General features: G+C 37.4%; 1 protein-coding gene across 17 annotated transcripts; it reads left to right on the forward strand.

Annotated features, from left to right (window-relative positions):
- The first annotated feature begins 2,950 nt into the window (after positions 1-2,950).
- On the forward strand, positions 2,951-59,860 carry C2CD5 (C2 calcium dependent domain containing 5). Of its 17 annotated transcripts, none has more exons than XM_062491752.1 (27): positions 2,951-3,040; positions 6,194-6,280; positions 7,819-7,990; positions 9,988-10,083; positions 10,588-10,743; positions 12,922-13,120; positions 14,616-14,740; positions 21,159-21,244; positions 22,171-22,203; positions 26,143-26,251; positions 38,439-38,553; positions 40,272-40,367; positions 42,088-42,279; positions 42,969-43,155; positions 44,131-44,295; positions 44,622-44,762; positions 46,486-46,549; positions 48,303-48,364; positions 48,821-48,919; positions 49,334-49,423; positions 49,658-49,745; positions 50,780-50,866; positions 52,655-52,705; positions 53,731-53,832; positions 54,652-54,842; positions 57,641-57,787; positions 58,453-59,860. In XM_062491752.1, exons 1-27 carry the CDS (start codon positions 2,951-2,953, stop codon positions 58,582-58,584), a joined length of 3,162 nt encoding a protein of 1,053 aa, XP_062347736.1. In that variant the 3' UTR covers positions 58,585-59,860. The 17 variants fall into 17 exon arrangements, with proteins under 17 accessions (XP_062347736.1, XP_062347732.1, XP_062347735.1 ...); XM_062491748.1 differs by lacking the exon at positions 22,171-22,203 and adding an exon at positions 27,992-28,057; XM_062491751.1 differs by lacking the exon at positions 22,171-22,203 and adding an exon at positions 27,992-28,057 and having other exon boundaries at positions 53,761-53,832.
- Positions 59,861-68,744: the final 8,884 nt, after the last annotated feature.

The raw sequence follows: 68,744 nt of genomic DNA on the forward strand, positions 1-68,744 counted from the left end.
GGAACTGCACCGAGCGGGAAAGGCTCGGAGAGCGCGGAGACACCTCCCGGGTTTTCTGCTCTTGTTCGGCGCTGCTGCCGGTGCTGTTTGTTTGCCTTGTTACACACACACATAGTAAAAGACTGTTAATATTTTCCCCGTATCTTTGCGTGAAAGACCCTTAATTTCAAAGTTATAATAATTCGAAGGGAAGGGCGTCATGCTCTCCATTCCAAGGGAGGTTCCTGCCTTCCTTGGCAGACACCTGTATTTCAAACCAAGACACCTGCGTTAGGAGTAGTCTCAGAATCACAGAACCATTTAGGCTGAAAAGGAGCTCCAAGACTGAGTCAAGCCTTTGACCCATCACCGCCTTGTCAACTAGACTACTGAGTGCCACATCCAGTCATTTCTTGAAAATGAAACTCCCTAGGGATGGGGACACCCTCACTTCTCTGGCCAGCCCATTTCAATGCTGCACAACCCTTCCCGTGAAGAAATTCTTGATGCCCAACCTGGACCTCTCTCGGCATAGCTTGAGGGCATTTCCTCTTGTCCTGTCCCTGGTTTCCTGGGAGCAGAGCCTGACCCTCACCTGGCTGCACCCTCCTGTCAGGGAGCTGTGGAGAGTGAGAAGGTTCCCCCTGAGCCTCCTCTTCTCCGGGTTAAACACCCCCAGCTCCCTCATCGAACTTGTGCTCCAGACCCTTTGCAAGCTGTTTCCTTCTCTGGACACATTCCAGCCCCTCAGCTTGTCAGTCTTGAAGTCTTTCTTGTCCTGAGGGGCCCAAAACTGAATGCCAAGTTTATGGTGAGGCCTCACAATTGCCAAGTACAGGGGTACAATCACTGCTCTGGTCCAGCTGGCCACACTATTCCTGATCCGGGTCAGGATGCCATTGGCCTCTTGCCACGAGGGCACGGCTGGCTCATGTTCAGATGCTGTCAACCAGCACCCTCAGGTCCCTTCCTCTTGTCTCATTACAGTATTCCATTTAAACATCGATGGATGAGTTAAAAACAAGCATTTAGGCTGTTTATAATTTACTTGGATATGATGAATACTAGTAATAGTATGGATTGTTCCAAGGGTAACTTCCAAACAAGCCCCAAAGACAAAGTGCTGTGTTGGTGGGACTAACAGCAGGTAGTCCAAGGACAGCCAGCCAAAGATCCACTACACTTCAATTCCCTACACCACACACTGCTGCATTTCAGTCACATTATTTGTTTGGAGTATCACATTCCAGCCCACAACATTATTTAGCCTTTTTGTAAGATTAGAAAGAAGGGAAATAATCCCAGCAGATCTACTATTTGGCTCAACACCTGGTGAGTGCTTGACCAAAACACAAGGGTTCTTTTACATGCCTGCTGCTGACCACTCCAGCAGCACAGCACATCCCACAGGATCTCCATAACCCCACTTGTAGGAGCACACCCAATCCAACTCCTGGCCCTGCTCCTTTGCTTTTTTTGCCAAGCTCCTACAGTGCTATTCCCTGAACAAATAGCTTTTTCAGGCATCAGAAAGTTACAACCTGGTTGCAAGAACCATATCAAATCCTATTTCTGATAAAAAAATTCCATTTAATCTATTCATAATCCTTCAAATGCTGTAAATATTTGTCTTTCGATTAAGAAAACAAAGTGAAACCCACGGGGAGGGGGGTTGGGGGTGTTGTATTTAAACCCTTTACAGGACACTCCCACCGAGTGTCTGGGGATGCACGCGCGCCCCAGGCTCCCTTTTAACTGGTATTTATGGGAACAACGCCTTCCTTGGGAACGCAGAGGACCCCGAGGGTGCATCAGCTCCTTTCTCTGGAAGGCAGAGCATCCGGAGGCTACTCCAGCGGACGCAAGCCGGGATGCGGAATGCGAACCCGGTCCATCCCACCGCTGCCGGGACCGTAACTCCCAGGCATCGATGACTCGGCGCTCAGGCTGGGCTGGGCAGCGCCGCACTGCCGAGCCCATCGAGGAGGAGCCGCTCGACTTTTAACAGCGGCGTCCCGAAGCCGCGGGCGCCATCTTGGAGCTTGGCAGGGGCGATACGGGGCTTTGGTAAGGCCAGGTTTAGGGTCCGGACCCGGGGAGAGAGGCACGGACAGACAGACAACCCCAAATATCAGCACAGGCTGGGGGTGGTCTGCTGGAGAGCAGCTCTGCGGGAAGGACCTGGGAGTCCTGCTGGGTGGCAGACTGACCACGAGACAGCGGTGTGTCCTGGCAGCCAGGAAGACCAGCGGCATCCGTCGGGAAGTGTGGCCAGCAGGTCAAGGGACGAGATCCTGCCCCTCTACTCGGCCCTGCTGAGGCCGCATCTGGAGTGCTGTGTGCCGTTCTGTGCTCCTCAGGGCAAGAAAAACAAGGAGATACTGGAGAAGGTCCTGCGGAGGGGAATAAAGATGATGAGTGGTCCGGGGCATCACTAATGAGAAAGGACTGTGAGAGCTGGGCCTCTTCATTCTGGAGAAGACTGAGAGGGGGTCTCATTAATGCATATAAATATTTGCAATCGGTGCCAAGAGGACAGTGCCAGGCTTTTCAGTGGTGTCCAGCGATAGAACAAGGAACAATGGCTATGAAGTAGTTTAATCTTAAAGTGAGGAAACGATTCTTTATACTGAAGGTGGCAGAGCCCTGGAACAGCTGCCCGGGGAGAGCATGGAGTCTCCCTCACTGGAGAAAGTCCAAATCCCCTTGAACACGTTTCTACGTCACCTGCTCTGGGTGACCGTGCCTGGGCAGGGAGGTTGGACCGGGTGACCTCCCGCGCTCCCTTCCAGTCCTAATTACCATTCCCCGATCCTGCGACTCCTTTCCCGCTCCCCGCTCCGAGGGCGGGGCGGCCGCGGATCCCCGCGCATGCGCAGCCGCCGCGCCCGCCGGTCCATGGCACAGGCGCGGTCGCGCTGTCCCTGCAGCCGCGGGAGGAGGAGGAGGAGGGGAGGGAGGAAGAAAGAAGATGCCGGGGAAGCTGAAGGTCAAGATCGTGGCGGGGCGCCATTTGCCGGTGATGGACCGCGCCAGCGACCTGACTGACGCCTTCGTGGAGGTTGGTGGCGGGGGGAGCGGGCTGGGCGCGCCGGGCCCGCGCGGCGGAGGCACCTGCCGGGCCCGTCCGGCGCCTCGGGGCTGCCGGGAACCAGCGGCGGGACGAGGGGAGAGTGCCCGGAGCTGCTCCGGGAAGGGGCTGGGTGGGACATCAGTAGGAGCGGCTGCATGGAGGGGGTGATCGGACACTGGAACGGGCTGCGCAGCGGGGCGGTGGAGTCGCCGTCCCTGGAGGTGTTTAGGGCTGGACGTGGAGCTCAGTGCCTTGGTGTGGTCTTTTTTAAGACGAGTATTAATATTTCCTTTTAAAATATTTGAAATACTAAAATCTTTTAAAAGGGAGCTTTTAGTCAACAAATACCTAATATTATTTGTGTGTTTAAATCACTTTATTGCATCCAGGGTATCCAGCTTCAACCTTCTTTGCAGTCGTGTTACAGGCAGTATGTAGGGTCTTTGTCAGGAAAGGATTGTAAAATAAGTTGAAGTGCAAAATAAATGGAACTGTTTAAGGTCCAGGTTGGATGGAGCTCTGAGCAACGTGATTCAGTGGATGACATCCCTGCCTATGGCAGAGGGGTTTGAATGAGATGGACTTTAAGGTCCCTTCCAGTCCAAGCCTTGTTATGATTTCTGTTACACGATTCTTATATTTTTTGATCTGTTTTTTTATCCAATATGGTTGACTTAGAACATTTCAGAAGCATTCCATAGATTCAGGAATCATGCTCTCATAAAAATCAGAGCTATTTAAAGATGATGTGCTATGAAAACGTGTGTCTTGTATCACAAATAGTGATTGAGGTGTAGCACAAATTAGGGGTTGATTAAAGTAGGAAGACAGAATGCCTTTCTAGACCTGCATACACTGAAAAACATGACAATATTAATATAAAAATAGTTTTTGGGGATATAAATCTTGATTAATTTGGTGCTTAAAAATTTGGTTAGACTCTCGGGGCATTGCTTAATGGGAGGGTAAGTTGGTAATAAAGTTAAGATGTATTTCAGCTTTTCAGTGGAGCTGAAATAGTACATAATTTCATTTTATTACATGAAACAGTGTTTCACTGTTTTGTCAGCTGTTCCACCAGTCAGGTTTTAATTTTGAAAAGCTTCTCTTGTAGGCTGCCTGTTAATCCAGTTTAAAATTACAATAACTCTGATGCTTGCAACTAGGAGACAGGGAAAACAGGACAAGGAAATACAGTTCACGGAGTTTCATTTGGCCTGTTTTTACTCTGTGTTAGGAAAAAGAGCTCTCCTCTTTTGTGGGTTGCTTGTTCCCGACCTTACTGTTGGTGTAGCAAAGTAGACTTTTGAAATTCATATAGTAAAATACTAGCATAGCAAAACAGGAGGATAAAAAATTTCATCAAGATCAGTTTGCTTGGCTGGGTTAACTTGCATTTCCATGAGTGTCTTGGCACAAATCAGGGTACAGAAATACACAGATGGGGGGCTTGCTTTTAGGATTGTTACGTAGGAAGAGTGTGAAATAACTTCCCTTTCCATGTGAGGAGTAGGCAATACAGCAGGTGAGATTTATTTCAAAATAAATTGAGCTTGAAATTGTTGTTTTGTTTTCTGTGAGATTGCTGAAATGTATTTTTCCTTAAATAAAAATGAAAAGCAGATGTTAAGGTTTTAGTTGTTTACTAACCTTAAACTTCCTTCTTACTATTGTAAAATAAACTTGGAACTAGAAAAGAAAATGTGAAGAGACTTAAGAGCTCTTACTTGGCTCATGTTATGCAAAACTTGGACTTCACTAGCTTGAGTACAATGATCCTTATCCCAACTCAGAATATTTTGTTACAATTTCTTCCATAAATGTGCTTTTAACTTTGCACAGTGAACGGTGGTGTGGTGTTTTATTATCTCTACAAGCTTCAATGAACTAGCTGGAGTACTGGGGAAATTCAGTTATAACTGCCTGGGGCTCTAAGGGAGCTGATTTACTCCCAAGATAAGGTGTTAAAATAGGTTGGGTGGAGCTCAGGACTGTTGCATCTTGGCAGCTTCTGGAGTCAGAACTGGTATTTAATTGGTAGCTCCCTTACAGCCAGTGCTAACATCACTGTATTTTACATAAGCAAGTGCAAAATCTTTTCAGAGTTGGGATTTACACCTGTGCAAACCAATCACTATATTATTGAAATGTACAAAGCAGTCACTTAACACTGTCTTGAGCAAAAGTGTTAGAGTAATTACTATACAGTTTTCAAATCCAGGCCTAAATTTAGTTTCCAAAATGCATTTAGTCTTTTAAAAGATAAAAGCTGTCAAAATAGACACACCTGTAGCTCCAGCAGTTCTTTTCTATCAGCCTACTCATTGTTTTCCTTAAGAATCTTGAATGAATTTAAAAATGTAACTTTTAATATTTGTAAGTACTTGGTATGAAGTGAAGTGCACATTTTTTTGAAAGGCAGCATTCAGAGAACTGCAAGTGTTTGTAAATGATTTGAAATGAAAGTTGCAGTGAAATAAAGGCTCTTACATGGTGCTGTGTGCCTTCCTGATGTATGGAGCATCACAAAAATTGAGTTTCACTTTAAAAAAGCCAGCGAGAAACCCCCGCAAACCCCAAATAGGCTTAACCTGAAATAGATGCCTGTGGAGACCATATGGATACTGCTGAAGTGGGTTATTATGTGGTTGAAGATGCAATAAGCAATAAAAGTATGGAAAATATTTAAATTTTAGTAGTTCTCTTTCTATATATTTTAAATCCAGTTTGGTTTTATATTTATTTAATCAATTGTCTGTGAAGCTCATTGAGAAATCCCAGAGAGAAGAGTAATCGGTCACAAACTATCAACATTTAGAATATTTTTCCTTATAGAAGGCAAGGAGAGTATGCAAAGTATAACTTTGAATAGCCAGTGTATTGGTGAGTGATGTTTTTGCCTCTCAAATGATTGAGGAGGAAAAGAAACAATTTTAGTAGTATGGTAGGATGAGAGAAAGATTGATTGGAAATGTCATTGATACATGGATACTGACATATGTAAATTGATTTAAAAAGCCATTAAATTAAAAGAAGATGATTTGTTGAAATATGTATTTGAAATTATTTGCATTTGTCAAATGAGTTTCAAAATTATTTTATTAATATTTGTAATTGATAATTTAATGTTTGTATTTTTAGGTGAAATTTGGAAATACAACATTTAAGACAGATGTGTATCCCAAATCACTTAATCCTCAGTGGAATTCTGAGTGGTTCAAATTCGAAGTAAGTATTTTTTAAAAGTTTGCCTGTAACTATATAGACACTTTGGTTTAGCTGCCCTTAATTACATAATTGCATTTCGAGCAGAAAATGAGTTTTGAGCACTGAAGTGTTTTTGTGTTTAAATGCACAAACCCTTTTCAGCAAACCCAGCTCCAGTCAGATCTTGTTTGCTAAGGATGTCTCATTGGCTTTTTAGGAGTGTTTGTGAAGATAAAAGCTTGCCGGGTTGAATCCAACTTATATGTTGTTCTGTTAGAAAAGAGAATACTGCAGTGAAGGTGAGGGAAATGTAGCAGGGGTTAGGCTTTTTCAGTACAGTTATCAGTACAAGTATGTATAAATAAATACATATATATGAAAGTACAGGTATTCTTGTAGATTTTTTTTTTTTTTTGAGCAAGGAAAATTAGTTGGTATTTGAAGTCTTACATTTGGTTGCAAAGATAATGCATTTTTTAAAGGAGAAAATGGAAAATTCCTATGGTAAGATAACAAAGAGCTTGAACAAGAATTATTGGAGACTTTCTCTTCCCTTTTCCTTATGTAATAATGAGGGCACTCAGCATTTTCCTCTAATTGCTTGTTGCTTTCCAGGATCTAATTTGTTGATGTTCTTTGACATATGCCCTGAACAAGTGTTTACATGTTTCTTTTTAGTTAGTACATTTTTTTACTACTTAAAAAATGAGGATTATGTTTAGAATAAATTAATTATTGAAGCACTTAAATGTGTAGTTCTGGTTCATTTACCGTGCTCTAAGTCAATATCACCATTCTGCAAACTCTTATATGAGTCATCCCATTGCAGTTAGCAAACTTAATTCTTGGTTTGTGACACTGAACACAAAAAGCTGTGAAATGTCTGTCCTGGTCCTAAAAGAAAATACTTGTTATCTGTAGATGGGTTATTGCATTTGTTTAGGAAATTACATATGTAGAAATACTGATTTTTTTTTTTTTTTTTTTTTACTGCAGACTGTTTAAAATATCTTCTTTTAAGACACTGACCAGTGATGAAAATACCATAATCTTAACTTCAGAGTGTTATAGCCTTCTGAGGTCCCTTCCCTTCCCTTCCCTTCCCTTCCCTTCCCTTCCCTTCCCTTCCCTTCCCTTCCCTTCCCTTCCCTTCCCTTCCCTTCCCTTCCCTTCCCTTCCCTTCCCTTCCCTTCCCTTCCCTTCCCTTCCCTTCCCTTCCCTTCCCTTCCCTTCCCTTCCCTTCCCTTCCCTTCCCTTCCCTTCCCATCCCATCTAGGAAGTGTGATTTAAAATACTGTGGGATTTTAAAATGAATAATCATTGTAATCTTGCTTTTCTGTTCTTCTCCCAGTGGTACCTCTGTTTCAGGATCTCACCAGTCTCTGAAGGATAAAATCAAAATGAGTGGATGTGTTGTTTAGCTTCAGGAAACTGAAATTACAGATTTAATCTGTGTCAGGTCACTGTTCATAACTAACTCTCTTCTGTGTTTGTTTTTCAGCAGTGTTTCCCTGCACATTTTTAAATACTCAGATTCCATGTTAATATTTGTTTTCCAGGTAGATGATGAAGAGCTCCAGGATGAGCCTCTCCAAATAACAGTTCTTGATCATGATACATACAGTGCCAATGATGCCATTGGCAAAGTGTACATAGATATTGATCCTCTGCTCTATAGTGAAGCAGCCACAGTTATTTCAGGATGGTTTCCAATTTATGATACCATTCATGGTAAGATTTGCTAATTTAAAACAGTCTTGTTCGAAATGTAATCTGCTTCTTATAATCTTGTAAGCTGTCTTCAGAAATCTGTAATAACTTCAGCTTTGGAGTTGGAAAACTACTTTCTTGGCTTTTTTTCCCCTTATTTTCTGACATGAGAGAATTTCTGGCATAGGCATAAATGCCAGTGCTTGGCAGAATGCCTTCCACAGGACTCGTGACAAGTGGAAAAAATCTTCACTAGTTACTGCAAATTTCAGATTTAAAAAAAAAAAGACTCAGACATAGCTGTCCATTTACCACGTTTGCTGAACAAGTGTAATTTTACTGGAGTTACTTGAAGTGTGCCTTCCTGGGATTTGGGATAAACTTCAATTGAGATGAAGGGACAAGATGTGAGATAACTGCAGGAAAAAGGAATTTCATGGTGTTGAAAGTAAGTGCTCTCAGTGCCAGGTGGATTTTATCAGAATGTCTCGAAGCTATGACAGAGTAAAGTTAATGATATTTTTGCTTTTGATTTTAATGAAACAGCTTTTGTCTCAGAGAGCTAATGTTAGTTTAAAGCAATAAACTTGCTGCATGAATACCTTAGTGCAGAACATGTCTGTGGCTGCCATTATCCCCCTCGTTCATTATTCAGGGTGAATTAAATGACCTAACAGTGTTAAAAGCTAATTGTAAATCATTGTTGGGAAATAATTAATGGTGTTTACCAGATGCTCATCATAACTGATGCAAAGTATTTTTTGCTTTTACACCAATTATAGCAAACAGAAATATTGAGAAATACTGCATGTGTTTTTTTATATTATTTTTTTATCCTATGCACATTTTTCTATCACACACTTTCTTCTGAAGCTAAATGATGTGAACACTTGTTTCAAGATGTGTATAGCTGGTAAGCTAGAGAGAGTTACACTTCTCTATATTTTTTCCAGATATGTTGGTATTTCACAACTTTTTTCTATTTAATTTAAATTGGAATTCTATTTTTATGCTCATAGCCCGAGACAGCTATTATCTTGATTCTTGGCAAACATTAATTGATGCTGCCTTAAAAAATAATAAATATAATGTTCATAAGGTTGTATTTAATATTTTTCTTAAACCTCAACATGATTGTTTGTGAAAATATGTAAAACTGAGGCGTTTTCTGTTATAATAACTGAAGGTTTCTTTCTGCTGGCATTTTGGAAGGGAGATGTGGCTGATTTTATTGCAGTAATATTTGAGTTGAACAACAAATCCAGTGCTGCTGTTTCAGTGTCATATAGTGATGTGATAAAGGCTTCTGAAGACACTAGAGATCAGACTCATCAAGAAGTTTAGTCCTCAATATGTCAGAACCTATAATATGTGAAATGATTTTGTTACTGGCTGGGGAAAAAGAAGAAAAAGCTCAGAACAGGAAAGTAGAGAAGTCAAAAAGGAATGGTTCTGTGTTAGAAAATAGTCCATTTCTAGTAAGGTTTAATCATAATTGAAAATTAAGCTTTGTCTAATAGGCCTATAATACCTTATTTTTTATATGTTTCTTGTCACAGTTAAAGTATTTTGCAAACGCTTCCTGTGCCACTTCCTGGTCCTAGAAAGAACCATAAATCTTTCTCTTTGGGTTGATCTTCAGAGAGGAGCTTTACTGCAATTTTGAAATTGTTTCAGGGAGGAAATTCAGCAGAGAGGCCACCCTGCAGCATAGGCCACTGCAGCATCAAGAGGCTGATGGCTTCTCTTTCCCCAGTCCCATCTTTCTTGTGAAGTTCTGTTTGGTGCAAATAAGCATTTGAGGAGTGTTGTTTTCATGTCTTCAGCCTCAAAGGCTTGGCAGAACTAGAAACTTCCTCTAAGTCAGTGTCTTTGCAGCAGACCTGAGAGGCAAAGATATGGCTTCCTGCTCCTCTGGCATTAATCACTAATAATAGGAAATAATTTATGGGTCTAGTTTTGTATTGATACAGTTATATTGTTATACCTTGTGGTATTTCTTGTTTTTTTATTGATAGGTATACGTGGGGAGATAAATGTGGTGGTGAAAGTAGATCTCTTCAATGATTTAAACAGATTTAGGCAATCATCCTGTGGAGTCAAATTTTTTTGCAGTAAGTAGAGGAAAAAAGTTTATTTGAATGAAAGACTTTTTCCTTCCTTCCCTTTCTTTTCCTCTTCTGTTGGTCTCCCTTCTCTTACCAGCTCACTGCATAAGCCTAGTGGAGACAACATTGACACAAATTTTTTTTTTTTAACATGTCTTTATTGTTCATGTTTCAAAACAATGTAATTAAATGGTGGGATTTTTTATTGTCCATAAATTGTATTTCAGTGCTTGTGCATACACACATGGTCTTATTTTGGGTCCATATCCTTTTAAAGAGGTACAAAGTGAAAAGGTTTCATAATGGTACATGCTGTAACTGGTACACTGGACATTTATCAGGGTTCCATGGTATCATGAGCAAAACTTCCTGGGTATGTCCACATTTTCACAGAAAGTTGTCTGGAAAGCTTTCTGAAATCTCTTTTGTGTATAATCTTATGTTTTTCTTGCTATCCTTGTCTCATAGACCTATCTCTTACATCTTTTATATGTATATTTTTTTTAACAGCTACATCTATTCCTAAGTGTTACAGAGCAGTAATTATTCACGGGTTTGTGGAAGAACTTGTAGTTAATGAGGACCCAGAGTACCAGTGGATAGACAGAATCCGTACTCCCAGGGCATCGAATGAGGCTCGGCAAAGACTCATTTCACTCATGTCAGGTATTAAACGTGTGGGCTCTAATGGTTATTGCTACTTCTAAAAGTGTTCAGGATTTTAAAAAGTGCCTTGCCTAAGATTGCATATGAGTTTTGTTGTTAATTATGTTGATTTTTTTCAGTTCACAGTGTCTTCTGTTTCTGTGGATTGTGGATTTCTAACTTATGGACAGTGTGACTGATATTTATTTTTTTCACTTCTTAGTGAGGCCATGCTGCTGCCTAATTTTTTGGTTGCTTTTAGCAAGGTCAAAAAAAACATGTGAAACTTTTTTGAAGATACTCCTCACGTGGGTTAAGAATATCACCAGAATTTTGACTCAAACAATTAAAGTAATGAACTTCACCCTCTTTGAACTTTTTGAAGAATATGAACAAATACACACTTTTTCAGATACGGTGTGCATCAGTACTTATGGTACTCATCCCACCTCTTTGAAGTCTGGCTTGGTTCATTGTTTTTCAAGCATCTCCTGTGAGCAAAGAATTGGGATTATTCAGCCTAGAGAAGAGAGTGCTTTGGGGTGACTTTGGTGGCCTTCCAGTGCCTGAAAGGAGCTATAAGAAATATGGAGAGGGACTATTTGCAAGGGCCTGGAGTGATAGGACAAGGGGAATGGCTTAAAACTGAAAGAGAATAGGTTTAGATTGGATATTGGGATGAAATTCTTCCCTGTGAGGGTGGGGAGGTCCTGGCACAGTTACCCAGAGAAGCTGTGGCTGCCTCATCCCTGGAAGAGTTCAAGGCCAGGTTGGATGGGGCTCTGAGCCACTTGGTCTAGTGGAAGGTGCCCTTAAGATCTTCAGTAAATGGGGCAATAGAAAAGATTATGGAGATGTACCTCCATTGGGAAGGCCAGCACACTGTAAGGGAAAAAGTGAAATAAGCTGTTGTCATAACTAACATGAAGACATCTTTTTAATATCGCCCCCATACTAGTTTACAGAATTCACATTTGCGTATTTCTTGACATGCATAAATAGTGCAGGTGGATAAAGTATTCTGCTAGATATTATTCATGGCCTAGATAGGAGGATAAAAATCCAAAAGAACTCACAGTAATACTGTTTTATCTCTTGTAATAAAATGTGTGATATTGTGATACTGTTATTGGTGGTCACACATAAAGAATCTTGAAGAAATCTCTAAATTCTGAGAGTGAGCCAGGCTGTTTCACAGATCTTTGTCATTATGTGTTAAGTTAAAAAGCAACTTTCATACTCTGTCTCAACCCTAGAGTTTTTTCAAGACTGGTACAGGCATGGTTTCAGTTAAGAAGTTTACCATAGTAACCTGTGCTGGTAATTTCAGAGTCACACTTCAAGAAAGCAGTAGAAACTAGAGCCAGGAGTTGGACTTAAATGATCCTTGTGGCTTCCTTCCCACTCTGGAAATTCTGTGATTCTGTGACCATGAAACCATTCCACATGATTTCTCAGCAGCAGTGACATTAGGACTGGTAGGTCATCCTTTGGGACAGTGAGGATTTTTCAGTTTGTTAACGGAGGATTTTGGAAATCTTTCATTTTCATAAGAAGAGATGATATTTTCCACCTTAGTTATTACCAAGGCAATCCAGCTACATAGAACAATTTTTTAATGATGTCCTCCTAAAAAAGCCATCAGTGGCAGACAGTAGTTTCTTTATAGTCCTTGTGTGCAGTTAATAGAAGCAGTGGTGTTTGATTTGCAGTAGAGGGGCAAAAAGTAGAAATTAAGTTAAAATATGCTTATTGGTAAATGAAGAAATTATAGATGCCTGTTCATACAGATTTCAAAGATGTTGCATTGTTTTGAACTATATGAAGTATTTGGAAACTTGTGTGAGTTCCAGAACACATCTTGATCTCTCTCTCTCTCTGAAAAAGTAGAAAAAAGATTTTAAAAGCCTACTGAAAATAAAGACTGGCAGGAAAAAAAACTGAAAAACCTCTGAAATGAGAAGTTTTGGCAATCAGAATGAATTTGGAGAAAAAAAGAAAAAAAGCTGTGTAAGTTGTTGGTATCACACAATGTTGTAGGAGACAGAAGTTGTGACTGGCTCCTTGGCCTAGCTTTGTAGGCTTGCATTTATTACCTGTTCTGCTGACTTGGCTGGCACTCCAAAAGCAGAAGTCAAAGACCACAGAAGAGAATAGAAGTTCATTGCAACTACGAGCTCTTTACCTTTTGTTTTTTAGGTGAATTGCAAAGGAAGATTGGCTTGAAGGTGCTTGAAATGAGAGGAAATGCTGTTGTTGGCTATTTGCAGTGTTTTGATTTGGAGGGAGAGTCTGGACTCGTAGTGAGAGCCATAGGAACAGCCTGCACATTGGATAAATTAAGTAACACATCAGCGTTTTTACCTGCATGTAACTCCCCATCCAAAGAAATGAAGGAGTAAGTATGAACTAATAGCTTGTAGGGAAACAAGTTTCACCTCTCTTCTTTTCATACTCATTCAGTTTTTCATAACTGGTGTGATTTTTTTTTTTTTTTTTCCCCAGAATTTATTTTTCTTTTGTAGTTTTATTTGTCTGCAACCAAGTTTTATATTCCACAATTCTGATATGTTTTAGGTTGGATGACTTGTTATTTCAGTACAAGCTGGAGTGGTAATTCTTACTTAAGATGACTTTCTTTGTCTTTATTTAGTAATAGTACTACATATCCTTGGCTTGTAATCCACCAGTTTAGCTACAATTAGTTCTGCTTTGATGCTGTGTTTGTGCAATGAACATTTTTGTGAGGACTTCTCACAAAATACCTTTGCTTCAAGTTTAAATGTTTATGAGCATATAAGAGAAGATAAATTTTGAATTCTGATGGTTCTGTCAATGATTTAGACAATGACCCCAAATAGATCTCATCTTCTATTGTGTGCTTTGCTTTTCACTGTTGTAAAGCAAGTAGGACTGTGGCAAAACAAGTAGGACTATGGCAAGACAGTGAACTTGCAGAGAAATCTTTTTACAATGAGAAGTAGAATTTTGTGGTTTTTTTTTTTTTCTTATGTACTGCAGCACCAAACTGTTTGACTGCAATATTTTGATATGCATACAAATTAATAGAAATATACTTGTGGTCTTCTTGCAACTGTTGCTACTTTTTTTGCATGGATAAATTAGTTGTTTTCTCTTTGGTAGAGCAATCCAGGAAGGAAAAATTGCACCAAGAAGTGTATTAGATATCCTATATTTCTAGATGTATTAATTGAAGTAGCCATTTTCATTAACTTGAACTGTTGTGTCTCTGCAATAGAGATGAGGCATGTTTGTTGTGCAGGCATCAATTGCTCTGCAAAATTTTGCAAAATATGAACTGACCTTTAAAAATTACTGGTTTCTATTTTGTGGCATAGCTTGTTTGACTCTTGTCTTGATTTTAAAAAAATGCCTTTAAAAGAACTTCTCGATACAGTGCAGCATAGAACAACAGCGTGGTGTTTAAAGCAAAAAAAGGCAGACCTGGTAATTAGCAACTTAAAAAGCACCCATAAATAAACCAGTGGCTTTCACTCTGCAGCAAAGTGTGGAAATTCCACCTCTCAAGTTATCCATGTTCAGCTTGGTGATGGATATTTTCTCAGTTCAAAAAATGGGACTGTTTCTCTAAGGCAGCAAAATCAACTAATTTGATTCTTCTTATTCTTGGCTTTACTAACTTAATGGCCTGTTGCCAAAAATCATGGATGCAAGCAAGTGCTTAAGCTGTTCCTTTCCCTCCTTTTATTTCATCTGGACTCTTGCATGCTAGGAATTGAAATTCTTAGAGTCTGCTTAGAGTAAGAGATCTCCTCTAGCTAAACTTCCCTGAAATCATTGATAACATAACTTTGCAACCTGTTTGTATGTATTGTTTTCTTTTCTTCCACCTTGGCTGCAAACTCTCTCAGGTCTCCGCTGGTTCATCCGCCAAGCCATGGATGCCGCTCGACTCACAACAGCCCAATTCACACTGCTACTGGCTCACGACTTACTCAGAACTTCTCTGTGTCTGTTCCCACTCTCATCTACACTGGTATGAGACTGCTCACACTCCAAAGTTGGGGAGAGGCAGCCCACAGGCACAGTGGTCCAAAAGGGCAGGCAGGCAGGCAGTGTAGGCAGGTACCACCCATCTTTCTTCCCTCATTTCCTCGTGGACACACCTTCTATTATCTGGGAAGAAGCACCCAGGGTACAGCAGCTCAAACAAATGCAGAATAGTTTCTTGGAGATGCCTCGGAGTCTCTTCCACAAAGCCACACTCTTCACTTTAACATGCTCTTGCTTCCTGCGAAATTAAGTAAAAAAATAAGGTGACGTAACTGGGAAATATTGATTTGATTAATTGCTTTCAAACATAATTCAGATACAGTAGGTTTTGAAATGGTTCTAGGAAGGGTCTGTGCCATTTGTGGAAGAGATGGTTTTAGAGAGCAGGTAAGTCAAGTTGTGCATAAATAAACTGTTTGTCAATAGAATTGTTCCCACAAAGATTCTCCTCTTCGCTCTGTTTTTAGCTGTGGCATGCTGCTGATGCTATAGGATAAGGAAACATATCTTTTTTTACCTTAAAATGCATATGTGTATATACATAAGTGTATAAATATGTATAAACACAACTATAATTTGAAATCATTTTTTCTTTATTAAACTAACTCACAGCATTGTGTATTTGAGCAGATTTTTAAGCCATAAACTTTTCAATTTTTTTATTTTGCATATATATATTTATATATATATAATTTTTTGTCACATCTCATGCCTTTCATTTGGCTTAATTGTTTCATTGTAGATGACGAGCATCTCTCTGTAGGATGCTGAGAGGGTAAAACAGCATTTCTTTGCCTCTGGCCTCATTCCCAGCCTTGCACCTAAGGAATAGCTGCTGGCCCTGCCCCAATCCCATCCTGGTGTTTGGATCATGCTGCTGTCAGCCAGGTCCTTTGGCACAGGATTACTGAATATGTTTCCACCTTCTTCTGGCAGGATTCCTTTCAATGAAGATCCCAATCCCAATACATATTCATCAGGACCCTCCACCCCTCTGAAAAACCAAACCTATTCCTTTTCACCTTCCAAGTCCTACAGTCGACAGTCCTCTTCTTCTGACACAGATTTGAGTTTGACACCCAAAACTGGTAAGGCGCTTCCACCCACTTTTTGTTTAAGTTGTGTTTCTCTTTTTATATTTTCATTCAACCCCTTTTTGCTTTTTGGCATTTAAGTTATCAAAATGATGTGAAAATTGGAGACCTCACGCAGCACACCTCAAGCTCAAAAGTGTTTCTGCAGGGTCAAAATTTCAATCCTGCCTGTATTTCCACTCTTCTGGATAACATGAAAATTATTTTTGTACCACAACTGTATTCAAGTCAAAACATCTCAAAGCATTAAGGGAGTCCTAAGTAATTGCCTTTTTCTTATTTCCTCCATTTCATATCACAGATCATAGGAGTATATTTCTCACCACAACATGTTAAAAATGGTGTTACTAAAACTATGTAGCCTTCAAGCCTATTGTGTTGTGCCCTAAGTTTACTGCATACATTTGCCTAATTCTGAACTCCCTTTTGCAAATTCAAGGTTAGACATGTAGCAGCCACTGTCTTTTTATTTTCTTGGTATATGGAAGTAGCTTTACATACACAGTATGCACTTTCAAAGCAATGTAAATTACATGAGAAGTAATCCAGCCATCTTCAAAAAATGTTTTTCTTTCTCCATTGCTTTATCATAATTTTTTCAACTTTTTCCTCTCTTATTTTTTAGTCTGTGCTTAGAATCGTGTCAGTAATAATGTCAGCACAACTCAATTATTGTATGTTTGTTTTCCATTTTGTGATCAATACTGTGAATTTTGCTACTATAGGGCAAAATATTTTGCAGAATTGTTTATAGAAGTATGGTTAGTTTTTAAATGATGTTTTAAATTGTGGTATTTGAAGCTCAGAACATTCTTGGCTCCATCTAATTAGGTGATTTTTAAGCATATTAAAATAGCTGGTTCAGCTTTACTTGGTAGCACCCCTTTCAAGAATTTTCCCTAGCAGATGAATCGAATGTTGCATTCAAATGGAGTTGTATTAAATATTTTGTGTAGTTTATTCCCTAGCTGTGTTAAAAATATTCCCAATTAGGAAGCAGTCTTTCTTAGTCCTGTCTTCTCTGTCCCATTTTAAAAACAAACAAGCAAAAAAAAAAGCACACTTTATATTTTCTGACCTTTTTAAAGGATGTCTGTCCTGTGGGTAGCCTATGGTAGTCACTCATTTAAAGGACCTACAGATAAAAGTGGATGCTTATTACTTAGGAGCACCCCAAATTCATGTGTTTACCAAATATTTGAAAACCTGTTTCTTTTGATCAGATTTTCCATGGTAAAGATCATGTCATGTATAAGATTTAAATGTGACATAGGTGGTCTTCTTTATAGATGTAAGTGCTGTCAATTTAGGCATGTGGCAACTCACTGTGAATGTGTTAAGGTTTCAAAGCAACAGACTTACATATTTCCTGGCAATATTAAGTAGGTAGATAAACCCTGTTGTCTTTAGTCAGTTCCTTCAGAGCTGAAACAGATTATGTAATTGATGCCACTTGTTTGTAGGGATTTTTTTTCAAGTATGTAAAGATATTTTTAGCTATCTTTCTGCTATTGAAACAAACTGTGGGCATAATTTTGCTTATTAGCACTGTCTTTTTGACACTTTTTAACTCTGCTACTGAAACTTGTCCAAAGAGGATTTGCTAGTTACATTTAAAAATTCTGTATCTTGTTATGATTATAAACTCAATTTTGAATCTTAATAGATTAAAAAGGCAATATCTCATGAGTCATTTGTTTTACTTTATCACCAAAATTTGGTGACATGCAGTAGATACTTGCATAACATACTAAATTCAGTATATTGTTCTTAAAAATTGCTGTATATGTTCAGACCCCTGTTTTAATTTCCAGGGCTGTTACCAAGTGCAAATATCTCAGTGTGTGAGTTGGTGATCTTAGTAATTAAACAAAGTTAAAGAAATGCAGACTTCTCGTGTGACACATCAAACACCATGAAATTTGAAATGCCCATCTCTTCTGCAGTATATTAAATTTTTCTTTATTTCTCAGTCAGGTGGGTAGTGTTCTGACGTGTCTGACGTGGAGGTTAACCTGGAGAAATGGTGCAGATCCCACAGTTTCCCAGTATGAGTAACAAAACACTGGAGGTTGAAACTTGGATCTGCTTAAGCATCTAATTTTCAAAAGCTCCAAATTCTTCAAGGAGAATGTTACCTTGATATCTTCTGTGAAATACAGTTGTGCTTGTGTTATCCATTCTGGTCTATAAATACATTTGCTGAGTTTGGTTTTGAAGTTAGAATTCTGGGAGTAGGGATATATTTTATGCCACTGCAAATGAACAGAGGCTGACAAAAAGCATGATGTCTTTTAATCAGCTAATACATTCTGATGTGCCATAGCATATGTTTGGAGGAAATGGAGAAGGTGGGAACTCCTTTTCTTGGTGGGAACTTAGAATTCTACAAGATTATTACTCCAGAAATTCATAAAACAAATCCATGACCTCTTTGGAAAATAACTATTTCTACCAAGATAATGAAAGTAGTAACATTAAATGTGTACAAAGGCTCTGTTTGTTTGGGTTTTACTCCATACTATTTGCTATCAAATTTTGTTTGACATTTAAAATGTTTAATTACCATGTCTCTAAAAAATTAATTTAAAAATGAAGTTAATCAAGTCATGGTTTTTAAAAAGAAGCTTCTCGTACACGTTGTGGTGCTGTATTGTCATTCCATTTCTTTGTATGCTGAGAAATAATTAGCAGTAAGTGTTGATTCCTTCAGAGAAAACAAAAATGCTTCATTTTGATTTCTTTTGTCCATTTCTTTAGTCATCTTCTGAATCTACATCTTTGTCTCTATTACTTTCCTCCACAGCACCTTCCCCACAGGGACCTAGGATTTTCCTGTTTCCCAGCTCCCCTACACTCTCTTGTGATTCCCCACATCTTAAAAAGTCCTGTCTCCTCCTCTCGGGGTCTAGCATTAAACCTCTACACTCTAGCCATGTCAGCCCAGTTGTTCTGAGGAAAAGTGTTTCTTTCACTGAAGAGCTGCTTCTGGCTGCTTCTGGTAGGATCTATCTATTATGGCCTTTTAAACAAACTTTTAAGGAAATGTTGTTATTTGATTAACACACAGGTGCTTTTATAACCCTGGGTTTGCTCAGTTAGCCTCTGAAAACTGCTGGCTACATGACTATTCATTCCATCTCTCACCTCTGCCCCAGAAGCTTGAAACACCTTCAGAACTTCTTAGAGGATTTGAAACAATGTCATTTATGCTGTAGAATTTCTTTTTTACCCTTGAAAAATATCCTTTGCTAATTGGACTGAAATAATTTACTTCATTTGTAATCCCACACATTCCCTTCACTTTCTTGTTCCTGCATTTTGCATGGAGTAACTGCTCATTGCACTTGCTTGTGAATTCACTCATAATTTGCTGAAATAATGGTTATCAGATGCTACCAACTCTGCTTTTTAATTTAATCTCTTAAACAAAGCCCATGGTTTTTACTTTTACTGCCCACTTTTTCATTTCATTGACATGTATTATTTTCATAGATTTCAATTAAATAGTTGATATTATTGTGCTTTTTTGTAGAAACTCTTTTGATTAGTTTGTATTTTTTTTTGAGTTTGTTTCATGTGTAGTATTTATGCTATGTTTGTCTGCATTTAATATTGTATAGTCCCTGACAGTGATGTTTAGAATCAATGCTAAATAGTAAAAGCAATTTAATCTTGTTTAATGGGACTATACAGATACTAATATTTTTGTTTCCTTATCCAAGAACAGCTAAAAATACTTGTTGAAAATTGTACTGATTTTATATCTAATTATATGGTAATGGTAGCTTAGTAACCCTTGAAAATGAATGAATGAATTTAGGAATAAATTTGCATACATTATTAAGTCTGGTATTATTTCTAGATCTTCCAGTCTTTGGTTAAAACAAATAGCTGCACTTTGATGTATATTAAGTCTTGTTCATCTTTATCAGATGATTGATCAGAAGATAAAGGATAGTAGCAAGGAATTACTATGTTGAATAAGCTACAAATTTTGGAAAAGTAAATCTTGGCTTCATTTCTAACTGTTTGCACTGTGATATTTGTATTTCATCCTGCTCCTGACACCTTTTTGTTTTTTATGCTCTGCTTTCCTCTACCACTTAGGGGCTTATTTTTGCTTTGTTGTGTTAACCCTGCTGGCTTTAGATATGACGAATGGCGATGATAATGTGTTTTTAGGCATGACATTACCAAGAAAATCTGATTCTCTAGCATTGTGTTTACTGTAGCAAAACCACAATCTTGGTATGTGTTTACTTCAGTGATTTTTAACCACAGAACTCGTAATTTCCTGTCAGACACATAACCTGCATCTCACCATGCTCTGTTAAGGGGAGATGTCCTTGATTGCAAATAATTCAACAACAAAGATGTTAGTGCATCTGATAAACTTTCTCTGCACAAAAACCTCTGTGGCTAGGGGGTAAGGCTGGAAGTAAAAATCTGAAAGAAGGAAAGAGAGAATTATATTATGGCAAGTTGGAATTTATCTTGTGTTCATTTACGGATAATCTGCAGGTTATGTGTGTGCAAAGACAGTAATCAAATAAATGTAGTTTTAAATGCTGAGTAGTAGTAGCCCTTAACTTATTTGAATGAATCAGATGACTATTTCATCATGTAAAATAATTTTTTTTCAGAGTTTATATTTCAAATCAAAGGATATGCACTGCCTTTGTATTTTCTTCTTGCTCTTAATCATGCATTATGTAGCTGCTGCTGTAATTACGTGTATGGTCTCCTACTAGTAGTTAGGAAAGGTGGTTTAATTACCTGAAACTCTCTGAAACCCAGTTTTTTTATTACTTCTGTTGAATAAAAATATTTTAATAATATTAGTGAGAGATACACAACTATGGAGTAGTCTGACAGAGACTCTTTTTAATAAGGGCAGATAATCTGGTTATGTGAAAACTATGTAAAAAGTAGACCTATATTTAAATTTTAGGCAGAAAGTCATAACTAGAAAATAAAAACTAGTTATGTGTAATAAGAAAGAATTTTAAACCCACATCTTTAAGTTTTTATATTTAAAAGTTTATTTTAATTCAGCAGGAAAGAATCTTATATTGGGGGGATTTGTCCAAATAGTGAAAAATCACTAGTCATGTGAAAAGGAAAATCTAGAACAACCCTCAAACCAAAATTAAATTTTGATTTTTTTTTTTTTCTTAAGAAGTAAGATTATGGGGATAATTTGACTGTTTTCAATGACTCATTTTTATCTATTTTGAAATCACCCTTTGATTACAAATTATAATACATGTTTCTTTGAATGTCATTTGTACTGATACTCTTCAGGAATGGGCAGTGGGAGTGCTGGAAAAGAAGGGGGGCCATTTAAAACTCTTTTAAGACAACAGACTCAGTCAGCTCTGGAGCAAAGGGTAAGGCATTTTATACTTCCATTTCTGGTCTACTGAAGTGAAAATTTATCTTGTAGTAAGTTAAATGTTTGCTGTTACTTTCTGTTTGAAAACATGTAATTCTAGGCTTGAATTTACTACAAATGTTGACTGGTTAAAAGCCCTTTTAATACACAAATTATTTAAATACAAATATATTGCTAACACGTTAGGAAAGGTGGAGCAATTAATTAACTGTGCACAGCACTCAAGTAATTCCAGTGGTATTAAGAAGTTATAGGAGAAATTACTGTTGTGTGGTCTCTGTAATGTCCTGATGCATGTTAAGTTTAATATTTAAGTAAACACATGATGATAAAGTTTTTACAGAAACCAAATTCAGAAACATTTCCGTATCTTTAAACAAGTTGAAAATCCCATTTGGAACTGGGAAAAGTTTCAGTTTTGGGGAATTGAGTTGATACCTTGTGGCCCATTTTGTGGAGTTGAAGGCCGCCTTTAATTGGGAACTTGAACCTGAACTACTTGCCAAGCAGTAAAAGGCACAGATTTAAACTTTTCTTCTATTGGACTAAAAATGCCATTGATAGATTTAGACTTTTCCTCTGTTGGACTAAAATGCTATCTGTCTACTGAATAGACTATACGATGAAAACAGTGTTTTTAATTAATTGTTTCAATTTGGGTGGGTAATTCCAACTTTTTTTTTATAAATTATATACAGCTTTGATCAAAATGTTGATAGTGAGGTGTCTTGAAGGAAGAAATGTGAGTATATTCCTACTCAGAAATAAATTAAATTGCGGTTTCTGACTACCTAAAGTAGTGACATAGGAGCATATGTGTTAGTTGGGAACAAAATCCCATCTGTGAAATATAAGTGCTCAGCTGCTATTTTGAGTAAGTGGATGATTCTCTTCTCATTTCTTGTGTTATCCATGGCTAAGGGAGGATCGCCTCATAGGTTCTGTAGAAGGCGGGTATGTTGAAAAACACTGTGTGACTCCTTTCTTCTTGTATTTGGGATTTCTGAATCATTATCTAAAATATATTTATTTTTTGGTGAGACTTTGCAGATTTCTTTGGAATTTTGTTAATGCAGAATTTTAAAAATTTGTTGTTTTGAAGAGCGTTTTTTAGATCTGTGTATTTTGCATGTTGATACATTTCAGTTAAAATTTTTGTTTAGTTAAGAATACAAATCCATGGCTTTTTGCTTTTAATGTTTTAATTTGGCTGAAGGAATGCTTTAAAGCAAGCCTTTTTTCTGTTTACCTTTGATTTTGCTAGCATTTCAGACATTCCATGGCTGATCTTTTTTATTTCCTTAGGAAGATTTTTAAAGACAATAAAAATGTAAATTAATGTATTAATGTATTCTTACAGTTTAAATTATTTGCACATTATTTTGATAAGGTCTTTGTGTTGCCTAGTAGAAAAAAAATAATGTAAAACTGGATGGAGACATGTTGAGTCTGTTATTGATGATGATTATGGTGTAGCAGCAAAGCATGTGCACAGTTAACTGATAAAAAAAAGTTCATTCTGTCTTCTGAAACTTTCGTATTGGGTGTGTTTTTACTATGGTGTTACCTCTTTTGTTTACCTTTGAGTTAACTAGAATGAATAACATTTAAAAGTTATTTTGTCTGTTTCAGTATGGCACACACAATCAGTGCACTGTACTTGTTTGGATTACTTAGGATAGCAAGTTTTTGGGAAAACCAAGAATAAATTCATTATATATAATACAGTTTCACATATATTAGATATATAATAAATAGTGGGTTTATTGTAAGAAGGGTAATATTCCTCTATTTCTTCCCTGAAAATAAACCTGCAGAAAATACAGCTGTGGAAAAGTCATGCACATGTTACATTGTACATTAATAACTGTTAGCAATTCCCTGGATATCTGTGGAGAGCAAGAGTAACTGTAGCACAGCTGTCTTTCTGTATATTTTTAACTAAAAATATATATGCTGTATTTGCATCAGTAGGAAAATTTGAGGTTATCTTATTCCTAAAAAATCAGCTATGTTTTTGTAGAAATGGCCAAAAGCTGCTCATGCCAAAAATATCACTTCCACTTGGACAGATTCTGTTTTCTTTTTGTTTTTGTATTCTGCAAGTGCTTGAAAGATCTTTTCTGCTACCTTTTCAAAATGAGGATCTATTGGCCTTCATCTCTGGAGGGCACTGCAGGAAATCTGTTGTTAGAGTGCAGTTCCCTGGGAGATTTGTTTGGCTGAAATCCTGACTTAAGCATCTTTTCTTTCCAGTGACTTCCTATCCACCCTCAGTTCAGGTCAAGAAAAACTTCATGGTTTGGCCATCTTGTGAGATGGCACAGTAAATGCTCTTAGAATAAAAATAATTAACCAGGAAATGAGCAATATCTGAATGTGGACCAGTTCCCTGCTCTGGTTTAACCCGAGATGCTCTGTGAGCACACTTAAGCACTACCTGAGGGAGTGGTTCGATGATGGGAATGAGTGAATGGCTGCAAGGGAATCAAAGAACTGCTTCAGCTGGCACTTACACCAAAGGGTGTGTGTGTAGCCTTGTTCCATGTGCTGCTTCATTGTTTTGTGTGTCTTTAAATGAAATGTACTTAAAAAGAAGAGCACTAGCAGTATTTGTATGTGTATACACATTTTTAAACATTGTATTAAGGAGGTATTTGATTGTAACTTTATCAAACTTCCCCCAAATACCAACTATAAAATCTGTGTAGTTGTGAGGATTAGAAGTGGCAGTTCTTTCATGGTCTGTGCAATCAATGACTGTGAATTGGTATTGGTAAAATGATTGACCATCTTCAGTTGTAGCTTGGAAATCATCCTGGTTTGTCATATACTGAAATACTTTGTGGTTGCATCACCTTGATGTAAAGGAGGCCTTTGCAAATTGCAGTAATAGAGGGGATTTATAAAATGGGAACTGTATCTAGTTTTCCCTGAAATTTCAGTGTTACCTGAAATAACTGTAGATATATAATTTTGAACTATTATAGTTTACAACATGTAATTGAGGCTGGAACTGGTATTTGGGTAATATAACAATGAAATTTTAAAAAACTCTCAATGAGATAAAAAAAGAAGAAAAAATCTTCATATGAAGTGATGGATGATCTGTGTCAGAATGAATAAGAGTTTGTTAATAGAATTGTGTCAGAATGGTTCAGTGAGTCTGTTACTAAGATTTCTCTGTGGCTCAGGTTAACTGATAGAACACCTTATTTTGTCATGATTCAGGCTTGGGAGTATTGAGATAAAACCATGTTATTATTCGAGGTTTTATTCCTGGTTTCTAGCGTAGGGAATCAGGTCAACTGGAAGTCCAAACATGTTAAAATTACTTGAAATACACAGCCTTATGGAAAAGAACAGAAAACTTCTTTATTGATTTTTGCAGTCCTGGGAAAGCAAGTATTTTGAGTATTTTGACTATTCTGGTAACTTGCAAAGCACTTTGCAATCTGTTAGAACCTTCTGGGGGAATCTTCACTGTATCTGTCTCTAGAATCCATTACTGCTCCTGAAAACCTATCAGTCAAACAGGTTTGCAGAATCCTGGGGTGAAATCTTTCTACTTTTAAATTGCATCATATAGCAAAATTGCAGGGTTTGGGTTTTGGGATTGGTTTTCTTTTTCTTTGGGTTATTGATACTATGGTTTCTGATTTCAAAGTTTGCTTCTTAATTTTGAAATTTTGAGCCAAATGAATATCCAGAAAACCTGAAGTTTGAAGGACCTTTTAAAAGTTCTAAGAGTTCTTATAATTAGGTACAAGAACCCTGAGGTAGTAGTATTTATCCCTACATTGGGCTTTGGTTTAGGATGACTTTTAATGCCATGTATTGCTGGAAGAACCTGATCCTCTGAATCTGCAGCATGTGTGCTGTTCAGGTAGAAGCTCAGTTGAACTGTACTGTTTCCAAATATGTGAGAAAGCCATCTATCCTATACTTTCTCTCATATAAAAATACGGTGTTTATTTGTTCCATTTAATCAGTTACAATTATACAAAACATGATTGCATGAATTTTCTTCTTTTTTTTTTCTCTTTATGCATTTAGAATTGCTGCTTGCCTTTCCCCCATAAGTGTGCTATTATGTATATATTGGATATATCACAGAATATCTCTGGAGAAATTAAAATCTAGTTTTATGCTCAACTTCTTTGAATATGACTTTCATTTCATCATTTGTGTCTTGAAATATTGCCGTTATTACTTACTTTGCCTCTTCTATGAATTTAAAGCTGGCATAGTTGCTGAAACTTAACTCTTCATTTTACTTATGAACTGGAAATGAATCACCTTAGATGAAGAACTTACAGTTGTGTTTCAGTACCTATGCTTTATTTTAAAAGATGGATATTTACTTGTTATGTTCAGGGCTTACGAGCAAAGCAGTCCTTTGATATTTTTTCGGTGTGTTTTCCTGTAATAAGACAGTCCTTGTTCTTGCAAGACTTCAGTTTGTTTCACCCTGTGCTTCAGAATCAAGCTACAGTCACTTGTAACAAGAACACCTAAAAATAGAGAAAAACATTTTTTTTAATCAGCTAATGAAAGAAGAATTCTGGTGTTTAGCAGCCATGGTAAAAGTGGATCAATAGAGGTTTTATTAACATCTAAATATGTAAAGTTTTGATTATTATCGCTGTTGTCTGAGAAATAACTCTGTGGGGGAAAAATATTCTATCATTGTGTAAAAACCTCTCCTTTTCTGATACAATGGGTCCATGAGGACATGTGGTTTTGAAGTGCTCAGTAAGCCTGAAGGACATGTCTGGCCCAGTGTAACTGCTTTGCTTGTATTTCAGGGAAGTGAACAATTCATTGCATGTTAACTGGCACTCAGCAGTGGTTGGTAAGCAGTCATTTAATGTTTGTTTTTAATCATAACAGGAATTCCCATTTTTTACCTTGACGACCTTCCCACCAGGCTTTCTTGTCCACGTTGGGGGTGTGGTCAGTGCTCGCTCAGTGAAGCTCCTGGATCGAATCCACAATCCTGGTATGTCAGCATAGGATTGACTTCTTGCACAAGTCCTGTCCTCTAACCTTTGTAACATATCAGTGCTTGAATAGATCTGTTCTAATAATGTCTATCAAAAGCAGTGTATTTCAGATAGTCGTTTAAGGTTGAAAAATAAGTTACTCAAAGGTTATGTTTTTAGTGAGAAACATTTCAGCAAGTTAAAGTAGTAATAAAAATACTTTGAATGAGTAACTTTGCATTGAAAACTAGCTTTGAATTATTGAAGAGTTAATCTTTTTGCCACTTTTAGTGATTAAAACTTGATGCAAGTTTTCTGTTGAAATAAAAATGAGATTAAATGCTTGATCTTAACTATGAATATTTTCCCATTTTCAGCTCCTTGAAATCCTTAATGACTAATGCCTACAATTTAGCTCACAACATGGTTTTTAACCTTAAAGCTTTCTTTCTGTTCTTAAAAACCTGAACAATACTTCAAGATTTTTATATATTATTTTCCTGGTAACCCCAGTAAGAGAACGTGTATGTTTTGCATGTCCTAGTTCTCATGTTAGAACTGAGTGACTTTTGACTCTGAACACTTGGTTAGTTTAATCACTGAGACCAGATGAGGAATGCTTTGCAAAAAGTTGGAGTTGGCAGTGCACTTAAAAATGCAGAGGAGAGTAAAAATAGTGGTTTTGCATGCACTAGTCAGGAGTAATAAAAGGAAGTTTATGCAAATACATCCTTAAAAACAAGTACAAAAAACTAATCTTTTCCTTTTCTTCCTATGGCCCAAGGCAAGCAGTTCTCCAGGCAGGTATATCAGATTGTTGCTGATCTTAAGATTCACTAAATTGGCAACATGAAATTAAATCCAAGACTTAATTTGAATTATATGTTCCTCCTTTAAGGGATTTTTCTCAAGTATATTAGTACACAGTATTGCTCTTTTGTTTTCCTGTTCTAAGATCTATTTACACAGTGAAGAGAAGATTAAACAAAATGTCAAAGTATAATTAATATGAGTCTTTCTTTGCCACAAAGTTATTTTAGGATTCTGTATTTTCAACAGATTTCTGATACAGGTCTCTTATGTGTGAAATTTGCTATGTGATAGATGTAGGACAGAATGGAAAAAAAAAAATCAATTTTGCTGAGAAGTTTTAAAAACTAATTTCTTGCATTATGCACTCAATTTTTACCAGCTGACTGGAAGCAGTATGAGACACAAGGCAAAATAGAGATACATGTTTGCACAGCTGCAGTGTTCCTGTGAGACTTGCAGATTGCTCCTGACAAGTGAATGTAAAATGCATTGTCCTTGGAACTCATATTGCAAAGTAGTGGGAAAAAAAGGGGGAATGAAAGTGTATGGCTGTGGGAGGGAAGGTGGAGAAGTAGAAAAAATTCTGATATAGTTATGATCGTGAAGCATTTGAGTCAAGTAAGTCTGTAAAATATTAAAGGAAGCAAATAAATTGGCAAATGAATAAATCAGGAAAATATGGAAGAGGAGAGGAGAGGACATTTGAAGGTGGATTAAGAACTTGCCAATAAGATAAAATTGCCATATTCTGTCCACTTTGGTCACCTAGTGCCAGATTGCTATAGCATGCTCCTTTTTCCTTTTCTATTTCAGCCTCTTATTAACTCTGCTGTCTGTGTCTTTCCAGTTCCTGTGGAGTGGTGTTAATTGTGTTCTTGTTGGTAGTTTTTTTTCCACTATTCTGCTTCTATAACTGATCTACTAATTTGCTGTTTTGAACTCAGCCTTTGTCGGAATTATGGGTAACACAAGATCATACAAACTGCTAGACTGGAATAGTTTCAATTCAGGTATTTTATTAGTCATTCAGTACTACATATGCTGACAGAAATTATGGCAGCTCAGTGAAGTTATTAGAAATGCTCTAAGATATTTAGATTAATGCTTCAAATTTCAATTTTAATCATCAAATGCCTAAATGTCCTGTTTTCATGTTGTTCTTTAAAATTATAAACCATTGTTTTAGTTTGAAATAGTATTGGTAAGAGTAATTTAATATCAATCTGGAAAGCTGAATGTTCAGATGTTTATTTAGTAGTTACTTTCAGCTCAGCATCCATGAAGGAAATAATTTAGTGTTAGACAATGGATTCTTCCTTACACAGTTGGGATCTTTTCAGGTGTGATTTTTGTTTGGTTTGGGATTTTTCTCTGTAATGGATTAAATATTTTTTTTTTTTGGCCCACTGATTGATTTGGGAAGACTGTGGGTTTGGTTTTGTTTTGTTTTACATGAGCTTGTACTTTGTTCAACAAAGGCTTTCCTCCTGTTAATGTCAGGAAATCAATGAATGTGTTTGTTCTTAATAACAGCTCTAAATCCATAGTTGTGTTATAGATAATAATAGATATTAAAATGTTTGAAGAAAAATACAGTTTAAAGAGGAGGGTAGTACGTAGCCCAGTATTTCTTGGTTCATAAATCTTGTATTGTAAAATGCAACCAGTTTCAGGACTTTAAACATAATCATTTGAACTTTTTAATCACTTCATTACCTAGCTTGAAAAACCCCCCAATATTCTTATATTTTTTGCAGTTTTAGTAATCCAAGTGTGTAACTTCCTTATACAGCTGTAGAAGGTGTGTTGATGCAATCTAGATGAAATAAAGACTTCTCTCTCTCATGTTTCCCCTCTGGAAAGATAATGTGCTGTGGGGGAGAGGCAGACATAACTTCTCTACACATAGCATCCAAGCCAGTAGACCTTGTCAGACTTTGATGTTTTTAAAGCTGGCACAATAAAAAGGTACAAAGCTGACCTCTGAGGGCTTTTTTCCCATAGAAACTTTCCTTCTTGGTAATTCACTGTTGCCATGCAGCTCTTTATCATGCTCTAAAATTCATTTTTAGTGTACAGTTACTAAAAATTAGAAGTTTTTCATTTTGCAAATTGCTCAAAAGTAGGGAGAGACTGAATCTATTAGCTCGTTGTTCCTTGTTACAGTAAGCATCCCTTAATATTATGATTTTGAGCTTTTTGATTTTGTTGGTTTTCTTTGCTTGTTCTAAAGTGATAATCTTTTAAAATTTGCTTTCATTATGAAAATAACATTATAAAATTCTCAGGTCTGTGACTGGTATAGCATAGTCTGATCCAAGGTGTTAAAAACGTGTCAAATTTTTGTATATGGTGTGTGATCTTCAGAAGTTGGAATTCATTGTAGCTTCTTCCAGATTGTTCATCAGGATGCTTTTATTGAAAGAATTTTATTAGAATAAGGGAGTAAATGAGTTTATGTCCAGACACTAAACGTGCCTTGAACTATGCTATAAAGTTATCCTCAGTGTAAGATTAAGAAGCAAAGTGGAAGTCAGGAATTCAGTTCTGGACAGAATATCCAAAACTGTCGTCTAAATTTTTTAGATTACAGGAAAATGAATGTGCATATATATGTATATAAAACATTTTACCCAGAGGTGCTTGTTACCTGAAAGTGTTAGTTGGAATAGAGAGGTCTAAACCACCCAGTAATTGTAGAGTTAATGCCTCCCTTAGAACTGGCTGTGTTTCTGTATCCTTGGTGTGTCAGTAGGTCTGTAGGAAAAGCTGCTTAATCTTACTGGTTTGGGACTGAGCAGGTTACATTCATATTCCTGGAAGTATGGGGTTTTTGCAGTGCTAGATGTGCTGCTGGACAGAGAATGTAATCACAACCATAAAATTACTAAATTTACTTCTCTTTTGAAAAATGTTCAGGCTTCATTTCAGCTTTCTTAGTAACCTAAGTGCGGAAGGAGATTCTTCTTTTCTTTTTCTTGCCAATGGTTTAATGGTGTGTAAGATAAAACAGGAGCATCCAGTAGTAGGGAAACGTTAGAGATTTGAAGGTGCTTGAAAATGAAATGCGGAAGTAAAGACTATTTCATGAATGGAAAAGAAGCTGCTTAAATTTCTGGAAATTGCATATGGTTCAACGGAGCATTGTTTAACTGTTTGTAAAATACGAAAAGGTGGATATGAAGATGAATTTGCAAAATAGAAGTAGGGAGCTGAGCAAAAATTCATAGAAAAGAGGGCACTTAATACAGTGGAAGATACCCTCTGGTGCTGTCTCTGAAAAAGAATGAACTAGAAGCATAAAAACATGCAAGGAATCCTTAATCCAGAAGACGGATCTTTGTTAGAAGTTTGGCACTGAGGTTAAACACAGAGCAGGAAGGTAGGTAGTGCAAGAATTTGTTGAATAAAGGCTGCTTTTCCATATGGCTGTTTCATAGCACCAACATATTGTTTCTCACATAACTAAATTTTAAACTCCTTTTAAACTTCCATTTAGGAAGCTGCTCCAGCAGTGCATCTCTAACTACAGTAATCAGAAATATGGAAAGATGAAAGATTGTTAAAAACTTCCTCAGCATCTCCTGAGTTCTTTGCGTGGTATCCAGTTTTGCAATTGAAGTGTGAAATTCTTCAGAATTAGTTTTGCATATGAGGAAATGCAAGAGGAAAGCTTGGCTGTATTTTGTTTCTGTAACTGAATGTTTTTCTTCTGTAGAAACGCCAACAGAGAATGTGCAAATTACATTTCAAGCTGCTTTCGGGGGTGTAAGTGTGGTCCATTTGTAGGAACACAGTAGGAAATGTCAGATTGTTCCTGTTGGTGTCTGATGTGGTTAGATCAAGTAGTAAAACCCCCAACATTTTAAGGTTGACCTGTTGCCTTTTCTTGGAGAATTTCCAGGTTGATTTCTTGTCCATCAGTGTGTGTTGACTGAAAATGGGAGGTTGAGGCAGTCGTCAGAGGCTTCTTTCTGAAAAGACTGAAGGGTGTGATGTTCTCCAGTAATAATTTACTCCAGTTTTCTGCAGCCTTTCCATAGGAGTGAATGTTCCTAAGTAACTGATATGGTTAATGTGAATGGTGTTTATATATTATTTCTAGAAGCAGTTACACCTTTAAGTTAATGAAATAATTTGTATTGGGACCGTGTGCTTTTCATTGCCTTTTTTTTTTGAGAGAGAGTTCTATGTAGATATTTATGTAACTGAAGAAAGAGTGGTCACTGTCACTGAGCATAGAATAGTATTCATGTGCTCTGTTAGAGATTCATAAATAAACTTGGCATTTAAAAATCTTTGTTTAGAATTCTTTCCCTACCTAAGTAATGCTATTTAATCTGCTCATACTGCTTTAAAGCTCTCTCTAAATTCTGGCTAATGGTGTCAAAACCAATATAAACTTTTCCTCCTGCACAAGTGCTCCAAAAAAGCCATTGTTTATTGCAAAACTACATTTTGTGGTATGTAGTCTAGTTTTGAATTGATAGTACATAAGAGAGAGAACATTGGTGTTGCAAAAATTGTATTTTTGCACATAACTCATCCTAATTTTAAAATACGGGGTGGACTAAAACTACTGTCTTGATAAAATTTCCTTCATGGATTGCATTGAGTTTTTTCAGCCTTCTGATATTTGCTTCTGTGGTTGCAAACATACAGTTGTAGAACTATTTGCCTGGCTCAAAATATATCATTGTTAGAAGAAAACCAGAATGATTCTGGTTGAATCAACACCTTCCTAATTGCTGCATAATTGCAGCTAAACATGGCATTGTAAAATATCTATAGAAGTTTTGTAGGAAAATATACGGACAGAGAACACAAGTTCTGACTGTAACAGGATTATAGGAAAAACTGATAAATGTCAGCGGATAGTAGGAGGCACAAGAGATTTTTCTTTTGAAGTCTCCTTGGATCCAGAAATTAAATGAGGCTTCTCTGCCTAGTTTGTCCTAAAACAAAATAAACAGTTGTGAGTGCATGGAAATAATGAATGCAGAGGTTCTGCATTCCGGAGGAGTGTAAACAAGGACTAGGAAGTTCAGAGACAGTGTCATTTCATACCAAAAAAATACCATCCCTGTCCTGCAGCAATAAAATAGATGCAATGTGGTTTAGAAAGCCTTGTCTTGTTACAGCAGTAGTGTCCCCAAACTGCCGCTTTGTTGTAGTCGTTTGAAGCTTTTCTTTGAAGATTGCTCATGTTTTAAAGTAGGTTCTATCTATTGTGCCAAGGTGACAAAGCAACAGAGACATAAAATAGAATAATTAGTTTTCTTTATTACCTGCTGAGTCACCATTCTAGGATGAGTGACTGAAATCATCGCTAAAAGCTGGAGTAACAAAGGCACATATTTATTCATGGAACTGATTTTCCAGAGGCAAATTTATTTCCTGTATTTAAAGTTTTCTAATTTCTGGGCAGTATTTTTTAGCTTTTATGATTTTAAGTATGATGCAATTTAAACCTTCATTTTTAAGTATTTTAAAGTGTTATTTAATAGTTTAATTTTTAATATATTCTGAATGTATTTTTTCTCCAAATGCCTTATGTTTTGATATTATAATTTTCATTTTATTTAAGTTGTATCACATGCTTTCTTTTCTTTTATCTCTACACTAAATTATTACTGCTGCTTTGACATTATTGAAATTTTTTTTTTAGGTGATACTTTTTTCAGCTTGTACTCTTCTTATCAGACTTTAATCTACAATTAAAAGAAAAAGTTATAGCCACAGTTGTGGCTGTGTTTAGCCATAAGGGGAACAACCCTTCTGGCTTCTCCATCTTGGAGTATATTTTGGGATTAAAGCTAACACTCCTCAACAGTGAGCTGCCACTGAAAGGAATGATGTATGGAATTTTCTGTATTGTTTCTCCTGGAGTCTTATGGTGATTTGGCCTGAATGACCCAGTAGAGAACTGCCCTGCATATGAAAGGGTTTGTGTTTAATCAGCCAGCCAAAATCTCATCCTGTAAATGCAGTTTTAATCCTAAGTGTTCTTAAAATTGACTCCGTAGTAGTTGAAAAATTCCTTTAACTGTTAAGCCTTGCTTTGCTCATTCAGCAGTTTGGGCTTAAGAAGTGAGATGTGTGCTGCTCTCTGATTTCATCTGGCAGAGAAGCAGTGGTTATCAATAATATTTTGCAGGCTGGATGTTTCATTTGGCATTGAAATTTGTAAGAGTAAGTGTGCCTGTTCTCTTTGGGTGTGGTTTCCTGCTAGTTTAGTGTATCCTAGTTTTCCTTTGATATATCCCTATAATCTACTTCCTTCACTTTCTCTAAAAAAGTTTTCATTCGTACATCTTTTAGTCTTAAAGATCACTGCAGGGAGTACTATTTTTAAACAAGGATGGAGTGCCTTGGAAACTTTTTTGGAAGTTTTAGGTTAATCTGCTGTAGGTTTAGTTATTTGCTCCCTGAATTTTGTGTTAATCTTTACTCCAGAGGATTTGTGTTTCTGTACAGTTATTGAGTTGTAGATATTTATATCTAAATATTTTAGATATTTATATATGTATCTAAATATTTTATAAAATTGATAATGTCAATGTTTATGGGATAACCAGAAAGGATTAAATAAAACTTTTAAGGTCCAGGGAAGGTTGCTTATAAGCCTAACAAAGGTGTCTGTTAAAAAAAAACCAACCAGCCAAACCTACAGAAAAACACCGCATTTCTTTCTGTATAAGCTGTTAGTAAGTTTTTCATTAAGAAGATACAAAAATAAGGGAATATTGGATGTGTGGATAATGGCTTTGCCTGATGAATGATTCAGTGATTGATCTGAAAGAATATTATTGGCCTCCATTGCCATTTTTGAAACAACAGAACAATGAGTCATTTATAGATCGTGAAAATTTTCTTTGAATGATTGTCCTTCTCCTCTCAGAGTATTGTATTATACATGTAAATATTTACTAAATTATACAATGTAAAATTGGCTGAAATGAATCAGATAGTTCAGCTTTGGAGTAATTTCCTCAGGATGTCTAAAGATTCAGCTTTAAGGATACAGCAACTTTTGGGTATGAGCTGTGTCAACAAGAGGCCATTCTTCTTAATCTGTCTTCAGTTTCAAAAAATCTGTATGGACTACAAAATGCAGCTTCTGGCTAAAGTTTGAAAGAACTCGTACAAGTGAACTACTAGGAAAGAACTTGGGAAAGGTGTTGCTTCTTGTAAATCAGAAAGTGATAGTATCTAGGTGAAATATTTATGCAGGATATTGTCCCATGGATAGTACAGCTAAACTTTGTATTTTAAAGCAGATGTGTGACTTGGTGGTGTATAGAGCTAACTCAAAGAACATTCCAGGTATAGAAGTGCTGTTTGTGTCTTACAAAACTGCTGAATAAAATCAATTTGCAAAGTTTCAATTGGAGGAGGTTTGTGTTGGCACAATTTTGATAGAACATTATACTGTTGACAACATTGTTTCTCAAGTTCTCAATTATAGAAACAGTGTGCTTTGCTTCCACTTGGTTATAAATATCCTGCCAATTTGGAAACATTGAGAAAGTAAGTTTAATACTCAGCTTTTGGTTTCCCACCAAGGGGGCATAATTAGCAGTGGAATTTCCTGCAAACTTTCCTGCTTAAAGTTGTAGAGAGACCTTGGTCCAAACTACTCGGTACATTTGCTAGAAAAGCTTGTGACTGAGTGCTCTGTATGCTTGCCTTTTTGCTTCCACCTAGAATCCAGGGCCATTACTTTCTGTAACCATTTCAGTGAGCTGCCATAGTTTTCAGTCTGTACTGTCACCTGATCCAAGCATGCGCCAAAATACCCACCGTTTCTGGCTCCTGTCTGCTGAATCTGCTTTGCAAACCCTTAGTTCTTAAGCTTTTGCCTTAGCAAAAAAAAACCAACAGGCACTCTCATGGAGTGTGCTGGACACATGCCATCCTGCTTCCCTAACTCCTCTAATTGTTTATGTAAATCCTTAGCTTTACTAAACTTGTAAATGCTACGACAGCATCCTCATGTGAAATTGTGTGGCTCATGTGTCAAAAAGGCTGCTTGTGAAAATATTTGTTAGAAGAATACGAATGCTACACATTGCACTGCATTCAGTGTTTTGTATCAACTTATTATTGCAATGTCATGGTGTTTGATTTTAATTGTAGACAATTATTTTGTGTTTTAATATGCAAAGGTAAGTTCATGTTAACTGTGAATGTGCAGTATTTATATCTAAACATAATAATTCTTTTTTGGCCTTTTTCTGGAACAATATATAGTCAAAATATCTTAAGCAGAGATCCCAGTCTTCTTTACAGCTGTTTATGCATGACTCTTATAGAAGTATTTGTTCTTGTGCAATAAGAAATTTTTGGATTCTTTGAAAGATATTGGGCCTGATCCTGTAAGGCTGAAGACAATGGCTGGAAAATACTTCTTACTTCTAATAAGAGAGAAAATGATCCATTAAATTTCTAGAGCTAATAGGTTTGTTAGTGCAGATATTGAACAGGTTCTTAGAATAAAGGGTTAAATGTTGTTTTAGAAAGACAGTGTTGAGCAACTTCATAACAGTATGTGTTTGCCATAATGGTAAGGTGTTCTTGTAGATGTTAGGTAAGAAAATTGTTAAGTCTCTTAATAGCTTCAACAGTTTAAACTATAAATTTTTTGTCAAGGAAAGCTAAATGTTTGAATAGAATTTGGGACCCGTCACTATTTCTACCTTTTATGTACACTTTAAGGATCCCTGTTTCCTTCCAGCATCTCGTTCCATTTCAGTTTTCACTGTGGTTACATTCCTTTTCAGTGTCATTCTTGTCTTTATCAGTCTTTTTATTTCACAGCATGTTTTGTATTCATCCTCTGTCACTTCACCTTTTGCTAACTCTCAAATCCTCATCATGACTTCACAATTTATTGCACATTGACATAGGAATGTCACTGGTGATAAGTAGAAGCAGTTTTTGCCACATGGAACCAAAAGGTGTAAAAAGTTACGGTTTTGAAAATTGGTGCTTTTTGCCAAGAAAAAAAGGCTATTTCTTTGTGGGTGTGTTTCTGTGAAGTACAAGAATTTGTGTGGCTGTTTAGTCAATGTTTATGACCAGCTGCCTGTGATCCAGTCTCGTTGAGCAGGTGTTTTTCTGCATGGTCAGAGAACCACTTTTGCTGCTACCTTAGACTTTTCATCTATAAGGAGAAACACATTGCTTATAAAAACAATCTCTGACCCATGACTGGAGGGAGAAAGAGGGATTGATCCCAAGATCCTTGTCCATTTCACCAAAAAGAGTTAAGAGAGAACTTTGACAGAATGTGCATGTGGTCTCACATCTTCCATACACTCAGAATTTGTCAGATGTTGTAGCCTGGCCTTACCATCCATTTCCAAAGATTCTCCCTTGATTCAACTATTGCTACTGCTGTTACCTGGTGGCAGCAGAAGCAGCCTTTGTCCAGAGGTGTACGTGCACAGAGAAGACATTTCCCACATTTTGTACCACAAACGGTTCAGAGAGCTGAGCTGGGGAGCTCCAGCCTGTGTTGTAATGGATTATTTCAGTTTCCAAAGCTGAGAAGAGGTGCTCCAGGAATCTGAGTCAGGATTGCTGAGTATCATCTTAAGCATTTATTTTCCCAGTCACTGAGAGGGTTTAAACAGTGTTTCCACACTGAGAGTTACGTGCAGCACCTCACGATTCTGCCAGTAATGCACTGCAACCTGCTAAAGTGAACTTGAATATCACAGAATATGATTGATACAGTTCATAGAAATCCCTTGTTTTGTGCCCTAACATGTACATTTTTGTTAATTTGCAGAGAACATTCCTAAGAACTCTCACTGTAAATTTATCTTTCTGTTCAGTGTTCCTTTCTTCAAAGCAGAGGTTGAATAAACTTCAGTCTGAGCATCCAGGCTGCTGCTGGTCAGTGTAATGCTGTGAGTTACACAAGCATTGCCATCTAAAGTTAGGTATAATTGAATATACAGACCTCTGTGCTCTTCCTTTTTATTAGAAAATGATAATTAGTTTAGTTTAAAAAAATTAAAGCCTAGTTCTAAAGGCAAAGTTGAGGTAAAGTCATGAATGAATACATCTTGTTTTACAATATTTCTGTTTCAGTAACTTTTAAATGATGTGTATATCTGCATCTTGCATTTTTGTTTGTCATGTTGTCAGAGAACCAAGTGTATGATAATGTGGTTATCATACACTGTGTTATAAATATTCCTGGTAGTACAAAATTGGTTCCAAATAAATTTAAGGGTTTGACTTTGGTATTTAAATAATGATTCAGCAAGGAGAACTCAGTGGCCAGGAGTTCGTGTTAAGTTCAATTAATTTCAGGGAAATTCCATTAGAGTCTCTCTACTCAGAACCCTTGGTAATATCTAGGTGCTGATTGTTTGTTACTGGTTTTTCCATTTTGTATCAACAATTAACACAGTTGCCAACTACATTCATTGAAACAGGTAAGTTCTAACCGTCCAAACAGATGACAAATTCTAGCTATATATTCAGTGTTTGTTTGCTCCGTATGTAAAAAGCTTGCAATACAAGAGCTTTAGTTATGGGAACTAATTGCTGAGCTGTTAAAATAAATGGATTGCATGAACTTATTCTAGCAGCGCACTTTTTTATATTTTTGTATCTTGTAGTTTTCAAGAAAAGCAGGCAGGATATATTATATAACCTTGAGGACAATAAAGGTAATTTGAATCCATTCATGGGCATGGAGGGAAGGTGCAGTTTCCAGGATAATGAAGCAAAAAAACACTGACCACATACATCCTGTACTTCTTCATATTGTAAATGTAGAACTAGTTTCAAATCCCTATGGCTTCTCACAGTTAGAAGTGCCACAGAACTGTTTGTTTGGATAGTGATACAGTTTTGAACAAATATTTTTAAACTCTGGTTAACAGAGACAGCTGCTTCCAGTAGGAAAAACTATTGGGTTATTTCAAAGATACTGATTGTACAGCAAAGTAGAATATTAGTTTACTACTACAAATACTATTTCATTACTCTTAGTTTTTCAACATTACAGAGTATCTATGATGCTTTGTTGCAAGTTACACTGCTCTTGTGTTGTTGGAAACTTAAGAGTGTGGTTTGGAACTAAAAATGGGTAGAGATTGGGACAGTATCTACAGTATTTTAGTGTTATCTTTTATAGGGACAGCAACAAGAATGCAGTAATTTGTGAGAAGCTGCTCACGCAGCAAGAAATAAGATACTTAGTAAAGAAGTCCCATTAGTGTTTCCCTGAAGTGTGATAAATAGGAAGGAAATAAAGTGTCCATATTTAAAGCATTTGAATATGAAAAACTCGACTTTTCAGATTAATTGCATGAAGCTTTGTGTCAGCATAGTACAGAATAGTGAACTGATTTATACTTTGTCTTTCAGATGAACCAGAGACACGAGATGCCTGGTGGGCAGAAATCAGACAAGAAATAAAATCCCATGCCAAAGCATTGGGTTGTCATGCTGTAGTGGGCTACAGTGAATCAACCAGCATTTGGTAAATCATGATGATGATTTGATTTTGAAAATGCCACAGAAAACGTATTTCATCATCAGTGGATTAAAAATTAACTATTCCAGTACAGTTGTTGGTGCTGTCTATTCTGTAACTACTTTACAGAGTTTAAGTTAGATTATGAAATTTCAGTATTGGGTGATTTTTATATATGTTTAGATATGGGTTTTAAGTTTTTTCTAATGAATATTACAATTTTTTCTTTTAAACTAAAACCTACAGTTTGCTTTGTAGTAACAATATTAATTTATCCATGAAGTTTTCTAAAACTAATCTACCTAAATAGTTAAGACTGTTCCTAAAAGTATATGTATTGAAGTTTCGTTATTGGGTAACAGCTGGCAGACCAGAACTTAAATGGAAAACTTCACATTTCAGGCCCAGAAAAAGCTCACCCTGGAGCCAGGTGTGTCTGATGATATTAATCAGAAAATTACTATGGTTCACTATTTTGAATTGTATTTGGGAAGTAACAAGCAAATTCAAACATCTGAAATTATTTTCATTCAAGTTGATTTTGCCTAAATATTTTAAGGTTAAAGCACTAAAGAGTTGCTTTATTAAGGAGAGAAGTTGGAAAAGTTTTGGTTTACCATATTTACCTCAATTACACCATCACTGAAGGATGAACACACCAAAATGAAGCATTTATTCCTTTGCTTGTCAGTCTCCTTGTAAAAAGCATGCAACTTTGTATTATTTTTTCTACCTTAACTATGGGTAGTTGAGAATGTACAGAACATAGGCAATCATTTATTGGGTTATTTGATGATTGCATTTCTCTAAAGAAATTTCATGTGGTAGTGTTTGATTATTGGTAAAATATTTATTGGAATTCTCATACTTATTGCCAGTTCAGCTTTATTCCATGCTTAAAGCACAAGCTTGTGTGTGTAAGTACTGGTCTGCCAGATATGTTATGTATGAAAACTTATTATGGACAGAGAAACAACAAATAATAAAAAACCAAAAGATGTGTGTATCATTCTAGAAAATGTGGGAAATATTTTGTCTATTTTTTTTTCAATATAGTATTTTATACTGACTACTAGAGGTTTGTTTTTATTTAACAACTTGAGAATTATTAAAAGCTCTGTGGTCATTCTACGAGCTTTAACTCTGTTAAATTCTAAGTATGGTTGGTTACTTTACATGCAAAATGGACCACTGATGTAGTTGTTCCTAGTAAAATTTTACTGGTTTGTCACTTTTTATCCTTCAAGAAGCACCCTTGTCAGTGTTGGGTTCTAACTTAATTTTGAAAATTGAGTGTTAAGATGCTGAGGCTCTCACCTCCCCTTTTACTTTGGTAAAAAATTATGCCTTGTTTTTTTGTATTTTTTTTAATGTTTGTTTGGTTTGCTTTATTTCTTTGCATTGTTAACCATAGAACTGAAAACCATTCTTAAATCCGGTTAGCCTTTCTGTTGTTATATTATTTGTAACATGAAGCAAAGCTCTTGAGTCTTTCTGTTCAATCCTTCTTCATCTTGTACTTACTCAGTGGTTATGGTTTAAATACCAGAAGAGGATTGATTGTGAGTTTTAATGGATAAAGTTGCACAAGTGCACAAAAGTAGTGGTGATGTTGAACTTCACTGAAACTTGTGCTAGCTTTTTAATCTGATAATTTTCTAATTTTTTTTAAGCACTCACTAAGTAGTAGGAATTCACACTGTTGTTATTCTTTTCTCTTATAGTGAAGAGGTCTGTATTTTGTCCGCATCTGGCACAGCAGCTGTACTGAACCCTAGGTTCCTTCAGGATGGCACCATGGAAGGCTGTTTGGAACAAAGGTTGTCATGGCAGCCTGGCTTCTTTTCCATAGGGTCAGAGAAGGGAGAGGTTGATTTTTTTCCTCAGAGCCAAGATAGTTCTTCTCTATTAGGGTAGGTTACAGTGTTACAGTGCAGGATGCGGGACCAACCACTTTACTGCTTTTCACTAACAACCACCACCACAGGAATAATGGAGCTCTGCGCCAAATTAGATACTCTGTTTTTATTTCTAACAGTCTCAATAAGGTAACACATTTGACTACTAACACAGATAACTCAAGTTTTTTCCTTAGCTGCTCTTCAGGTCTTTTTTCTCAATTTTGTATCACACAATAAAACATGACAGATGTTTGATAATTACATAAGCCAAAAGTGGCTATGTCTGTAATATGTGTATATATGCTCCATGAAATACTATTTATGTGTGGGAGATAAAATAGCTTGGTTATAAAGCAAAGAGGGTGCTAGATTTTTCCAAAATGGGTATGCATTTGTTGATGACCAAAATCATCAAACTGAAGGCCAAACATGAAGTTTCCCTTTGTTTCTGCTCTTGCGAATAAAATTTGAATGAATATTGCCACACAGTTATTTTTGGGGAAGAAAAGATTAATTTATGTGTATTGGTAAGCTATCATGTACTCATCAGGATATTAATCAAATATTTCAAGGGACTATTGTAGTTGTAAGCAAGACTATTTATTACACTTTAGCCCTTGCATTGCTTTTTCCATAATCAGTCAATGTAGTATTATTTCTTATTCTATTACTTTGTTAGCAGAAGACCATTGTCTTCTGGTTTAGATAGAATTTTAAAAACTAGCCAGAACTGAAATACTTGTTTTTGTAGTCACTATATGATGGAAAGAAAGAAATACCATGTTCATAATACAAAGAAAATAGCGGTTTTATGAAAATACTGCTAAGAGTCTTGGCATAGAAGTGCTAGAGGGAGGTAAAACAGCTAAACAGACAAAGCTCATGCTCAACACAAAATGTATTTGCCACAGTTTTATGATAATTAATGTTCCAAATCTGTCAGATTAGCTTACAGACCTCTTCAAAATCACTGAGAATTGTTTATGTGACACAATACAAATTTGCATTGATGCAGTTGGCCTGCGCTTTCCCTGTTCATATATTTATAGTGGTCATTCCTGGATATTGCTCATGGGGGAGAGAGACTATGTGTTCTAAGCAAATAATGAGTTTTACCTGATACCTTAAACTAGGAAACAATCTTGCAGTTCTTCACACAATATTGATATATATTGTGGTGCTTCTCAGAAGGATGAATGGTTTGTTGTTTGTATTATGTTCTTATGGGGTTTTGTACACAATGAACGTAAAAGAGATTTTTTTGGTTTGTTTGGTACAGAAAATTCTTTGTACAACTCTTGTATCATGGATTATATTTAGACTCTACCCAGCTTAAAGCCAGTTCAGTAATGTTACAGTTTTATATGACTTGTTGGTCACTGAATGTCCTGTTTCTCAATCCCTGCATAAGATGTTTCAATCCAAGTTTTATTGATAGCATTTTAGCAAGTAGTGTGCAACCTTTTCTTCTTCCAGTTCAAATATTTTAATACTTGTCACATTGGTATAATGGAGCAGAGTTTAGTTGTGGTGTATGATTCAAGTAGGTCTCTGTAGGTGCTTATACACATGTGCACTTACTGACCATGGTTAAGAAGATGCAGATGTTTTAAGTATTCTATCCATAATGTATTTTTAGGATTGAAGAAGCTTCACCACCAGGTTGTGGATTTTGCCATATTCCGTATGATGAATTGAACATGCCATTTCCTGCTCACCTCACTTACTGTTACAACTGCAGGAAGCAAAAAGTTCCTGATGTCCTTTTCACCACAATTGACCTTCCTGTAGAGGCAATAGTTGTTGGGAAGGGATGTCTTATTCAAGCCAGGTATCTGTCAAAATACTTCCTTAGTCGAGTAAAGTTTTGGAGATCTTTGAAAGAATTCCTGTTGCTAAAATCCAGTGTGTCATCAAACCTTGTATTACAAAACATACAATTGGCATGTGTTCTTGAATAAAATTTCTCTCTAGAAATATCATTGCACTGGTGTGGGCTTTGAATTTCAGCTTGTAGGACTAAACCCAAAGAGTGGAAGATAACTAACGTATAGTGAGAGATGGGATTGCTATGCTCTTTATTTTCTTCTTTTCAGACATATCTGGTTAATGCTTTAGCTATGAGGGCACTTGGGTTTGGCTTGGTTTTGGGGCCTTTTTCTTCCTTCCAATATGTCTCTTAAATAACTGTATTAATAGGAATTTTAAAAGTTCTGCCACCAGAAATTACCATAGTAGTTTTCTGTACTTGTGCCTGAAATGATTAAGGCTTGCAGCAAGAGAAATAAATGTTTGCATTGGGGGTTTTACTAGAAGAAAAGCTGAAAATATGTTTTCAGATGACACTGTCTCAAGGAGTTCTTGTAAAGAACTGGCATTTTATTTCACTGTTGCAGCAATCTAAAATAGTTGAAGCTGTATTAGGTTATACAATGAGGAAAAAAAATCAAGATACCTTGTGATCCCTTTCAATCTTCACAAATCCATTAAAGCTCTGTCTGTACTGGTTTGTGTTGCCAGGTTGTGCCGTCTGAAGAAGAAAGCTCAGGCTGAAGCAAATGCAACCTCTATCAGTAATCTCTTGCCATTCATGGAGTATGAAGTGCACACACAACTGATGAACAAACTCAAGCTGAGAGGAATGAATGCTCTCTTTGGGCTGAGAATTCAGATCACTGTGGGGGAAAATATGCTGATGGGCTTGGCAGTAAGTACAACGGATTCTGGGTTTCTTTTGCTTTCTTACGGTATTTTTTCAGCAAGACATGCAAGTGTTGAGGGATTTGGAGTAACCAGACATATTAAAATGTAGTTTTAAGAGCAAGGTGCCTTAATTATTGTAAAATCAGGGCAGACTTGTCTTTCATAACCAGTAGAAGAAGATTCAGCTCTCTTGAAAATGGTAGACGAGATAATTAAAAAGGGGATGAGAAGAAAAGAAACAATAAACAGTTTAATGGTGCAAATTGTGGAAAAATTATGGTATTCTTTAAAGGTCCTGTCAAAGAGATCCCTGTTCTTCATATGGAATTGCAGTTCCATGACAAATAAGGTCAGTTAAGTCTGTCAGTAAATCTTTTGGTTGTTTGGCAACAAGGGAAAGGTCTGTTGCTTCTTCTTGGATGCAGCTGAAGAAATAAATGATACATTTGAGGAAGCCAAGAAATGTTCATTAGCAATATTTTCTAACCCCTTTCTTTCATGCTAGGTTAGGATAGTGAAATAAGCTGTTTCCTACATCAGAGTATACTTGGATAATTCTGGTTGGCATTTTTTTTTTGTCTTCTATGATCCGTTTCCTGTAAATAGAAATAGGTCACAACCTCACTGATGCTGTAAATGGTTTGGCCAAATTTTAGATCTACAAAAACTATAAAAAACTATTTGCTTATGCAAAACATATTGGGGCAGAGGCTTTAATTTTTAGTTTGGTTGGAATTTTTAGACAAGTGTAAGAGTTCCACCATGAAAAATGAAAAGGAGAGAGTTTTTTAAAAGAGTAGTGAAGGCTTTTCATAAGTGAACAGAAGAGAAATATCCATTTATTTATTTGCAACAGATGCTGCCGTAATTTCCATGTTACAGTGGTGTTTTAGCATAAGCATTATGGAAAGCTCTATATGAATATATTAGGAATTCACGCTTATGTACTTGTCTTTTTTTTTTGGTGACTTTTTAAAAGTCTGCAACAGGTGTGTATTTAGCAGCTTTGCCAACACCTGGAGGTATTCAGATTGCTGGAAAGACTCCAAATGATGCCACCTATGATCAGCACATATCCCATATGCAAAAGAAAATAAATGATACGATAGCAAAAAACAAGGAGCTTTATGAGATTAATCCTCCAGTAAGTAAATCTTTTATGCTTAAAAATAAAACGTTCTGAGTCAAATATATACACTGTATGTCCATTTTTCCTTACTGAATCATTCAGAATGTAAGTTTATTTTTGAATAGAGATACAGAATTTTTTCACTGTGTTTAGGAAAGCTGCTGGAATTTTCAGATTTCTTTAGTCACATAGCTGAATCATAGTTTGGTATTATTTAGATATATTTCTCAGAAGAGTAATTTTAGAATGATCTCATTCTTAGAATTGTTAACAAATTTGTGTAGAGTTAAATTATTTTTAAGCTGGGCAGAACATCTGTTAAATTCTTACATTCTTTTTAGGAGTTACCAGAAGAAATTATTGGGTCTCCCATTCCAGAGCCAAGACAACGTTCCAGGCTATTGAGATCTCAGTCAGAAAGCTCTGATGAAGTTACAGAGCTTGACCTTTCACATGGCAAGAAGGATGCTTTTGTCTTGGAGGTGATAAACATTTTCACTACTCATGTTCATACATTTCTTCTCCTGAAATATGTATTTAAAAAAAAAAAAAAGGTTTCTTATTCATCTTTGAGAACAGTTCCTGAATTGTGTATGATTTTTTCCCTTCAGTACCAACAGAAAAAATGAAGTATTAAGATTTTGCTTTGTCTCTCTTTTTCTTACTCTATTTGCTTAAAGCACAGCTGTCTGCAGACTATCTGAAAAAAGATTGCACTGCTGTTCATGAATGTGTAGCAATCTTTAGAATAGAAATTAAGAGCTGTTAAGAAACGTCCTTCTGCTTGCTTCAAGTAGCAGATCAGACTAATTAGAAACTTCAGATCTATTTTTATAAACACTGAGTTTGTGTTGCCACACTTTATATTTAGCAAATAAGAAGATTGTGTTTTCTTCCGGTTTCAAAGCTCTTACTGTTGTAGATGAATATTCAGAATTATTATATATATATTATATATATTCAGAATTACAACCCAGAATGGGCTGTATTCAAAGCATTCAAAAAACTGCATGTGCCAAGAGAACACATAGAAGATTTTCTGAATTTCAGCTATTGCTTTTCACAATTTCAGAATTCACAACTTCTGACAATACCTTCCAGTTCTTTCTACAGCTGCAAGTAGAAAGAACGACACCTACACATAAAGGATATAGATTTCTTTTACCTCTCTATTCACTAAAATTGAAAGATGTGATTGAACATTGTCCATTTTGAAGTCTTTAATACTCCAGCAAGTGTTAAAGAAGGGCTGGAGTTTTGATCATCCTGTAGATACAGGTAGTACAAATACGTATCACTGACTGAAATCCACTTCAAAATACAGCCTGTAATTGCAGCCTAAGGTACATTTAAGGCTTTGTTAATCTTCACAAATCACATCTTCATAGAAAATAATCTGGAAGAAAGGCTGCAGATAGGAAGAATGAGGGAGCACTATAATAGCAGTTTGTTTGAAAAAAAGAGGTATGAAAGGAGAATGAAAAAATAACAGGTTGGGGGAGTTTGTGATAATAAATTTAGATTGGTTGGTGCTTTTGAAGAAAGGGTCAAATACCTTTGTAAAAAAATGAAGATTTTGTAAGCTATTTATAGAAAAAATTACTTATCTCTGGAATCATTTACTACTGTCTTAATTGAGATACTGGGTATTTGGTTGATGATTATTGGATATCAGAAGCAGTATGCAGGAGATTTAGTTAAACTCCTGTCTAAGCTTTCTGGATTAAAATCGCTGTTCAAAATCACTGGAACTATGGAAGAAAAAGTAGTAAAAAATTCATTGTGATGAGGATATGCTGAAAGAGGTTGAGAAGACAGTTATGAGAGGTAAAGATATCTGGGTTTGTTTTGTGTAGTTTTTGGGTTGTTTTTTGAAGAAAACAAGGGCAACCCCTTTTACATGGAGAGTGAGGAGGAGACAAATTACAGAAAACCCTTCAATAGTGGAGTTAAGTTATAAACCATTTCTAAAACCCTTGGTAAGAAAACCTTGGGAGTTAGAGGTAAATTTGGATCTCTTGCAGGTCAATAAGACAGGATGAATGTAAAAGACACACCAGAATTATTTACAGAAAGTAGGAGGGCTCTCAGCCTGATCTCAGATAAAAGTGTTAAAGTTTGAATGGAGTAGAGGTTATTTTATTTCTTTCTGGAATTTCTTACTGGCACAGCAGCATGATTTTCTCAATTATTCCCTTTTTGCAGATTGATGACACAGATGCAATGGAAGATGTACATTCTTTACTGACAGATGTTCCACCACCTTCTGGTATAGTTACAATGATATTTTTTCTAATTTATGCTGTAGGCTGCAAAATGACAAAATATGATTAGTTTTATTAAAAAATATTTTGAAGGTTCAAAGAGAACTGACAGTATTACTGTTGCTGAAGATTTTTAGACTGAATTATGAATTTGTAGGTTTCAGGTTAATAAAAGTAGAATGGAGAACTAATTATTGCCTGGTATTAGTTGTCGTTATGCTATTTATCATTGTATAGATATGTCATACCTTCCCCAGCAGATCTGGATAAGAGGCAAATATAGTTGTCCATTGTATAGAAATTGCTCTGGGCATTGATTTGTCCTTGTCCTTCCTCTTATCATTGTGAATTTCCCTGTGTTTTCCTGAGGAAGTCTTAGTTTCCTTCCTAATAACTGATATTAGTGTTAATAATTTTGAGTCATGTCGAGCTCAGAATGATCCCTGTAGTTATCTATTGCTATCACCAAATCTTTTATTCCTCACTGATTATACAGTTCTGCTGCAGTTGATTTTATTACCCTAAATTAGGGCCATCAGCAATCACCTTGTTTTATCCTCTTCTGCATATAAGTTATGAATGTGCTTGAAGCACAAAATCCAAAATTACGGATGTTTTCACTGTGAAAATTAAGCATTTTTGTCCCTCTTTTTCTAATCTTATATTTACCTTTCATTTGATGATGCTTCATTCTTAGTTTCTTAAAAGAGACCTTGGTGAAGGATCTTTCCAAATGCTTCTTGATGTCCAAAATAGGTGGTGTAAGTCAGGTGTCTTATGTCCGTGTGCTTGTTGAGAGCTTTCTTGTTTTTCCATCTCCTCATGAACTCCCCTTTCTGGAACAGTTGCTATGGATCAGTAATAGAGATACCAGTACTAAGATCAGTAGGACCAGTCACTTTAGCACCCTAATACTTGAAGATTAAAGAATGTTCTTTTCTGGTAGTGGAGTAAGTTAAGAGCTCAGTTTGAATTAGCTGTTTGATCTTTTGCCTATTCCATGGTTTAGAAGAGTCTTTCTTTTTCATTGGCCTTTCTGTTCAGTATCTTCTTCAAACACTTGTTCAAGACAAATAAACAAGGGACTGGTTTTCTTCTGTTACGGAAAGCTCTACTACACTGCTGTAAAAAAAAAAGCATGTTTTCTGCTCTCATGTTATTATTTCTGCATATCCTTTCTAAATCTTATTTGATTCTTCAACAGGATTTCTGCTTTTGAAGTTCTGAAAGACAGTCAGTTAATATTTATACCCTCTGCAAGCTGCTACACAATTTCTTTTCATTTTGTGCTTTTATATAGGCCCTATCAGACTGGCCTCTTGTCTGCTTATTTAATTGTTTCTTCAGGGTTTCAGAATTACTGATTTTCTGTTGGTAACTTATTTTACTCTGCTGTTTAGTCATTATACTACTGATTTTTATTTGCATTCAGTCACTACAGTAGTTCCTTTACAGCCTTTACTGTGCTCTCTATTAAAGGTTGGCTTTTAAGCTTTTCATATCACACCTTTTTAAAAAAAAAATCCTAATTTGTGCATAGTTTACCTATTAGAAATAGGTGGAGTGGTTGTGGGTTTGGGGTGTTGGCCCCTCCTACAAGAATTTTGTATTTATTTTTTGAATGTTGATGCATTATTCAATATTCAAAATCACATGAGGGAAAATACTTGCAAAACTGTGTCACATATGTTTTCTTTACAAGTATTTCTATATTGCAGTGCATAAAATAGGCTTTTTTCCCAAATATTTTCTTCACAGGTTTTTACAGTTGCAACACAGAAATTATGCCTGGTATAAATAACTGGACACCAGAAATTCAAGTAAGGTTATTCAAACTGAAACTTTTTGCTAAATTGTATTGAAATATGCAGTAGTAATTTAAATGTATATTTTGAAAGATAAATTAAAGGGCACCTTTGTGACATAAAAGTAGTATTTTGGTAAGAACAATAAGGTAGGAGAACCTGTTTCTTTGCTGTTTTTTTTAATGCTTTTATGTAAGTAATAACCTAATACAGGAAATATTAAAATAATTACAGTAAACATTAACTTCAAGGCTTTGGCTTTTTGAAAGGTTTTTTTGGCTAGGTTCAAAGCCCCTTAAAGGGAACAGATTATTGACTATGTTGCTTTGCTAACATATTTTTTTTATTTAGTGAACATATATGTTAACGTATTTTACATTATTTTCCTTCTTTATTAATTTGGGTTTAAGACACTGGATAAAATATATTGGCATATGTTGGCAAAAAACCCCATGTTTGTTTCTAATTCAGATGTTCACAGCAGTTAGAGTGTCCAGATTAAGCAACATTAACCCAACAAATCAAACACTCAATAAGAACTTTAACGATCTCTGTGAGAATCTGCTGAAGGTAAGAATCTTATTTCAAATACTTTAAGTGTTCAAATGGAAGCCAAGTAAAATTCCACTATACTGAAAATAACATGTGTCTCATAATCTTGAAAATAGACTGCAAAATGTCTGTAATGAGCTTGTGAGTTTCTGTAAAGATAGGTTCAGCCTTTTTTATTATATTAGGGTTTTTCAAAGCTTTTGGAATCTGAAGGAGTCCTTTGACTGGCTGAATACTCTAGAAACAGAAAAACAGCTCTACAATAGATTGCATTCTGTCCTGACTTTTCACACATATAAATCTTATGCAAGAAAAAATTAGTGTCATTAGATGACTTCTACTATGAAGAGAGTTTTCATCCTTAATTTCTCTAAAATGAACCACACATTTTTTTCCCCTGAGTAACCCAAAATAATATCCTGTCTTCAACAGAGTTTGTATTTTAAACTCCGGTCTATGGTTCCCTGCTGTCTTTGCCATGTAAACTTTACAGTTGCTCTGCCAGAGGATGAATTAGTTCAGGTAAGTGAATTGCTGCCTTTAACTTCCAGTACATAGGCATGGCCTTAGACTTAACATTTGCTGCTCAGGGTAAACTGGGCTAGGATTTGATTTACTGCTATGTCTGCTGAATTCTTAGATGTTTTTTTCCCCCTTATTATGATTCTATGCAAAGAACTGCTTGTTTGCAAAATTATTTTTCACATTGCACAAGAGATCAACTTACCTAATATGCCAAATATTTCTGATTTGCAGATTGCAGTCACAGCTGTTGCCATTACATATGACAAAAACCAAGCACTGCAAGTCAACAAAGCACCTACTGAAAAATCACAGCAAAGAGGTAAATATCGTGTGGCATCTTTGATTTTTTTATCCTCAGTGCCTAATGAGTCCAGTTTTTAATTTCAGTTACACGTACAGATCACAGAATATTCGGAGTTGAAAAGGACCCACAAGGATCATCAAGTTCAAATATACGTATTTTTCAGGGAGTTTCTTTCAACACATAGGTTTTTTAGAGTTTGTGTAGTTGACCTCCAGCAGGATGACTTCCTCATCAAGTATTAGGTGTTTATTTTACATAATCAACAAATTTATAGTACTTTCTTATTCTGTGATCCTACTTTGATTGTTTTTCTGTAAAAGGTAGGTGTAACAGAGGATGAAATTTCTGTTGTATTTTGGAACATTTGGTGTAAATCATCAGAGAATACTTGTTCTTGTGAGTGGAAATTTTGTCCATGCTTTAAGAAGGTGGAAAATAAATTCATAATGCTTTTAAGAAAACCCAACCTTCTGAAAATCCTTAAGCAGGTCAGTAATAGTTTTGGAGCTCAGTGAAGTGCATGGAGGGAATGGAAGAGACTATTGTGATCTGCATATGTCACCTTGCTAATGAAGTACCAGCTTATGTTAGAAATGTATGTGTGCAGTCTGGAAGTGGGAATTCAGAACTCTGAGGATACCCAATTCTTCAGAATGGAATTAGATAGTAGAACAGAGCCATATGTTTCTAAAACATTAGTTATGACTGACTTCCTCAGTAGTGAAAGTGAAGTGTTTTCATGTGGAATTAGTGCTAATTTATATTATAATAGCTGACTTAGATTCAACTGCAGAATCAAAATAAAAATCCATGAATGGACTTCATTTTTTACTAAAAACTTCAAATCCTTTTCAGTGGAACACATGTTCTGCTCAATGCTGCAGCTGGATTTGTTCTCAGACACCTGTTTCTGCAGAACTGCATCACTTCATGCACATGCTGAAAATACCTGTTCAAGTCAGACCTGACTAAATTGACTCTGCTTGTAATTACTGGAAAATCTTATTTTGGGGGTTAATTATCAGTTGGCCATGTTTTCTTTTTTGAAGCATCTACGGACAATGAAGAACAGCTACAATTTCCCTTGGAACTTTGCTCTGATCCCCTTTCTTCTCATCCATTCTCTCCAGCTAAAGGTCAGTTAAGGGGAAGAATGTTAAACTGTAGTTTTTTATGGACTTTGAGTTATGCCCTTCCATAGTTGTAGAGGCTTTAAAATATCTGTACTTTCACAGGCTTTAAATGTGCTTTGCTGCCTAAGCATAATGGGTATGTTTACTCCTGTTGTCAAGTATTTTGAGAGGCACAAGATGGCTTGGCTGATCGTTCTGTCTATATTTCCTGTCTTTGCATTTAGAATACTGAAGATGCTGCAAACCACTGGGTGTTGGGTGTCATTTGACATAATTATCAGTTACTTAATAATTAGGTTTGCTGCATACTGTGAATGGCCCATATAAAGTACCTCCATGTTTTCTCAGCCTCACACAATTAATTTAATTGTTTTCATGACGGGAAATACTTTATCTACCAAATACTGGTTGCATGCAAATTTCCTTTAAGAGAAAGGAGCCTAAACTTGTATAGTAAATAATCTGTATAGTGCAGCACATGGTAGCTGTTAAATAGCTGCTTTATTTTAGCTGAGATAGAGCTGCATTTCAAGAATGGTTGTCACAGTTCTTCTATGACTGCATTAGAAATTCCATTTATTGAAATCAGCTGTCTTTAATACCTTCTCCCTTGTCGGATTATCTACCAAAATGTTTACTGAGAAGAAATTAAATATTTGGGAATTACTGTAGATGTTTGAGCTCCCTTTTTTGCCTGTTACATCAATTGTGTAAAGAAGGATGCCTACCACACTTAGTTTTGTATTTTCAGAGGCCAGATTAATTTGAACAAAAATATTCTTATTGATTTTTATTTTTTTTAATGCTCAACTTCTAATTTGCTACGTTCTTTATTTTAAAAAATAGAAGCTACCCAGAAATTTCTGCTGGTGTCTCTCTACTCATTACTGGACTGTGCTCCCTGTGTGCTCGGCACTGACCAGTGGAGGGCAGCCTGTTCCCATCTTCCACTTTTCCTGATGTTCTCCACATTCCATATCGTGCTGTAGACAGAGCAGTTCAGCCAGACAATTATTCCATCTCTCATTTCTTGACAACTTCATTGTAGTTACATTTACTTAGCAAGTTATTTAATATATTTTACTTATCTGTAGGAGTGTTGTTTTAAAAATGTTGGTTTACAGTCTTACACAGTAGTGACCTTTAATAAATAAACATATTAAAATTGCAAGGTAGATTTAGTAAAGTGAATTATTTATAATAACTCTTTTACCTAAGTAAGCAGTATACTGTGTATACTAGTATACTTCTATATATAGAGGGTGGGTTTTTTTCATACTTGACCCTAAAATCTTTTATAAGGGTCATAGAATTGTGGAGTAGTTTGGGTTGGAAGGGACCTTAAAGATCATTTCATTCCACGCCCCTGCCCTGGGCAGGGACACCTTCCACTAGATCATATTGCTCCAAGCCCAATCTAGCCTGGCCTTGGACACCTCCAGGGATGGGGCAACCACAACTTCCCTGGGCAATCTCTGTCAGGGCTGCACCATCCTGAGGGTCCTCCTAGTATCCAATCTAAACATACTGTCTGTCCCATAGTGTCCAATCCTAGTATTCCTCCCTAGTATCCAATCTAAACATACTGTCTGTCCCATAGTGTCCAATCCTAGTATTCCTTCCTAGTATCCAATCTAAACATGCTGTCTGTCAGTGTGAAGCTATTCCCCCTTGTCCTGTGGCTCCAGGCCCTTGGAAATAGTCACTCCCATCTTTCTTGGAAGCTGTTGTCCTGTACTACCTGACTCTGCTTTATAGATTATCTGAACGGAATTAATTTTGTTTTATTAGAAGTCCTGGAGGGTGCAAGTTCCCACACAGGTATTCCTGCTGCTCAGAGAGGTGAGTTTCCTTAATTTAGCCATCTGCCAGAACAGAATGAGCATTCTTGGGATATTGGTATACTCTTTTTGGATGTGTCTTAATCCAGGAAGTGTTTACTACTTAACTGAGAATGCATGCTCTGGTGTGGCTTAATGATATCCTAATATTTTGGTGTGATTTTTCATTATAAGAATTAGATTTGTTAATAATAACAGCCTCTCTGTCAGGTACATTGATATAGCTTTATCTGACAGAAAATGAGTCCCTGGGAAGAGAGCTGTTCTGCCTGTGTTAATTTGAAGTTAGCATGTGTTCCTCCCGTTTCTTCAGGATAATGAAGAAACGGTGTTTGCAATTGTCCCCCCCCCCCCCTTTTTTTTTTTTAAGAGATATGCAAACACCCCTGCAACTAATACCAAAAGTCATAGCAGAAACAACTCTTACTTCTTATTGTAATGATAATGGGAGGGGTGTTGGAGGGAGGATGTTGGGGCAAGGAAGACTGTTCTGTAAGGAATATTCATTTGTGTTTAAAACAGAGATGTTGTTTCAGTTTGTGACTCTTATCCTCATCACCAAAACTTTTTTTTTTTTCAGTCCATAGGTTAGTTATTGATAAAGACAGTTGGGAAATTGAAATCCTGATCAGCAGCTCTTTGTAAGGAAAAAAAACAATGAAAATGAAAATTAAAAAAGGCTTAAATTAAGGTTAAAAAGCCATAACTTACATCCTAAATTTAGATTTAAAAAACTAATCTATCCTAAGTCCTTAATGACTGTATTTGCATGTTTTTTCAGTGCTGAAGTCCCACTCAGGCAGTTGGTTCAGAGCTGGGACATCACCAGAAATCGGTACTTTAGTTTGGACAAGTCCAAACCTATCCTGTAACTTTTCCTTTTAAGCAGACCTGCAAACGGATGGTTGTTCTCTCTCAGACACGTATCATTGCCTCCTCAAAAAGGAGCATTGAGATGAGCAAGAGACATCATCCATATATTTTTTTCTGTTTTTTTTTCTTTTGTTTTTCTGTCTGTGTTTCCAGCAACGTCAGTTGATTACAGTTCCTTTGCAGACAGATGCAACAGCTGGATAGAGCTCATTAAACTGAAAGCTCAGACCATAAGGCGCGGATCAATTAAGACAAGTAGGCGGCTGTTTCTACCACGTTCTGATAATCTGAGACATATCTCTGATTTCCCAGTGGTGACTTAGTGGAGTGCCCTGCCCAGCAGTAGCATTGCAGATCACGTTTAGAATGAATTCCCAAGTGTGAAAACTGCTGACATTGTTCTGTAACCTCATGTAGGGTTGATGAACCAGTAGCATAAAAAGCAAAGTAAAGTCTTGCTGTAATTAGTTCTCCATACATGTGTACGCCTACTAATTGTATAACATCCACTGCATGGATGTAGGTGTATGTGTGATCTTGGAAAATTGGGGGTGAGAAACAGGAAGCAATCACCAAGGGGACAGTCAAGGCAATGGTCACTAAATTAGCAAGTGGTGAGTTGGTTTTCAGTAGTTCTTTGGCCACAGGTCTGACTATCTTGCTTAAAATAGCAGAGATTAATACCTGTTTTAATGGAAAATGCTGCACTGGGGAAACACAACAACTTTCACACTTCCTATAATTTGTTCTTCCAGCAGAATACATGTTTCAAAATGTTGGCACTTTTTTCTGTATCTTCACATTATAACTGATGGTTGTATGTGCAGCTGCTCGCCTCAATGTTTTCCTTTTGCAGGAATGCCACTCTCTCAAATAAATGCCATTTCAGCTTCTTGTCTCCTTTTGCATGCTTTGCATGATTATTTCCTTTCTCACGTATATGGCTGAGCATCACAGGCAGCTGAATGTTGTCACCAAGCTATTTGGAAAACCATAAAGAAGAGTTTTTGTGTTTTGAGGAACAGTGATGGATCTTGATAGTTATTTTCTCCTGTTTTTTTCCCCGTTTTTCAGCTACTTCCATTGAAAAAGCAAGTCCATTGGCTGAGGGATACTTACGGCACCGTTCAGTCCCGTCATGCACCAATTCCACTGTCTCAGTTGTTAAGATGACACCTCTTTCCTTTCTCCCTGGGGCGAAAATAACCAAATATCTTGGGATAATCAACATGTTTTTTATACGAGAAACCACTTCTTTGCGTGAGGTGAGCTGTATGGCAGGGATTCATTTTATGTCAGGGAATAATTTTTTGTTAATTGTAAGAATCAGAGGTTTGAGTTCAGGTGTGGCACAGCCAGGGAGTGCAATTTGTGTTACTTGCAGTGCTGAGCACAGAGCAAATTCCTTTGGTACTGCTTTTGTCACGGAGCACACAAAGCCATTTTTGTGTTTGGCACTGTTAGGAAGGTGTTGGTTAACAATTGCTATTGAATTGGACAGAACACTAAACCAGTGAGTTCTTAAACAGAACTATATGGCAAAAACGTGTCTTTGACCAGTAGTAGTAGTAGAAGTTGGGATCATTTGAACGCAAATTGAATGCTAAAGAAAAGAATAAGTAATCTATTCTTCTCTCATTTAGCAAGCTCAGTGATCAACTTTCACAATGTATTTGGATTTTAAAATTCTTTGGTTAATACGACATTGCCTATATCATAGATAATGTTATGCTGATTTTAACACTGCATTCTGTGCTTTCTCTGTAACAAAACTTTGTCTGATGAGCATCAAAAATTGCACTGAGTCTGTGGCCACACAACCGGCTTAGAGGTGATGTTCAAACCCTGATCTTCTGTCTGCATTGGGAAAACAAATAATTCTCTGAGCATGTCAAAATGCAAACCAATGTTCCTTAAAATTTTCCTGTCCTTTTGGGAAGTAGCTGTATCTTTGCTTTTGGCCACAGAAATAGTGTCCCTCTTGCCTGGCTTGTCAGTGCTGAAGAGTTTGCTGTTTTTTCCTAATTACACATTTCTAAAATTACAGAGCACTTGTTAATAAAAATGATCAGGCTTCCTGAAAATGGGCTGTGAGCTCTCTAGAGAAACTTAGATCAGACAAAAGTTTTGTTTGGATCTTTCAAGTTACTTTTAACTTTCCCTTTTAACTTGAGAAGGCGATGTGTGAAAATGACAGTGTTTCCAAAAGGATGTCAGAGCAGGGAAATGGTTACAGGACATTCCTGAACTAAGTGCAGATTCTGTAGGTACAAACTCAATAGCTGATAAGCTTTAGTATCTGTGATAGCAGATCCCAACAAGGATAGGTCACTCAAGTGTTCATTTCAGCTTTTTCATGAAGCTGGAATCTTGCACAGTCCCTGGGATGCTGCCACTGTGCTCTTTCCAGCACCTAGGGGAGCTAATTTAAATTATTTCAGCTACATAGGCTGGGTCACAAACTACTCTTGCTACAGGATTGCCTTGAGTTATAATGGAGTCAGCACAGAACAGCCATTATATCCAACTCCTGCACTGTGGTTCAGGTTCTACAAGAAAGTAAAGACCAGCATTTTTGTTTGTATTGCTTTATGTTTTGCTTGAAGTGCGAAAGTATATACTAGAAGAAAAAATGATGGGTAATTTAAAGTTGTATTAATCCATTTTTCATGGGCTTTGCTGTTTACAGGTGGGTGTTTGCAGTTGTTTTGTTACCTCTTGCCATCTAATGTTGAGTTGGGTTTATATTACGTATTATTCCCCATCAGTTACCGTACCTTTAAAAGACTTGGACAAAATCAAAATTCCATGAGAATTATGAACTGGTATTGCATTTTGATTTCTTGCTGCAGTTGTCTTCGTTCTGGCTTTATGCTGGGTTTGATAAAATTATACATGTCCTTTTTGTTTGTAAATTTTCATCCAAGATATGGGGTTTTTTTTGTGTTTATGAGTCTCTTCAGGGAACATTATACTTTTTGGAATGAGCACAGCCTTTAGAAATTCAACTTAGTTCAATCTCTTCTTCTACCTGCCTCTTCCATTTTTCCTGTGGCGCGCACACACACAGAGTCATGTGGGAAGTCTAGTGGTCTTGCCATTCACTTGAATTTTGAAATTTTACATGTATTTTGAACCAACAGTGAGTTCTGTTTTGATCAGTTTCTTTTCTCAGCATTTTCTGTGGGTTTTTATTTCTTTGGTTGGTTGCCTGGTTTGTGTGCAATAGATTTTCCCTCACAATATAGTTGCTCACATTCTTTCATAAGGATTTTTTAGGAAAATCCATACTTGGTTGTTTTCTTTCTCTGACATCAATTTAAATTCTTCATTTTCATACCAAAGAAGTAAAAATGCCCCAAAACCACCATCAAGTAAAACAAAAAAAAAAATGAAATGAGATGAGATGGCTAGAAGTTCCTTTGCACTTCAGGGGTGAAAATAAAAAAAATTAATAGCTTGGATAGCTCAAGCCTTCGCTCTATCCTTTGCTTCCTTTTTATTTGGAGGGATAATTTCTTTAGTGAGTGTTGAGAACTAATGACAGTCTTTAACATACATGAAGTTGCAGTGATCACTCCTTACTGGGAATTTCCAAGAATTTCATAGAACCATAGAATGGTTTGGATTGGAAGGGACCTTAAAGACCTTCTTGTTCCACCCTCCCTGCCATGGGCAGGAACACCTTCCGCTGTCCCAGGTTGCTCCAAGCCCCATCCAGCCTGGCCTTGGACACTTCCAGGGATCCAGGGGCAGCCACAGCTTCTCTGGGCCCCCTGTGCCAGAGCCTCACCACCCTCACAGGGAAGAATTTCTTCCCAATATCCAATCTATACCTGTCACTTTGAAGCTATTCTGTCTTGTCTTGTCACGCCAGGCCCCTGTAAATGGTCTCTCTCCATCTGATTTATAACTGTGACCCATTAAACAGTGAATGGCTTTTAAGTTCTCTACACCATTTAGGATTCACTAAATTATTCAGCTGATAAATATGTAAGAGAAGTACTCAGCACCTTGTAGCTAGACCTAATATAATATGTAATGTATATTTTTTCCGTTCTAGGAGGGTGGTGTCAGTGGCTTCCTCCATGCTTTTATTGCTGAAGTGTTTGCCATGGTGAGAGCTCACGTTGCAGCTCTGGGAGGGAATGCAGTTGTGTCATACATAATGAAGCAGTGTGTTTTCATGGAAAATCCAAACAAAAATCAGGTGGGTTAGGATGTGAAATAAAAAGTGCTGCTGTGGTTAGTATGATACAAATACGCATTTTATGCCTTTAAAAACCAGCAGTGCCATAGAGTCATATCTGCACATTTCTTGCTATCTTGGTATAATGTTTGAAGAATCCAAGAGTGTTCTTGCATTAACAAAAAATTATGAGGATGCTTCATAAATACCCAGATTGATAAAAGAACCAAGTTTGCTAGAATGAGGTAAATTGCAGGAAACAGTTGCACAGTAGTGCAGAAATTACTTGGTATTTCTGATGTTGCAGTGTAGGATCTCCATGTAAAAATACCTGGAGCTGCTGATGTAAAATGCTCCATTTAGTACATAAAGGGACAAACCTTAATTTGTAAAGACAATAACAGAATATTCAGTAAATTAAATAAATTCAAAACAGTTACAAAAACAAGTATAGGTATCCAGATATTTAATCTGTAATGGTCTTTCAAGAATACATCTGCATGTTTGGTAGCACACAAGTGAGTGGATAGAAAAGAAAATGTGGCACAGGTTGCCTCATCAATAAATGATAGTAATTTGTCCTTCTCCCAATCTCTGTTGATTTTTCTGCGTAGTTATATTTAGCGTATATAAGTAAACGTATTATTGTTTAATGGTTGGTAACTGGGTGTTGTCTTTTTTTTCAGGCTCAGTGTTTGATAAATGTCAGTGGTGATGCTGTCATCTTTGTCCGTGAATCTGAGCTAGAAATGCTGCCAGTGCAGCCTTCTACAGTTGCTCCTCAGCCCACAAGTTCTGCAGGAGATGTCACAACATGAAGGCAGAACAAGTGAAGTAGTCTCTGCTAAATGTAAAGATTATTTAAAATGTGGGAATGTTTAGGTTTGCATCTTCAAAGTCAGTATCTCTCCATGACATTCACAACCAAAATTGAAGACAATCACTTCTTTTTGTTGTCATATAACTTCAGTAAGTCAGAGCAGTGAACTGGCAGGTGTGCTCTGGTTCTTCTATTACTATTCCTGGCCTCTGTGAAACCAGGCAGCAGGTGAGGCACTGATAGGAGAACATGGATTAGAATAGCAGGCATCACATGGAACTGTGGAAGGAAGGAAAAACTCTGTTGCATTTTTGAGCTGTTCAGTGGCACTGTGATAAGTTGTCATTCAGAACCATTTCTGAGTTTGAATGTTGTCTGAGCTGATTCTCAGGTCAGGGTGGGAGGGAAGTGCCTGAGAAGACTGTGTTGGAAGCCTTTGATGAAGAAGGGAGAGTTTTGTGTGTAGGTCAAGAAAACATGGGCTGGACTCTGAAATTGCTTTACACTGTAGGGTGTGAAGAGGGAAAAGCAGTACCAAAAAAGTTACAGTTTGAATTTCTGCACATTAAAAGTATTTTTTCTTGTTTTGTTGTTGTTTTTATATTTGGTGGCTGGGGTTATAATTTGTTTTTTAAATAATTTTTTAAAAGCTGCCACACCACAATGCTGTGGTCCTGGGTACCCCTGTGATGGGACAAAACAACCCCAGAACACAACAAAAAGTTCCAGGGTCTGCTGATGCTATTATAAGATGTTCATTTCAGTACTGACAAAGCAGGTATTTTTGTTATTTAAGACTTGGTGAAAGAATTGTCCTGAGGTTAATTTTCTTAAGGCAGGATCTATTTCAAGAATGACATAAACAATCCCCAAAAATCAGTTGAGCAGAGGTTATTCTGCAGCTTCCTTCCTGTTTAAATGCCTGGCTGATTGGAGATTGATGTATGTGTGTGACACTGGTTTCCTGCAGGTTGCTTTTGTGTTTGGGGTTTTGTGTTTGTTCTTTTCCAGTGCTGTAATTGGGAATAAGGGTACTGCAAAGACAGGAAATTCATCATTTCCAGTAAAAGTCTGAAAGATGGTGATACCCTGTAAAAAATAAACAAGCAAAAAAGCCAAACAAAAAAACTTTAATTTGAAGATGCATTCTTGCTTAACTCTGACAATATTGTACATGGAACTTGAACAAAGATGTAAACTTGAATGTAAATATTGTTTAGTGTTGAAATTAAGCAATGGCATGATTATTTGTTAAAACTAATTATTTCATTGTAAATGAGCATGAAAATCATTCTTGCGAAATAAATATCTTTATAGAATCCACTGTCTTATACATTTACCTTATGCACATGTATTAAGCTGGATGTACTAAATGTCCCACCCCCATTCTCCTCAGAGGAATATTTTTTGTGTAGTATGTGACAGCCTCATCTGTATCCTGGACTGAAAATTGTATCCTGGGCAGCAGCCAAAGCCCTGTGGGCAGCAGGGGAGGGAGGTTCTGCTCCTCTGCCCTGCTCAGGTGAGACCCCACCTGCAGAGCTGCCTCCAGCCCTGGGGTCCCAGCACAGGAAGGACATGGAACTGCTGGAGTGAGTCCAGAGGAGGCACCAAGGTGATCAGAGGGCTGGAGCAGCTCTGCTGTGAGGAAAGGCTGGGAGAATTGGGATTGCTCGGCCTGGAGAAGAGGAGGCTTTGAGGTGACCTCATGGTGGCTTTTGAATGCCCAAAGAGAGCCTACAGGGGTGGAGAGAGACTGTTTACAAGGGTCTGGAAGGGGAAATGGCTTCAAACTGACCCAAGAGTAGGTTTGGATTGGATATTAGGAAGAAATTCCTCCCTGTGAGGATAATGAGGCCCTGGCAGAGGTTGCCCAGAGAAGTTGTAGCTGCCCCATCCCTGGTAAGGTGAGGTTGGATGGAGCTCAGAGCAACCTGGTCTAGTGGAAGGTGTCCACTCCCAACATGTACCCAACAACCCCTGAACGCCCTCCTTAACCCCTGCCCCATCCTCCCAACAGATGAACTTTTAAAGCTGTTCCAACCCTAACCCTATGACCCTGTAATTATGATATTTTGGGAGTTAATAATCTTTATATTTGAAGTGTTTGAATTTGGCCCTTACCAGAGCACATCATCTTGCTAAATTCTGTAGCTCTAATAACCAGCGCTGCCATGAATTAATTTGCCTGTAAATAGTTGCAGCTCTTGATTATTTTGCAAGGCAAATCTTGTTTCACTTTGAAGCTAAGGGCAGAATGTGAATAACTTCAAAAGATCTTGAATCTGCCACAAAAAGTTTTTTCCAGCATAAGTATTCAGCATGAAATATTTGAGGGATTGTAGTTGCTTCTGTGGAAGCATTAAAGCCATCTTTTCAGTGCTAGCTGTTTAAATGCCACAGCTTGCTCTGGTGCGTTTCTTTAGACATAGAAGCAAGCCCGCAGGGTGGCAGGGGCAGCGGGAGTCCAGGCAGACGCTGGGTGTTGAGTTGAAGCGCAGCAAGAACCGGACTCGGGGGCAGAAAGCAGCGGGGCTGGGCGCTGGAGCAGGGCTCCCCCAGGCAGCTGGGAGATGCTCCCTCCGGAGGGGCCGAGTGGATCCGGGCAGGTGGGGAGGGTCCCTCCCCGCGGGGGCAGGTGTTGGAACACTCTCGGTTCAGCGGCTGCTCTTGCGAGGAGAGGTTCACCCTCGGTAAGGAGAAGCAGTGGAGGGCAAAACTCCGCACTGGCAGCGAATCCTCTGGGCAGCAGCGCTCCGGCACCAAACCATGGAACTGGCTCCGCTCTGCTCCCAACAGGGGGCTGAGCCCAACCCCTGACTCCCAGCCAAGCCTCTCGGTATCTCTGCACTTCCCAAGAAAAAATCCCTCCAGCTACAAAGCTCACTCCCCAGCTAAGAGACTACAGCCAACTGCACCCCTTCGCCCACCACCCCTTCCTGGCCGCATCTTTTCTCTCTCTTAAGTGCCTTCATTCCCATGTCTTAGGCAACAAATGGGAGAAAAGTTCCCTGAAGGAGAGGGGAAAAAAAAAAAAAAAAAAAAATCCTAACCTCCAACACATGGACGTTGCTTTTTACAGTCACCTGTCCTACAAATAAACTGACATTATTTTACTAATGCAATTAGACTAGCATCAAATTCAATGAAGTTGTTTACTGCCTTTGAGGAAAGGTTTATTATGATTTGTCTGAACTCATTATAGATTTTAGACTTTAAAAAAATCCAAGCAGGTGCCTCTGATATAAAAGGACACAATTAAATCAGCATCCAGACTAAATGGGAATGTGAAGATAGCCCGGACAGAAATTTGCTCAGTGCAAGCAATAATTCAAATTTAACCTGATTGATTTTACTTGATATTCTGCAATAAAACAACTACATTGTCTCATTTAATTTAATGAACCACAAAGTCCTTAGTTTCTGCAATTAAAAAGGGGTATGGGACAAGCAGCTGATCTCTCAAGCACCCTGGTTGTACTTCAGAGACAAATTTGACAGGAAGAAATAATGTGAGACTTCTCAGAGCAGTTGCCCCAGCCATTAGGAAGTCTGACATTAGAGGCTTCGAGTGACTAATGACTTGGGTGGGTTAAGCATAGATTTGTTTGATAACAAACAGCTGCTCTGGGGAAGATACCAACAGTGTTTCATTAATTTCTTTGCAGCTCATTCTATTACAGATTTCCACTGGTTCCAAAGCCAACTGGTTTCAAATACCTTCTGCAAAGTGAATAAGTGTACTGAATCTTTGTCCTGGTTTAGGGCAAATTTAGGGAGAAAACCTCTTAATTGGGGTCCCTTTAGGAAAGAGATTCAAACACTCCCTTTCCCAACTGGTTCGGGGAAATATTTTCCTCGGAGGGAAGTGGAAATAAGCCTGTTTATTTAACAGGCAAAACACTTCCCAAAACAAAATTGAACAACATTAAACAGCAAAACCTCTCCCTCCTCCAAAGAGATGACAAATCCAGCTGAGTCCCTTCTGTGGGTTGCAGCCCAGCTTGCTCAGTCTGTTCTCAGTCCCTCTGGAGGTGGGAAATGTCACAGCCCAGGCCAGGCATGGTGGGACACAGATGTGAGCTCCTGGTGCTCCTTTGGGTTTTCAGTCCAGAGCAGGTTCAAACAATTCCAAGAAAAAGGCAAAAAAAACCCCACAGTCCAGGGAACTTTGCCTTAGCTAGCCAGAAAACAAACAACCTAAGGAAAGGTCCTGCTGTCCACTGCAGACAGCACAGTCTGTGTGAAGGATGTGGGGGAGCAAGTGCAGTCTCTGATAACAAACTCTGCACCTCTTCTCTCCTCCTTCACTGCTGGGACCAGCCTTAAAGCTGCAGAGCTCTGCATTATTCAACACCAAAGGAACAGACAGTTTGGAATACAAACATCATAAAGTCACCCCAAGACACCTTTTTAAGCACCATCTTTTAACTTTCTCACAAAATATTTATTCTGATTTCCTTCAAGCCTACAGAAATTTGACAGTATTCATCTTGAACAAAATAACCAAACAAGGCGCTAAAACCCACACACCTTTTGTATTTGCCCAGTTGCAATATCCTTTTTTACCCAAACCTCAGCATTCTGGTGTTCCATCACCACAGGAAAGCATCTCATATTTCCTTAGGATTATGAGTGGCTCTGTGGTACTCAGCTGCTGGCTGGGGTAAAACACTGTCTTATGATGCTACTGGAGAAGGGGAAAAAAAATATACACTCCAAAGACAACCACAGATATTTTTGGCTGGCTAGACACAGATTTAATTCATATGATTTGCTTGAATGGTATAATTATGATATTAATTTTCATCATGTTTCCTAAATACAAATGCAAGTGCAGAAACAGAAAACTGAATTGGCAGCCAATGAAATGCAGTTAATGCACAGGAAATATCTCAGACTAAAGTAATTTGCAGATTATGAGAATAGGTGGGAGAGAAGCAGCAAGAGAAAAGGAAAATATGATATATGGAGATGACAAGAAATCAAATGAAACACAAATTTTACTTCTATGCATTTTAACAGCTATGTTTACTTTTCCTGTAAAAAAATCTCATATTATATTAGCCCTGACTACCTTAATGACAGGGAATTCAAATATTTTTTGACTGTTCTCTGGCATCATGTCCAAAAAAATTCTTCAGTTACTAAAATGAAAGCACCTGAAGCCTCAGAAAAGGCAGAATTAGTGGGAAAAAATGCAGTCATGCAAAGAATAGAAGTATGGATGGTTGGATGGAATGAAGAGGGGAAATACCCACTTGCTGTTTCAACTTCTGAGTAGTGACATCTCAGCTGCAAATCTTCAAACATCTAGAACAGACTGAAAAATCGTCATTTGTAAGATTAAGGAAACTTCTGAAAATTAACTCTTAGACTTAGATGGATGATGCAGTAAAATTGTCACAAAATCTATTTTCTTCCTTAGCTTTCCAATTTATCAAGGGAGGGGATTCTGCCCCCTCTGCTCCCCTCTGGTGAAACCTCACCTGCAGTACTGCATCCAGCCCTGGAGTCCCAGCACAGGAAGGACATGGAGCTGGCCCAAGTGCAGAGAAGGGACACCAAGGTGATCAGAGGGATGGAACAGCTCTGCTGGGAGAATTGGGATTGGTCAGCCTGGAGAAGAGGCAGCTTTGGGATGATGTAATTGTGGCCTTCCAGTACCTACCTGAAGGGAGCCTACAAGAGGGACTACTGAGAAGGGCCTGGAGTGACAGGACAAGGGGGAATGGATTCAAATTGACAGAGAGTAAGTTTAGATTGGATATTGGGAAGAAATTCTTCCCTGTAAGGATAGTGAGAGCCTGGCACAGGTTGCCCAGAGAAGCTGTGGCTACCCCTGGATCCCTGGAAGTGTCCAAGGACAGGTTGGTTGGGGCTTGGAGCAACCTGGTCTGGTAGAAAATATCTCTGCCCATGGCAGGGAGGTGGAACTGAATGATAAAGGTCTCTTCCAGCCCAAGCCATTCTGTGATTCTATCAAATACATATGTGCTATTTCAGGATGTACATAATCACAAATATAAATGAGCAGTGCAAGCATTTGTGGGAATTCCTACCTAAAGAGGCAAACATGTGCATCTGATTTAATGGGGTTTTAACTGTTGAAAAATTTTAATTAATGCTTGGAGGTGACCCAGCAAAAAGTTGAAAGGCACAACTGGATGGTTTGCAGAAAGACAAGGACAAAACCTGCTGGTCCTGAAAACAGAATTGAAGACATTGGAAATTACAATTACATTACAGAACTGAAGACATTGGAAATCAAACTCTGGTCTGACACAGAGGTAACACAGAAGCCAATAAAAAAGCAAGTCACTGATATAATGATAATTATGTTATTTTTGAAATATTTAAAGTTATGCTTGGGTTAATTCCTATCTATGAGAGAATGGAATTAAGTGAATTGGTTAGGACACTGCCGTAGATTGCTCATGTGCTCCTAAGTCAACAATCAGGGGAAAGAAAATAGTAAGAGACACTGAAAATCAACTTAAATCCTAAAAGCTCCCCATTCTTTTCCTACATTTTGACAAATATTTCAGTTCCCTGTGAAATTACATAATATACTTGATAGAAGTTAGTCTAAAAGATCCTTTCTTTATTAAAAGGGGTCATGGGTAGTTAGCTCAGAAATGTCTTGCTGAATTTCTCTTCATGATCTTCCTATAGTTTTATAACAGTATTTTAGAGCTACTGAATCATTTGGGTTGAGAGTATTTAACCCCTCTGGAAATCTGACACTTGAGGGAATTTCTTGTTGAATAATCACGAAATGAATCACTGGAATTAGGCATGAGAATATTTTGAACTCATCACCCAAAAATTTGGAGGCACTATTTGGACACACACTGACTGAAAACTCAAGGGATTTTACTGCTGTGATCTCTATCATGCAGGAAAAAACACAGTTCCTGAATTAATCTAGATGGCACCCAAGGCAGAACAACAAAGGCTATCCTAAGGCTGAAATTTTGCCTGACTTTAGCCCTTATCCATGCTCCAAACCTAGCAATCATAAAGCCTGTGACCCCAATGATAGAACTTCCTTTGTTACATCAGCTCTATGCTGATGAAAAGCATCTCTTGCAGATTTACCCAGCTGTCCTTCCACATTCATTTCCTCTTCAGCCTCCATTAACAGATTTATCCTTGTAAAACTACAGATGCCAACAAAGCTCCCAAATTTCTATTTGAGGATTTATCTGCTTATTCAACATTCACAGTTTCGAAAATCTGTGGAAGGAAAAGAAATGCAAGATGTTTGCAAGACGTTTGACGTTTGTAATTATTGTAAATGCAAAACATAGCACATTATTTGTTCCAGTAATAGGTCTCAGCAGCAAAAGAGTGTTTGCTTGTCCTCCAGGTCTCAGCTGTGGGAAGTATTTTGACAGCTCCATCCACAATGTGGAACTGCATGTGGGCAGAGTTGTGTTTTCTTTTTGCTGCTGAACAGCGACTTTCAAGTTTGCCACAAATCCCAGTCTTGTGAGCACATTTTCCTACTAAAATGCCTCCTAACACTCTCCCTCGCTTCCAAGGGAGGGAAGTTGATATCCACATTGGTGCTTGGTAGTATCACCCTCTGGAAATGCTCCCTCTGCTCCTGGTGGGACACCACAATGTCAATTATGGCTTCCTGTCACAAAGCTGTGACAGCTGGGACTGTAAGATAAATCCAACTCTGAGTTTGGAGTCAGCAAGCCTCCCTCACACCCTTCCATTGCTTTGGATGTATACATTGAGCTTGCCTTCAGCCTTTCCAGGGGCACATTCCACCCATTTCTGGCACCGGTTGCTATAAATCATGACCCCTGGAATGGGGAGAGCACCCTAGCAGCCCATCATGTTGCAATGAAATCTCCCTGACAGACTTTCCCCTCTCATTTGGGAAGAGAAAGTAGGTGATGATGTAGGCTGACATCCCACTCAAGCACCACGCCACCATCACTGCAGAATGTGTGAGACCTCCTGTTTACACTCTAGACCTAGAAACAGAAGCCAAATTTAAACCCAGTTCAAATCTAGAAGTGGAAGGCAAGCATCTGGAGAATACAGGGTCAGCTTAGAGAAATCCACCCTCTATCTTGCGAATCATGGGCTCTCTGTTTGCTTGGAGTGACAAACTCCTTCTCTTTTATTCTCTGCAGAGTCCAGGCAGCTTCAGCTTGAGGATTCACAGATAGCGTTTTCATTTCCATTTCTCTCTCTGAAAACAGCTCTAGAAAGAGACATCCATGTCTTTCTTTTTTCTCTCAGTTTGTGATTACAGTGACTAAGATAATAGCTTTTACCACAATTTACAGCTTCCTCATGTCCTGACATGAAGGAGCTTGGTGGTTTCATGTAGTTTGGTTAAATGGCCTACATTTCAAAGCTATTTCAAAGCACTGCATGGCAATTCACTATGTGTTTTTCCCCAACATTTTTTTCTGGAATATCATGTCTGAATCTTCAAGTGTTTGAATCGTTTTGAATCACGTTTGAATGGTGATTGAATCTTCAAGTCTGCAAAAGTCATCATACTATGAAAGTAAGGACTTTATTTGAATAACTGATTTTTGAATGCCACTCAATAATGTATTATCTCAATTCAGATGGTATATTTTACACAGCAACCTATGTTTTGACCCCTCTATTTCTGCAGAAATCATGTTATTGATGGTAGAATTACACCTGCTACCAGGTGAATGATTATTTGCACATCAAAGATTTTGTTCCTTGCTCAATTTCTGATACACTGGCAATTTTCTGTTAACCTCTCAAAAAATTATTCTTTGTGCAACAATGTTAAAATATAATAAACTCATTATGTCATATTTCCCACAAAGTGAATAGGCAGTTTGAAAAGTATGTTGAGTCTCCAAATAAAAGGGCTTTGTTGATATTTATCTTCCCAACAAGTTCATGTTATCTATTAGACTCACTCCCACCCACTGGCCAAATTAATGACTTGTGAAACTTCCCTTCTAACATGACAGGCATCACAGTGTGACATTTTGTAAGACAAAGCCATCCAACTCCTGGGTCTCTTCTCAAGAGAGAAAACTTATTTCCCTGCCTTTCAAATGGTTTATAGGACTAATCTCAAAACAGTGAAAGCGCAGTCCCTCAAATCTTTTCAAAGGGATTCACATTTGAATAAGTAACTTGAGAAAAATAAGAATGTCGAAGCTCCAGGACTGAAGATGTCTGTGTGTCTAGAGTCCATGGTGGGATCACATTATCTGACAGCTGTGAAAGAGCTGTTGTGGTCTGGGATGCAAAGTATGGCTGAAGTTCAGCAGAAGAATGTGCAAGTTAGTCCCTGGTCCTGCACTTCTTGAGTTTTTAGTCATGGTGTTGATGTTCTCTTTGTGTAATAACTGCAAATCCCTGTGGGAGGCTGCTCTCCCTTGGAAACCATACTCAGTCACAGGATATTTCCTTCTTTCTTCACTAGCAATTTGTATTGCCACCCAGCATAAAAAGTACTCCAGCTGTTTTCAATTTCATCTCTGTCCTTTGGTGGACAATTTCTGTGTGGAGTCTTGTTTTTTGTCTTTATTATATTTGTGAAGAGACAGAATAAATTTTCACTGTTGTTTGCCCATTAACCAAACTTTAAATTTTCTGCCTGGGTCCCAATGAAATGATGCTGCTTAAATTTGGAGCACATAAAAAAAACATTATAATCTTGAAGCACTTCACTAATATTAGCTGTTGGTGCATCCAACAGTCTGTATCACAGCTGAATTTCTCTGGAATATGTGTCACACAGCACTGCAGTAGGCTTGAAGAAGTCTCTGTTACAAACTTATCTTAGTCATCAGTCTAATATTTTCAAGTCTCTGATTCTGTTTTCTGTTAAATGGAGATAAGGGTAATAACAACTTTTTTTCCAGAAAAAAAAATTTTAATCACTTCTGAGACCTACTGAAAAATGCAAGGAGGTCCTGGTTCTGGTTCCATTATACCAGCGTCACTGTATGCATATCACTGGTGCACACAATTATATGTCAATGAATATATTTGGAAAGACTGTTAAGAGACCAGTATGTAAATTTTGCCTTTGATGTATGGGTTAATGGAAAATCTGGCTAATGCAAACCTGACAACCAGCCCAAGCTCTGCACAGAACCCAGAACTCTGCACTGGTTCTGGGGCTGAAGT

This window comes from Cinclus cinclus, chromosome 4 (genome assembly GCF_963662255.1).
Source record: "Cinclus cinclus chromosome 4, bCinCin1.1, whole genome shotgun sequence".
Lineage (NCBI taxonomy): Eukaryota > Metazoa > Chordata > Aves > Passeriformes > Cinclidae > Cinclus > Cinclus cinclus.

Bases quoted from the DNA above. Each gene is read 5' to 3' on its own strand.
- C2CD5 (XM_062491745.1), top strand. From the start codon at position 2,951: ATGCCGGGGAAGCTGAAGGTCAAGATCGTGGCGGGGCGCCATTTGCCG. The intron at 26,252-38,438 runs GTATGTCAGCAT...TTTGTCTTTCAG, and splicing joins GGATCGAATCCACAATCCTG to ATGAACCAGAGACACGAGAT. The intron at 48,365-48,820 runs GTAAGGTTATTC...TTTCTAATTCAG, and splicing joins ACTGGACACCAGAAATTCAA to ATGTTCACAGCAGTTAGAGT.